Source organism: Xenopus laevis, chromosome 3S (genome assembly GCF_017654675.1).
Source record: "Xenopus laevis strain J_2021 chromosome 3S, Xenopus_laevis_v10.1, whole genome shotgun sequence".
In the NCBI taxonomy this organism is placed as follows: domain Eukaryota; kingdom Metazoa; phylum Chordata; class Amphibia; order Anura; family Pipidae; genus Xenopus; species Xenopus laevis.
The window spans coordinates 25,757,889-25,829,977 of NC_054376.1; the positions used below are offsets into that span (position 1 = coordinate 25,757,889).

At 42.3% G+C, this 72,089-nt stretch overlaps 2 protein-coding genes across 2 annotated transcripts; one reads left to right on the forward strand and one right to left on the reverse strand.

The window, feature by feature from the left end:
* Nucleotides 1-3,324: 3,324 nt before the first annotated feature.
* Nucleotides 3,325-45,275, forward strand: loxl2.S (lysyl oxidase like 2 S homeolog). The gene is made up of 14 exons (XM_018255097.2): nucleotides 3,325-3,473; nucleotides 27,102-27,469; nucleotides 28,564-28,739; nucleotides 30,869-31,080; nucleotides 31,773-31,995; nucleotides 32,603-32,786; nucleotides 34,039-34,190; nucleotides 34,356-34,523; nucleotides 36,073-36,238; nucleotides 37,372-37,615; nucleotides 40,415-40,530; nucleotides 42,034-42,170; nucleotides 43,040-43,151; nucleotides 44,067-45,275. Exons 2-14 carry the CDS (start codon nucleotides 27,136-27,138, stop codon nucleotides 44,144-44,146), a joined length of 2,304 nt encoding a protein of 767 aa, XP_018110586.1. The 5' UTR covers nucleotides 3,325-3,473; nucleotides 27,102-27,135; the 3' UTR covers nucleotides 44,147-45,275.
* Nucleotides 45,276-64,270: 18,995 nt separating this feature from the next.
* On the reverse strand, nucleotides 64,271-68,910 carry LOC121402028 (polycystic kidney disease and receptor for egg jelly-related protein-like). The gene is made up of 2 exons (XM_041587752.1): nucleotides 66,307-68,910; nucleotides 64,271-66,133 (listed from the first exon to the last, which is right to left on the reverse strand). The coding sequence occupies exons 1-2, from the start codon at nucleotides 68,512-68,514 to the stop codon at nucleotides 64,271-64,273; spliced, it is 4,071 nt and encodes a 1,356-aa protein (XP_041443686.1). The 5' UTR covers nucleotides 68,515-68,910.
* Nucleotides 68,911-72,089: the final 3,179 nt, after the last annotated feature.

The following is a 72,089-nucleotide window of genomic DNA, read 5'->3' on the forward strand; positions in this document are numbered from 1 at the left end:
CATTTTGTGGACACTGTTATTAAGGCAAGCCTTGTATCATCTCAGAATCTTGTTTGTGCACCAGGGGACAGGGACCCAATGTCCATCCCCATGCCCTGGTTACACAATTAAATCGTTAAGAGAGCTGGGGGAATGTAGGGAGAGCGGTGACATCTAGGAAGTGCTGAATGGAAAGTGAAAGTAATTGCTTGCCCCACCTCTATGCCTAGGCATAGAGGCGGGGTAGGCAATACTTGATTGACAGCTGATATTTTTAAATGAGTTTACAACAGCTATGAATGCTTTAATAAAAAAAAGAAATTGGATTTCATATTTAATTTAAGAAGGACTTTTATTATACAGATTTTTATGTCTGGGTGACGGGTCCATTTTAATACTGGTTTATATAGGGTTAAATACTTTGTCTGAACATATTTTTTTTTTGTATTTACAGATTTCCAAGAAAAATGTGTCCTTGTTTAAAAGGGAGAAGATTTATGTCCCAGGACTCACAAACATACTGAACATATGGTGTTTATAAGAGCCTGGGACATGTAGATAGGAAAATCCCTTACTTACGGGTCAGTGACAGCTGCTTGTTGTCTGCTTCTCGTGGAACCCAAGTAAGTCTGGAGGTTCCACAGGGAAGGGAACAATATGGTGGGGGTCCTCATTCTCATTAGAGGGGGCATTTCTACATTAGGAGATCAGACAATCAGGTCACATGTCAGGGGTGCAGTGGAGCATAGATAAAACAGTGCTTAAAAATAGTTGGCAGGGCCCACTGGTCTAATAACTGAAGCCCCCAAGATGGCGGCACCCGGCTAACTAAATAGTGAGGGGTCTTTCTTCTTCAATAACTCCGGGCAGGGATCGGGTGGGTGTTGTCAGATCTCACTGATGGATCATGGAAATGACCCGTAGTGAGAAGTGACTGCCGCTGTGATCTCTATTACAAGTAGCCCCTATCAAAAACCACATACGGGCAATGTTAAATACATACCAGTCAGTGTCCCTCTGAGCCCCCTATACCTCCTAGGCTTCCCAGTTAAGTCCCTAGATAAACCAGTTCCACAATAGTTAATTCTATGAATACTGCCCAATACTGAATCAATAGGCAGCTCGTAGCAAGCAGTTTTAACATGACTGCGCCCCATGAAGATGTTACAGGCCAGAACAGTGTCTGAAATTTCCAGTCCTCCCCCTCCCAGGCATCCCCATCCCGCACGCACACACTGGGTTTCTAGGGAAAAGCAAAACACATTTTCCAGTAACATATTAGAAATAGAAAAAGTCACGCACCAGTTGCACCCGATGTGGAATGTTCACTTTATCTCATTGGCCGAGAATAGGGTGGAAGACGGGACCCCCACATCTAACCTTAACATGACGCAACTCAGTATAGTGAGGCTTGATAAAGGGCCCGGGCGGCCCGAAACGTTGCCCTGTTTAAAATGATTTGATGCAATAAAACACACGTTTGTTCATATCTACAGTGTGCTGCTGATATCTGCTCTGACTGGATAATTTGGCCCTGTAACAGGCGTGCGTCCTTCAGTACAGCACCTGGTACCGCAAAGGTATGTGTTCAAGGCCTTAAGCTCTCCACCCTAGTTTCTGCAACTCAGTATAGTGTGCGCCTGATGTCTCTTTGCTTTCCTGACACTCACATTTATACAAAGAAACACATTACACTGTAACAAATTAATATAACTAAGAAGGAATAAGATTCATTAATTAAGAATTAGAATTCATTAGAATTAGATTCATAAATTAAGATTTTTGGAAAAAAAGTTTCCATTTGTGTGTAAAATATCGGTACTCTAACAACTAAGTTGCAAAAATTCTCTTAATTCACAATGGTTTTTACCCACAATGCTTTGTTGCGGGATAGTCCCACTTTTGACAGCTCAACCCGCAGTGTTTGTACTGAAAAGTCCCAACTCTCTCTTCACTGAACAGCCAGTAAAAGATACAAAGTTTCTAACTTAATTTGCTTTTGGCAGAGAGCCCCGAACAGGCACCAGGTGCAACTGTAACAATTTTGTAACAATTTTGAGATAAGCAAATAAGTAATTGGAACAATTTAGATAAAGAGGTCCCTTGGGAAAAGTTGGACTCATAACTTAAGGGTAAGGGCACACCCTAAAATTCGGGGAGATTTAGTCGCCCGGCGACAAATCGACTTTCTTCGGGCGATTTTGGAAAAAGAATCGCTCTGAGTGCCATCCCGCTGGTGATTTAGATTCTAGCTGGTGGGAAGGCTTTTTGGGAAGATTAATCGCCCGAAGAAGAGTTGTTTTGTCGCCGGGTGACTAAATCTCTCTGAATTTTAGCATGTGCCCTTACCCTAAAGGGCAAGTCACCTTCATTAACAAAAACCACATAAATATGTTTAAACTTTCATAACCTGCCAAATTTTGTAAAATTTACATGGTAATTAGGGGGCGTGGCCACAAAAATGGCCATGGTCAAAAAAATTCGCCACGCAGAGCTTGGCAAATTTTTTTGTCCCTCTATCTATTTCCAAAAATGTTGGGAGGTATGTAGGGTTGCCACCTGGCTGGTATTTTACAGGCTTGGCCGGTAAAAATGATGGTTGATCCCATTGTTATTAATAGGGAAAAAAGATAAATATATAGGAAGGCTGATATTTTTTTCCAGAAAAGGTGGCAACCCTAGAGGTATGTATGAGGAAGGCTGTTTGATTGGCATGGTCTCCCTTTGGGGGTTAATGGCAGTATGGCACATACAGCAATTACACCATTTTGATTTTGAAAACAGTCCCATTCAGTGTGAATTGAAATCACCTTAACGCTGCATTTTTCAGCAATAAATACCTGTCACTTTCCAGTGCTAGGTGTTTTGAAGATAGTTCCCACTTATTTTGAAAGGAGGGTGATTTTAAGTGTATTGTCCCCTCCCTCTCAGCTACAAAGCATTTGGGGAACTCAAAGCTTTCAATGACCCTGTGTGCCATAGAAGGAGTTCCTTGTAACTGTCTAGGCATGTATATGGTCATTCTCAGTAATCTCATTCATTCACGTGGATAAGTGAGGTCCAGATTGCCAACCAGCGTACACTGACTCATGTTGTACAGACGTTATATACATTACTGCCCAGATCCTGCACAAAATACTGAATGGCAAGAATGGGACACCCATCGACACCCATTGTTTCACTCAACCTCATAAAGAGGGTTAATTATTCAGCATTGTGCCCCTGCACGGAGTTCCTGGGCAGCCGAATTACAGCACATATCCATGAGCTCACCCTCAGTAGCTGGGAGATGTCTGCTGGGGGCTGGGAGGGGAGGGCTGGAGAGGGGGCAGTGAGGGAGGGTTGGGAGACTTCTGTGTGTTAAAAAGTGTGCAGGAGAGAGAGTTTTCGCTGAGCAAGGGAGACTTGCATATAGCCTCCTTATAGCAGGGAGCCTTCTGAGGAACACACCACAAGTGCCACTACTGAGTGCCAGGAGCAACTGCCTCTGAACTGTGAGTGCAACATCAGTTTACTTACGGGAGGCCCCTGTGTAACGATGGGGGGATTCTGAACATCTGGGGCTGTGTGTGTGTGGTATTACAGAAGGACAATGCAGAATTTGGACTGTTCCACTCACACACACACACCCAGATCCAGTGAGGGAACTTGTAGATGGAACAGTGAGTGAAAACAAATGGGCACACTGTCCATGCTGAGGAGGCAATGCTGCACAATCTACACACAGGATTTATATAGTGATTGTCACTGCAGGTGTCACTGGCAGCCTCTCGTGAGGGGCTTATTAAGCAACATACCCTGTAGCGAGGGACACTCAATAACCAAGTTCATAAGAGTTAATATCCACTCTAGGGTAAGGCACTCACTAAATGATATACAGTAGAACCCCCTTTTTTACGGTTTTCAGGGGAGCAGAAAAAAAATGGTGTAAAGTCCAGGAAAATGTAAAATCAGGGCAATGTCTTATGCATAATATATAAGTGGGACCACAAAACAACAATGTAAAATTTGGGAAAACTTAAAATCAGGGGATGTTAAATTGAGGTTCCACTGTATATACTCTGGATAGGGGCACCCACAAGTTACAAAAGGTCTAGAGGGGCAGTCATTGAATAGGGTGTATAGATATCCTCATAAGGGGAATTTATAAGCATGTTTTGTAATCTCTACTCACACACATGATGGGGAGGGGTACTTTCAATCCTAAGGGGGCCCACTGCAAAACTTACTTATCCTTTGAAATGACACTTTGCACCCTAGTGCCAAACACTAGGGTGCAAAGGTTATGGCTTTGTCCCCACAATGCCCCTTACATTAAATCTGGTGATGGACACTGGGCACTTAGCTGCCATCTTAAAGGGCCAGCAGCTTAAAATAAAAAATGAACCTTATTTAAAGGTTGTGTCTGTTTGTCCAGCTCCTCCTGGCAGCAATAGTCTCAAGTTATATATGACAAACATTTTCATTATTGGCTAAAGGCTTGTCTCTGCTTTTGTAGAACTACAAATCCCAGAATACTTAAGAGCTGCAGTTCTGGAAAAAGCTGGAGGGCTCATATTTGCTTTCTATAGACGCTTACAGTGCAAAGGTGCTCATACTTGGGGCTTGACTAGAGTGAAATATTTTTTGGTGATGGGTATAGTCTGCGGTTTATGGATTCAGATATGTTCTTTTCTTGTGATCTGATATTGACCTGGGTTCTATATGATTGGCTCAGTCTTCTGAATAATTGGCAGCTGCTCTCCACATGTGTGCAGCCCCCATTTCCTTGGATACACAATGGTTCTCCTGCACCTCTGCTTTCCCAATTAGGGGTACTTCCTGGCTCTGATTCTCCTGCTCTTGTTCTTTACCCACTTTAACCCTCTCACTGATGAAACTCTGCCTGGGGAGATACTACAACAGTATAACCTACACAGGGGTTATCCATCTCATTATTTCTGTGCCGCAGACCCTTTAAAAAAGCACATTCTGTAAAAGAGGTTGCATAGCAGAACTGCCTTTGTAACATGCATCAGACTGGAAAATCCTACTGTGGGTTTGGCATCATTATAGTTATTCAGTAAGACATGCTAGATGATGCATAGATCTGTGTGAGAGCTTTAATGCATAGTTAGTTAGTTAGTTGGTTACCTGAAGAATACAGTTAAACAGCTGTAATAAGAATATGACAAATACTAGTTACAGATTCAGGGAAGGCCTAACTATTTGGTACGTTGCAGTTAAAATAATCATTTTATCAGTCTATTATTAAAAGTGTTTTGGCACTTGGGGATGCCAAATGTAAGGCACCCCCAAGTGGTTGTATTTACTTACCTGAAACCCCGGGCCGGTGCTCCTATCAACAGAAAACTGCACCGGCCCTGGTTTATTCCAGCGAGCACCATGGAGCGATCGTGTTCTGGCTTCTTCTTTCTCCAAATTTTATGGGGCAGACGCATGCGCAGTAGAAAGAAATAGCCGACTTTTTAGTTAAAGTTCGGCTTTTCGTTCTACTGCGCATGTGCAGCCACACAAAGAAAGAGGATCGCTCCGTGGTGCATCTCCTTTAAGGTGCTAATTTCAATCAGCAGCGTAAAGCTATCCACACCCTGAAAGATCCACTCATTTGGCCATCAAATCTTTCCCTGATATGCCCACCTTGAGTTGGGGCAATATCAGGTTGATCCAAACATTTGGCCCTGGGGCATCACCATAACGGGGATGTAGAGCATTGGGGCAAGTACTGCATGAACCAACCAATGTGATCCTGTCCCGACGAGATTTTCAAACCTGCCCAATTGACATCTGAACAATTTTTGTCCAGATATCAGTTGGATAGGACCATCAGAGGCACCCATACATGAATAAATAAGCTGCTGACTCAACAGGCAGTGGAGAGGAAACTTTTTGTCACCCGCATAGCCAAGATAAATCGAGGGTGACAAAACATCCCATCTGTCATTGCTCTTCATAAGCAAATAAAATGAGCGTGTGGAAAATGGAATACTCATGTAAATTAGTAATAATAAATGAAACCCATAGAAAATAACAATGAAATGAAGAGGGATTTAAGAGAACTCATCTAGAAACAGATTCTCTTGTGGTCTTGTGGTCAAAGCCAATAATATGCCTTGTAGGCTAATTAGACCCTATTGAATTACCTGAAATGACTGCCGTGCACAAAGCTAAAGTTACTTATGAATTATTGGTGAGCACAGACATGGAATTAATGAAAACACAAATTCATAGCTTCTAGTTATAGGGGAGTTATGTTCTGTGGAGCACCAGGCTCTTGTGTAACATGAGATCTTGCCAAATCAGGAATCCCTAACTAAGGGGGATAGTTTGGCTGCTACTTCCATTTGTTTAAGTTTTGCAGTATCAGGCCACTCATATTTGTTATTGAGACCCTCAGTCCAAGAGTGCAGCGCACTGGCCCTAGCCCATGAAAGAATGCAATCTTGGGTCAGTCATTACATTGAATTATGTGTGTGCCAAATTCCATAGTTATTTAAGTTTGTAAGGGAACAGCTGCTGCAGGAATCAGTTAAGAAACAACATTGCAACTTGTAACTTTCAATTCTTGGTGTAGAGATTTCTGCCCACTGTTCTCTGCAGGTTACTGAAAAATCCAAGCTCTTCTTGGGCCACCTTGCATGTTTAAGTTTGGGAGGCTGTGAGGACCATTTCAAAACCCTCAGCTGTGTTTTTCTACATGTAGCTCATGGAGATATGTTAAGGATCATCATTTGTAGTAGGAGCCAGGTCCCCTTTTCATTTTCAGCTTGTTTCATCCAGCATGTGCTGATATTTAGTAGAATCTATTCTTACATCCACACATACAATGTTCCTGGGCCACTGGCTGCAGCACAGCTCCAAAGCATCATGGATCCCCATGTTTAACAGTTTGCAATGTGTTTTTTATTTATAAAATTTTGCTCCTTTTTTTCTCCAAATAAACCTTTGGTGAATGTGGCCAAAAAGTTCAATTTGTACTTCATCAGTCCCACAGCCTTTGGCTTGTCTAGATGCTGTTTTACATCTGTGGGACATTGATGTTTGTGATGAGGTTGCAGGTAAGGCTTTCTACTGAGGTAGATCATGTTTGTGCAAGCAATGCTGTGGCATAGAACGGTGCAACACCCAGGGCAGGATTTACATATCGGGTGCCCCTAGGCCCGCTGCTGTCTGTCACCCCTTTCTCCTCCCCTTTATTTGTGCACATGCACAAATTTTCATCATCAGGTCGGGAGCACTGGGGATTGGCACATGGGAAATTTAAAAAACGATTGTATCTCATGATTAGCCCCAGAGCAAATGCAGGTGTGGTTGAACTTCATGCTGCCCGTTAAAAGCCTGCCAGCCTGGGCCTTGGTGGCCTTTCCACAAATCCGGGCCTGGCAACACCCCTTTGCTGATCCCCATTATTTATATATTAAAGGGTCAACTGGCCTATAGCCTTTCACTGGTTCATATGGCCCTTCAATACACACTCCCTTCTGCTACTAGTTGTACTACAACTACAAACTGGGCAACTTAGAAAGAAAGAGTTACTGTCACCATTACCCCCCACAATACCTATCTTATTACTATCTTATCACTACAACTTGTCAAGTGCTGCTTTGCAGGGATCTTGGTCAGTTGCCCAGATTTGCACCCTCTAAAGGCAGTGATCCCCAACCAGTAGCTCGTGAGCAACATGTTCCAACCCCTTGGATGTTGCTCTCAGTGGCCTCAAAGCAAGTGCTTGTTTTTGAATTCCAGGCCTGGAGGCAAGTTTTAATTGCATAAAAACTAAGTATAGTGCCAAGTAGAGTCTTCTGTAGGCTGCCAGTACAAATAGAGGCTAACAAATGGCCAATCACAGCCCTTATTTGGCACCGCAAGGGACTTTTTCATGCTTGTGTTGCTCCTCAACTCTTTTTACATTTGAATATGACTCATGGGTAAAAAAGGTTGGGGACCCCTACTTTAAAGGTATGTCTGTGTAGGGCAGCTGGTTTCCTTGGTACTGTATAGAACTGGTGAGGGCCCCGCCACGGAAATGACTAGTCTCCAAGTGAGCAGGGTCTCAAACTGTGCCAGTGGCTGCTCTCTGGCTAAGTGCATGATGGGAGCTGGTTCCTATGACAACAATAACTAGTCCAAATAGCTGGTATTATTGCTTGCCTGTATATGAGAGCTCTGTGTTATGAGGTGTGCATGAGAGATGAGCCCAGATCTGCTCCAGATGTGCAGGGGCTGCATTCCTGCCTGAGTTATGAAAAAGGTTATCCTGTGAAACACAGCTCAGACATATAACAGGCATCCCCAAGGAACCGCATTAGAACAGCCTACCATACTTTCCTCTCCTATTCCCCATAATTCTGTTCTCCACTGGATTCTTCACCCTCCCCCTCTTACTTGACTTTTTCTTGTTTAGTTTCCCTTTCACCCCCTCCCTTCTCTCCTTTGCCTTTTGTTTTTAGCATTTGGTCATACCTTTACTTTACTCTGTGTATCAGCTCCCCTCCATACTCTTGGCATATACAGTTCTGCAGATTCATATACTGAGGTACAGAGCGTTCCACTCCCATTGATCATGGTGGACTACTTTGGACCAGTCTTCTAAAGAAGAGGCAATTCTTTTGTATACTGCACTTTGATCCTAAATGTTCTTGGTGTTGTCAAGGCAGGAATCCAACATATTACAAAGAAAATTGCACATCAATCATGGTCTCACTTGTTCCTTTATATTTCTGGTCCCTGTAGCAATTCCAGGATCGGCTTCTCTCGTTAATATTTTTGGTCAAAAGAAATGTCAAAACCAGGGCCATCCAACTGGAGGCCATATGTGTTTCTCCATAGGATTATAATGACCACTATCCTGCTGAAGGGTTCCATTGGATTCATCAATCCCATATATATTTGGCATGCACACATGTGCTAGGGTCAATAAACAGCTACTGCCCCATTTCATTAGCCCCAGCTGCTCATTGCTCATTCCTAAATGATCATAATCTTCAACTGCATTCTGTGCCTTCGATATGACCATCAATTATCTTCTCCATTCTGTAACCCTGTATCATGTAAACGAGCCCCAGTCCTTACTCAGCCCTTCTTTCCCTTTTACTGTTATACTTTCCCTCATTCCACCCTATGGTTATTCACTCAGAGCTTGGCATTTCTCCTCTTCCATATTATTTTTCCTTCCCTCCGTCTATTCCTCTCACCCATAATTTGCCCATGACTTCACTCCAAAGTGAGGATTTGCTAATGGGGCCTTTGGGCCTACTTCATTTCCTTAGTAGTAAGTTATATGATGTGGTGGTGCCAGGGGAACCCTGTGGCTGGAGAATGAGATCCTGGCCAGCTGGGGATAATGCGGAGAGAGGATTTTACTTAATTATTTTAAAATAATTTGTTCAACACTTAACAGTAAAGAATAGTATCTTTGTGTTTATTGCACCTGTAAAAATACACAAAATGCCTGTAAACATACAACATTTCTCAGGGCAGTTGTATGTGTCTCTGTCACGATGAGCGCTCGGCGCTCCTTACCTCAATCCCGGTGCGGCGGATCCAAGATGGCGGCGCCCAGGACTGCACGTGGGTGCAAGGACGCCGGCGCCGGACTGCCGGCGCGGTGATGTCACGCGCTGTGGCGCCAAATTCAAACTTAAAAGGACGCCGGAAACCCGAGTTCGATGCCCGAGTATAGCTCAATATTATATTGTGTTCCTGGGTCTCCCTGCTTGCCTGTTTTTCCTGTTATTGACCTTCTGCCTGTTTCCTGACATTTGAACCTTGCTGCCTGCCATCTCGAACCCTTGCCTGGACTTGACCTCTCTATTGGATTTCCCTTGAATTGTACTTTGCCTGGACTCACTGGAAAAGGACTTCCTCCTTGATCCTTACTACACCCCCCTGTGGGTGCCGCAGGCCCCCGCTGACATTATACTCGGGCCATGGATCCTACTGAGGAAGTTACGCCTGATGTCGGACGTGCGCTCCGCGGACTGGCATCCCGCATGGAGGAATATGAAGCCCAGCAGTATCGCATAAGGCAGGCACTCGATACCCTTCTCTCTCGTGTGCCTCCAGTGCCCCCTGCTTCCCAAGCTGCTGTAAATCCTCCCTTGGCGGTCGCCTCGTCCAATGCAGGATTCTCGTCTGGTGAGCTTCGTATTCCACCTCCTCCTCGCTTCAGTGGGGACCCACAGGCCTGCAGAGGTTTCGCTACACAGTGCCAGATCCAGTTCGAGTTTCAACCTTTGCACTTCCCCAATGAACGTTCCAAGGTGGGCTATGTAATGTCTCATTTGATGGGCAAACCGCTTCAGTGGGCAACATCTCTTTGGGAGAAGAATTCTCCACTGACTTTTGATGCTAAGGCTTTTCTTCAAGCATTTCGTACTGTGTTTGATGCCCCGGGTCGGGTCACTAATGCTCCTTCTCGTCTTCTGCAACTCCGGCAGGGAAACCGCAGTGATTACGCTATTGACTTTAGAACTTTGATGGCTGAGACTTCCTGGAATGACGATGCCTATAAGGCTGTATTCTATCAAGGACTGTCTATTCGCATTAAAGATGATCTTGTCTCCAGGGAGTTCCCTGACCTGCTAGAAGATCTGATTGCACTATCCATAAAGGTGGACACTCGTCTCAGAGAGCATCAAGTAGAGAAGGAGCATTGTAAAAGATTTCAACCCTTGTTGGCACCCCGTATCCAAAGGCCTCTCTTGTATACTCCAGCTTCTCAAGCTTCTACTTCTCCTCCGGAGGAACCGATGCAAGTTGGAAGGGCTCGTCTCTCTGAACAAGAAAGGCTCCGTAGACGTACGGCTGGACTTTGTCTCTACTGTGGTGGGCAATCCCATTTAGCTGTCTCCTGTCCTGTAAAGTTGAAGAATGTTCCTACCCAGAGTAAGACTGGAATTTCTTTTATCAGTGGTGTCTGTTCCAAGTCCTCTGAAAACTCTCATCAGTTTTGTGTTCCTTTGCAGATCCTGCTGACCTCCAAGTCAATTCCTGTTTCGGCCTTCCTTGACTCCGGAGCTACAGGAAACTTTATGGACTTGGCTTTTGCTAAAAAGATTGGAGCTCCTCTATCCTCCGTGTGTCCTCCCATACGAGTTTTCGCCATTGATGGCAGACCCCTCTCCACTGACACCATCACTCTGTCTACTGGTGAAGTATCTGTTCAGACTGGAGCACTACATCAGGAGAAGGTGTCCTTCCTGATCATCCCTTGTCCCTCCACTCCGGTCGTGCTGGGTTTACCATGGCTACGACTACATAACCCGTCCATAGACTGGTCCTCCGGTCAAATCTCCCGTTGGAGTCTACATTGCCAAGGACATTGTTTAATTTCTCAGCCCATCCAACGGGTTACAGTTTCTTCAACGAACTTATCTTCATTGCCCTCTGTCTACAGGGACTACTCCCATGTTTTCTGCAAAAAATCAGCAGAATTCCTTCCCCCGCATCGGCAGTATGACTGCCCCATTGACCTCCTTCCTGGAACCATGCCTCCCCATGGGCGGACTTACCCTTTGTCTCCTGCGGAGACTATTGCCATGAAAGAATATATTTCTGAGAATCTCCAGCGAGGTTTTATTCGTCCTTCCACATCCCCAGTCGGAGCTGGTTTCTTCTTCGTGGAAAAGAAGGACGGTGGTCTCCGCCCCTGTATTGACTATAGGGGTCTCAATAAGATAACTGTCAAGAACAGATACCCCTTACCCCTTATTTCTGAACTTTTCGACCAGCTTAAAGGGGCCAAGGTTTTCTCCAAGTTGGATCTCTGCGCGGCTTACAACCTCATCAGGATCCAAGAGGGCGATGAGTGGAAGACAGCTTTCAATACTCGTGATGGGCATTACGAGTACCTTGTGATGCCCTTCGGCCTCTGCAACGCCCCTGCTGTCTTCCAGGAATTCGTTAATGATGTCTTTCGGGACCTCCTGGGGAAGTCGGTTGTTGTGTATCTGGATGACATCCTCATCTTTTCTCAAGATTTGGAAACCCATCGCTCCCAAGTCAAGGAGGGTCTTTCTCGTCTCAGGGAGAATTCCCTCTTCGCCAAGCTGGAGAAGTGTACCTTCGAAGTTCCTAAGATCTCCTTCCTTGGCTATATCATTTCGTCTGAGGGCTTCGAGATGGATCCTGCCAAGGTATCAGCTATCCAGAAATGGCCACTCCCCCAGAGTACCAAGGCGATCCAGAGGTTCATAGGCTTTGCGAACTATTACCGCCAATTTATTAAAGGCTTTTCTTCCCACATTGCTCCTATCCTTTCCCTCATCCGCAAAGGAGGGAAGCCCAATTGTTGGCCTTCTGTGGCTCTTGAAGCCTTTCAGTCCCTGAAGGATGCCTTCATTTCTGCCTCAGTTCTTCGGCATCCTGAGCCTCACCTACCCTTCTTCATTGAAGTTGATGCCTCTGATGTCGGGGCAGGTGCTATCCTTTCCCAGAGACATTCTGCAGATGGTAAGCTCCATCCGTGTGCATACTTCTCCAAGAAGTTTTCTTCCGCCGAGCAGAATTACGACATTGGGAATCGTGAGCTTCTGGCTATCAAACTCGCCCTCGTGGAATGGAGTCATCTCTTGGAAGGTGCACCTCATCCAGTCACGATTTACACTGACCATAAGAATTTAGAGTTTATACAATCCCTCAAGAGACTAAACCCCCGTCAGGCGAGAAGGTCTCTCTTCTTCTCTCGTTTCAATTTTGTCCTGACGTATCGTCCTGGGACCAAGAACCGGAAGGCAGATGCCCTGTCTCGAAGTTTCTCCCCAGAGGACCGCCTTCCTATAGAGCAAGATCCTATCATCCCTCCATCCAGGATCTTCGCTGCTGTATTACCCCAATTCGCTGAACAAATCATGTCTTGCCAGTCTGCCGCTCCTCCAGATAACCCCATTGGAATGGCGTTTGTGTCCCCTGAGTTACGCCTTCCCATCCTCCAGCAGACTCATAGCTCCAAACAAGCCGGTCACCCTGGTTCAGAAAAGACTCTTGAGCTCCTTCGGCGCCTAGTTTGGTGGCCGACCATCCGCAAGGATGTCAGAGACTTTGTCGCAGCTTGTAATGTTTGTGCCACCACTAAGGCTAGCCACTCTCGACCCTGTGGTCTTCTACAACCACTACCGGTACCCTCTCGCCCATGGACTCATTTGGGTATGGACTTCATTGTGGAGTTGCCGCCCTCTTGTGGGAACACTGTCATTTGGGTGGTAATAGACCGCTTCAGCAAGATGGCACACTTCATTCCCTTAAAGAAACTCCCCTCTGCTGTGGAACTGTCTCTTCTCTTCATACAGCATATATTCCGTCTACATGGCTTTCCTGTGGAAATTGTCTCCGATAGGGGATCCCAGTTTGTCTCCAGATTTTGGCGTTCCCTATGTAAATCTTTGGGGGTTTCTCTTCAGTTCTCCTCTGCCTATCACCCTCAGACCAATGGGGCAGCGGAGCGAGTGAATCAAGCTCTTGAACAATTTCTGAGAAACCATGTTTCCCTCTGCCAAGACGACTGGTCAGATCTACTCCCGTGGGCGGAATTCGCTCACAACAATGCCAATCACTCTTCTACTGGAAGATCTCCTTTCCTGTCTGTATACGGTCAGCATCCTCTAGCCTTTCCTCAGGACTTTCTTCTCTCCTACGTTCCCGCTGCTGAAGATCATGCAGCTCACATGTCTGCCATCTGGACTGCCACTAAGTCTAATTTGGAAAAGAGCTCCCTGGTGCACAAGACCTTTGCTGATCGTAGAAGAAAGCCTTCCCCTCCATACAAGGTTGGTGATAAAGTCTGGCTTTCTTCTAGGAATATCCGCCTTAAGGTTCCATCTCCTAAGTTGGGTCCTAAATTCATGGGTCCTTTCTCCATCTCTGAGGTGATCAATCCTGTGGCTGTCCGTCTGCAACTACCTCCTGAGATGCGGATTCCCAGCGTGTTCCATGTTTCCTTGTTGAAACCTGTGGTGTCCAATCACTTCTCCTCTGGTCAGTCCCCTCCTTCTGCCATCCTCGTGGACGGCCAGCAAGAGTACAAAGTTGAGAAGATTCTGGATTCTAGACTCTCCAGGGGATCTCTCTAGTACCTCATCCAATGGAAGGGCTTTGGTCCTGAGCAATGCTCCTGGGAGAAGGACTCGGATGTGCATGCTCCCCACCTTGTGAATATCTTTCATAGTCGGTTTCCCCAGAAGCCTCGTCCTGGTGGTCCGGTGGCCCCCCGTGGGGGAGGGGGTACTGTCACGATGGGCGCTCGGCGCTCCTTACCTCACTCCCGGCGCGGCGGATCCAAGATGGCGGCGCCCAGGACTGCACGTGGGCGCAAGGACGCCGGCGCCGGAGCGCTGGCACGGTGACGTCACGCGCTGTGGCGCCAAATTCAAACTTAAAAGGACGCCGGAAACCCGGGTTCGATGCCCGAGTATAGCTCAATATTATATTGTGTTCCTGGGTCTCCCTGCTTGCCTGTTTTTCCTGTTATTGATCTTCTGCCTGTTTCCTGACATTTGAACCTTGCTGCCTGCCATCTCGAACCCTTGCCTGGACTTGACCTCTCTATTGGATGTCCCTTGAATTGTACTTTGCCTGGACTCACTGGAAAAGGACTTCCTCCTTGATCCTTACTACACCCCCCTGTGAGTGCCGCAGGCCCCCGCTGACAGTCTCATTGTTTGGCTTGGCAAGAAGGAAGTCGGGTTGAGTTGGCTTATTTTCTTATTTACTGATAACTTATAGCACAGGCCCAATAGCAGGCAGAGATGCCCAAATATATTGCTTATAGTTATCATGAAGCTGGAAGCATCTTTGTGCTTAGTTATCCAGCTCAGCATATACCGTAGGTAACCTTTATTTATGTTTTAAAGCACAATATTCTAGTCTTAAATACAATCCAGCCCCAAGAATGTGCTAGCATTTTGCTCTATGTGGTGCTATGCAGGGCAGCATGTTTATTTCTATACACTCCACAGGGCTATGGCCCCATAGACAAGCTGTTGGGAGGTGATACTGTTGTGCTTTAAAAAATTGCTGCTCTGCCTCAGTTTGGAGGAGAGGTAGGGAGTAGTTGGGGGCTGCATTAACAGCCCCAGCGGCTTCCCTAAACAGCAAGTGAATAGCAATTGAGCCAAGTATACCCAAGCTGTATTTGCTAATAAACAAAGCAACTGTGTCACCACCACCTCTCTATCCAAAGGCCAGAGCAGATGGTGTAAAGGGTATTAATGGTTTCAATAATTTCTTTATTATGCTGTCTTTTGTCGTGAAATATTTTAGCTCATAGAGAAGAACAAGGTAAACCAGGGAAAGTACTTTCCTTCCCAAGGCAAGCAGATACAAGCTCTCCACATTCTCTCTCTGGGTTCTAATAGAGGGGGTCTGCCTGGGGGGCAAACACACTGCTTACAGACACCCTTTCAACTTTAAGCCTCTTTGTAGTACAAATGTTGACAGTGGAGAAATTTATAGATAGAAATGCAGGTGCCAAAAGGAGTTCATGGGGGCATATTTACATTACAAGGAGCACAGGAACCCCACAAGAAAACTGAATGCTATATCTGCAAGAATACTATACAGGCATGGGATCTGTTATACGGAAACCCATTATCCAGAAAGCTACAAATTATGGAATGGCCCTCTCCCATATGCTCCATTTTATCCAAATAATCAAATGTTTTAAAAATGATTCCCTTTTTCTCTGGAATAATAAAACAATACCTTGTACTTGATACAAACTATGATATAATTAATCTTTATTGGAAGCAAAACCAGCCCATTGGGTTAATTTAATATTTACATGATTTCCTAGTAGACTAAAATATGAAGATCCAAATTATGGAAAGATCCATTATCCGGAAAGACCCAGGTCCTGAGCATTCTGGATAACAGGTCCCATACCTGTATAGGTATTACTACTATGATACTACTATTATACTTAAGGCTATAGTTCCTATGTCCAGTATTTATCTCGCAGCTCTCAGAATGTATTTAGGGGCAGATTTACTTAGGGTCGAATATCGAGGGTTAATTAACCCTCGATATTCGACTGTCGAAGTTAAATCATTCGACTTCGAATATCGAAGTCGAAGGATTTAGCGCTATTCGTTCGATCGAACGATTAAATCCTTCAAATTGAACGATTGAAGGATTTTAATCCATCGATCGCACGAAATTCCTTTGATCAAAAAAAGCTTAGACCTTCCCCATAGGCTAACATTGAGGTTCGGTAGGTTTTACTTGGCGAAGTAGGGGGTCAAAGAGACAGTACTTCGACTATCGAATGGTCGAACAATTTTTTTTTTTTTTAAAGTTTTCTTTTATTCAGCAAAAGGCAAAGTGACATATCAATACATATCAAACAGACACGTGTGATCAAAAATAGGCATTACAATAAGACAGTATGGTCATCAAGGACAGGTTTAAAACAAAGCAATCACTGAACATTAGGGTTAGGATATACCTCAAGCCATCTCTCCCAGATCTTCTCAAATTTAGTTGAGGAGCCACGCGCTTCATAAGTGAGTTTAATAAGTGGTAAGGTGCGGTTAACCAAGGCAATCCAATATTGGACTGAGGGAGGTGCAGGCTGAAGCCAATGAAGTATGATGGCCTTTTTAGCATAAAACAGCAAAGTACGGTATAAAATTTTAACGTGATTCTGTGGAACCATATCTCCCACTACACCCAAAAGACAGGCTTCAGGAGAGAGGACTTGAGGCAGCTCCAAGTCATCACTCATACATTTAACCACCGCACGCCAAAATCGGGCAATCTTGGGGCAGGACCACAAAATATGTAAAAAATCTGCGGATGGGTCTTGGCATCTGGGACATGCTGGAGATTTGTCGGGGAATATATTATGCAATCTGAGGGGTGAAAAGTAATAGAGGTGGAGAACTTTAAAATTAATTAACCTATCCCTAGTAGAAATAAGGAAACCATAGCTAGAAGCGGTGGCTTCCTCCCAAATATCATCATTAATCACTGGTAGTATTGATTGCCATTTACGACGGGCAGAGTCAAATGGAGAAGGTCCTAGGTCTTGCAAAGCTTTGTATAAGTGAGTAACTAGCTGTCTCGTACTCTCCACTCTAAGAATATCTTCAAACCGAAAAGTATGATAAGTAATTGGACCCGGACCAAACTGGGCTCTACAAGCATGTTGCAATTGCAGAAATCGGAACACATTCAAACTCATAGGAGCCACAGAATCTTGTAGCTGCTGAAATGTTGGAAATGACCCATGTTGTAACAGGTCTCCAAGAGTTTTAATGTTACGAATGGGCCAATATATAAAATCAGGCAGATGCCGAAGGTGGGGAAGATGGGAATTGCCCCACAGAGGGGTGTATGGAGTAAGCAAGGGATTCGACAGGCGCTGCAACCTCCTTGCAGTCTGCCAGGCATCATAGGGGGCCCTCAATACAGGAGGCAGAATAGCAGAGTCCTTTAACTTCCTTTTAGGGCAGTGGCAGAGGGATTCGATCGAACCTAGGATAAGGGAGTGAAATAACATATTGGGGTCTTCTGGATTAGGGACCAGCCAATCATGGAATGGTCGAACAATTTTTAGTTCGAATCGTTTGATTCAAAGTCGAAGTCGTACTTGAAGGTCGAAGTAGCCAATTCGATGGTTGAAGTAGCCCAAAAAAAACGTTTGAAATTCAAAGTATTTTTTATTCTAATCCTTCACTCGAACTAAGTAAATGTGCCCCTAAGTGTGTGAAGAACAAACTGCCCAGCCTACCCTGTCTAGTAAAATAAAAGCACAATGTCCCTCAACAAAAGCTGGGAGGAAAGCAGCCCACCAGCAGAAAGTCGGGGGAGTGACTGCCTATAACTTAAAAGATCAGCGAATGAATAAACTATATAAATATGTGAAATTGAATCCTCTAATAACAGAAATAAATGAAAGCGTGTGTGAGCAATTATACTAAAAAGGGGCTTCATTATCCCTTTAATAAAAGACTGGAAAAGTACTGTAAATTCTCACTTGTTAACCCTTGTTACATGCTTGTAAATTTAAAGGCAATGCTCACCCATGTGTTTATGTGACCAGGGGTAAAAATCAGCTGGAATGGGTGGAACCTGGAAGGCACAGGAATTTGACAGCATGTGGTTCTACTGTATAATAATGGTTCCCTGCAGTTCAGTAATTGGGGGGTGAGCCAGTGGTGTAACTAGACGTTACTGGGCCCCACAGCAAGAACATTTTATAACCCCATAACCCCAGCAAGGTGATCTTTTAGGGATGAGCTGATCCAGACTTTGTAAAGTGAGCCCCAAACACTTTATTATTTGTGGTATTGACCATTTTAGCACCTGAGAGCAACCCCTGCATCAGTTCTGACCTTGGTCGCTCAGAGAGTCCTCATCCTAAAATTAGGGAGCAAAGCCCATAAGGAGAAAGAACTGTACAGGGCATGGAATTAGACATGAGATCTCATTGGAGAGTCAGAAGGCATGGAGTAGGTTGAGGAGAAAGGACATTTCACATATGATGATTGGTTAGTGATAGGACTAGCTAGCCCTGTAATAATATCAGTCTTTGGCTCTGACTAGTAGACAGTAGGGTTAGTACTTTGGCAGATTGCCTTTCAGTGATGTCAACAAGAAAACCATAATTGCAGGAAGGAACTACTTGGGTGGTCATTGGTACCTGACTATGGGAGTATCAGAAAAGGATATGGTGAGGACTGGTACCTGATAGTAGTAGGGAAGGATCAGTCTGGCAGGTGGTGACACCCAGCAGTTGTATCCTGGGCAGGTGGCCACATATTTAATCAGAGAGAGTGTAGTACTGTATTATTGTAAAGAGCTGTGAAACCTGTACTGAAGTGCCTTTGACAAAGCCCTTGTGGGGGAAACACACGTCAGGTGCTTAACTTAACTGGATCCAAACAGAGTAGAAGAGCCCTGCAGGGATCTCCCATGTTCCAGACTATCTGTGAACTAAAAAGAGAAAGAATTGATAACACTATTAAAAGCAGTTGTACTGACACCCACTACACACCTCATTGGCATAACAGTGGCGATAACCCAATCCTACATGGTCTCAGTAGTGTTGTGCCCACAAAGATAGTTTTAGGCAAATGTTTATATAAAATATAAAAGTCCCTAACCATAATGGAATCTATATATATATCTATAGCTAACACACATGGCAGATAAACCAGTGCAGCCTAATAAGGATAAACAGACGACATGCAGAACGTGCATAAACAGCAAATGCCTGTGTGACCACTTAAATTGAAGTTATGCTGAACATCTGCTGGTGAGAGACATTATATAAGCCTCTTACAGGCCCTTGTGAGCCGTAAGCACCTCCTGCCTGGACTTCACTGCATAGTTAATAATACAGGCATAGTTATTAAAGGCACAGATACCCAGTTGGCAGTCAGGTCTAGTATCAATTGCCATTGGTTTGAACATTTATGTACTAAGATCCTTGGAGGCGGGACTGGCTGAGAGCCAAATAAATAAATGGAGATGCTTTAAGGAGAACTAAAGCCTAACTAAAGAAACACTGTACATTATGTTTTGGGATTGGTGTCTCCAAAGATGTCCCAGTAGCTCCCCATCTTCTTTTCTGCTGATTCACTGCACATGCTCTGTGCTGCTGTCACTTACTGAGCTTAGGGACCCACTCACAATATACAGTACACATAGAATAGAAATGTCACAATATAAGGCTGATTAGTAATTAATACAGATAATTACTACATGGCAGCACAGAAACCAATGCAACTAGCATCAGAATTTAATAATCAGTTTATATTACAGACAGACTTAATTTTCTGCTTGATAATTTGTGACGACCTCTAAGCTTAGTTCTCAACAGCTGCTCAGAGCCCAGTGAGCATGTGAGTGTCGCAGACACTTTCCAAGATGGTGACCCCTGTGACAAGTTTGAAGTCCTGGATCATTGCTGCTATTGACAAGCTGAAACTTTACACTGGTGCAATAAGTTCAGTATATAAAATATGGCATTTTTAAGCCATATTCATTTGTCGGTTTTAGTTCTCCTTTAATAAGCACCAATTAAGTGGGTTCAGGGTTGGACTGGCGCATTGGTGGCCCACCGGGGCTGCAAAGTGAATGGCCCCCTGGCAGTGTCACTGGGGACTCCCTTGTGACCTCCAAACTACCACCATGCTTTGGTGAGGGACAGGTTTAAAATAGTATCTCTATATTAACAAGAAAAGTGTGTTAGCTGTTATAATGCTGTTATAATGCAGAAGATGTTTCTGGTGGCAAGGGACACAGACAAATATAGACACAGAATAGGACCACCTTGAAGCCAGAATTGTATATGCTGTATTATTATCTGGCTTCAAGGTGGTCCTATTCTGTGGAAATTTGGGGAGAATGCTTCAGGGAAGACCAATAATACGTCAACTATCACATTTATCTAAGATTTCTAATTCTACTCTCACACATGGTTGGCCTCCCTGAGCACCAAAGAAGTAGCCCCAGGTGCTAGCTGGCCCCAGTCTTGGAAAATTCCACCATAAACCTACAGCATATGATTTTTATTTTATTTGGCATCTTATTGTTGTGATAGTGGGGCCCTGGATGTCAGGTTCTTTTGTGGGCCATAGGAGGCCAATCAGTCAGTGCCCTAATTAAATAGGACATTTCAATTGGTGTAGATGTAGTCTGCATATGTCCCAACAATTCAGTGTAACTACACCTTAGACGCGAAGAAAAGTGCACCTCTTGCCAAAAGTTGCACTCAACTCAATATGGTCATCATGCTTCTGTGGGTGTCTTTAAATAGCACACTTGCCTACAATTTAAGGGCACTATAGGCACATTAGTGCTAACCTTAAGAAAAATTAGACCTAATATAATATTTTGATGTGCAAACTAGCGCCAATTTGGGAGTTGCCTTTGTTAGTAAATGAAAGTGGGTGAATCCTTATCTACAGTGAATTAAGCAGACAGACAACAGGGCTTTGGCTAAGTCTTTACATATTTCTAGTTCATCTAAGGCCTTGGAGCAGATGCATCTGTTTGTTCAATGCTGTTCCTGACATGTACATGGATGAGCAGCACAACTAGGTGATATTATTTGCACATATTTCTAGAAAAAGCACCTCAGGGGCTATAAAGGAGGCAGAATATAACATGTAACTACAATGAGAAGTTTTTCCAAAAGGACATAATGTCAGAATGTGAAGCAGGCTCTCCTTATGATGACGCTAGACGCCCCTGGTTATAAACTAGGCACTCGTCCAAATACTGCATGAGGCAACAGGAAATGACTGCCGTCTCTATTTGCTTCTAATGGAAACGTGCCACGAGACACCTCTCAAGCTCAGTAAAAGGCAATTTTATTACCTCCATTACTTAAAGTTAGCACATCTGATTGTGTTACCACTGGTCTTTGTTGTGTGTCCAAAAGGGGTTTAATCAGTTATTTTGAGTTCCATCTGTTTACTAATTCTTATAAATATTACATGTAATCTAAATATCTCTTTCTGATCTGTTGACCCACCTCATTTGAACACGTATTTACTAATTTACACACACAAGTTAACTGTAGGGCCTTTTAGTCTACATCAGTGACCCCCAACCAGTAGCTCATAAGCAACATGTTGCTCACCAACCCATTGGATGTTGCTCCCAGTGACCTCAAAGCAGGTGCTTATTTTTGAATTCCAGACTTGGAATCAAGTTTTGGTTGCATAAATACCAGGTGTACTGCCAAACAGAGCCTCTTGTAGGCTGCCAGTCCACATAGGGGCCACCAAATAGCCAATTACAGGCCATATTTGGCACCCCAGGAGGTTTTTGCATACCTGTGTTGCTCCCCAACTCTTTTTATTTTTGAATGTGGCTCACAGGTAAAAAAGGTTGGGGACCCCTGGTTTATATCCTCCACTGAATACCATTGTTGACTGTGGAACAATCTGCATACAAGGATGCCAGATAAGAGATCCCATGGAGTTCTATAAGCGAAAGAAAAAAAGAACCCCAATTGCCTCCCACTCGTACCGCAGTTCCTCAGATATTACACTACTTATAAAGTATTTTGTGATTGCGTGAGGGCAATCACTGAACGTTAAAAAATACTAATGTGCTTGGTTTGCACAAATTACAATTATATTAAAGTGCCAGTGCTATAAGAATTAATTCAGTTAAATGTACTTAGACTTAAAGGTTGATAGATACTCAATACAATTAATACTTTACACAAATAAATAATTAACCTTTTAATCCAGTGTATTATCCAATACCTTATATTTTCACCCACAATCAATCCAACCAGGAATTAATGAGAATAAAAATACTAAAGTGCTTTAAGTGCTAATAGGTTTATTGTAAGGTCGCAATTACTAAAATTTCATAATTGCTTACAAATTAATTAGTTGTAAAGTGCTAAAAAGTGCCAAGTAATTAATGATCAATAATAAATAGTGTAGTTGATATAAAGAGGACCGCAGTTAATGGGATAAATAATTTAAAAACACACAAATTGCTCAGGTTAAAAGGTTTCAAGTAGGAAATAGAAAATTGGAGAGGGTGGAGCTGTCCCAAAAGCTGCTACCTAAATTGTTTTCTATCCCTGGGACACCACAAAGATAAGGAGGCAGAATACCCGGGACTTGTGGTCTTGTGTTATTAACTAAATCCTGTTCTGTAAGAGAGCTAAATAAGCCTAAAATAAGCCTCTCCAATTTTCTATTTCCTACTTGAAACCTTTTAACCTGAGCAATTTGTGTGTTTTTAAATTATTTATCCCATTAACTGCGGTCCTCTTTATATCAACTACACTATTTATTATTGATCATTAATTACTTGGCACTTTTTAGCACTTTACAACTAATTAATTTGTAAGCAATTATGAAATTTTAGTAATTGCGACCTTACAATAAACCTATTAGCACTTAAAGCACTTTAGTATTTTTATTCTCATTAATTCCTGGTTGGATTGATTGTGGGTGAAAATATAAGGTATTGGATAATACACTGGATTAAAAGGTTAATTATTTATTTGTGTAAAGTATTAATTGTATTGAGTATCTATCAACCTTTAAGTCTAAGTACATTTAACTGAATTAATTCTTATAGCACTGGCACTTTAATATAATTGTAATTTGTGCAAACCAAGCACATTAGTATTTTTTAACGTTCAGTGATTGCCCTCACGCAATCACAAAATACTTTATAAGTAGTGTAATATCTGAGGAACTGCGGTACGAGTGGGAGGCAATTGGGGTTCTTTTTTTCTTTCGCTTATAGAATTAATTTAAATCTCTGACTTAGGTCAGACCTCTGCCTCCGCCGTGGGTTAAATTCACTTTTGAAAGGATCACCTTGTTTTTGTATCAGATCCCATGGAGTCTCAATAGATTCCCTCAGCACTGAACAGGACCTAAATGTATGTTCTGTTTGTCAGTCATTGTGGGGTCTGTGTAAGCACATGGCTAAGTGAAGCTACAGCCCCAATCTGGTGAAAGAGTCAATGCTGGAGCTTGAGCAGAAGCTGACATGGAACTATTTCATTCATGCTGTCTCACAGTGATTAGTCACACCACACAGCTCATATTTTCCACTTTCCTGGAAAGGAACGGAGGGAAGTTTACTTGAGCTACTGATGGACTTTATACACAAACTGGGCTGCGGTGTCCATAAATTATACAGGATACAGAACGAGATTCCATCAGGGTGGAATGTGCAACCTAACAGCTCCATAGCAGTCAGGCCTCACCTTTTTTAAAGCAACCATTGGTTTGCTCAGCACCTTATTCCATCTCAGCTGACTTCCTACTTAATTCCGCTGACAGAAACCCTTTGTCCTCCATCTTTCAGAGATATTCAGTAATTCTTTCTTCAAGAACCTCCACATCTGACCAACGCAGATTGGAGACAGAGATGGGTCCTAACAATGAGTCCTGGGTGGTGAAGGTAGTATTGGCCTTGGAGGTAGGCTTCATGCAAAGTGCCTCTTGGGGACATGAATATGGCCAGAGCCAGGATACTGAGAAATAATCTCAGGCCTCTTTTATAGGTGCTTTAGCACATTAAGACCTTGATTTGTTGATGTTAAAAAGTCATTTTACAGCCTGTCTGCTGTTAACATATAGAAAGCCCTCTCTCTTTACTTTCTGTTCTGAACCTGATGCAGTAAACTGGGTCACAGAAAGGGTGATTAATGGATTGTGGTCAAATTTCAGCTGGAAGAATATTTAATGGATAAAAGGGTTAGTTGTATGTTAAAGACTTTAGTCATACTGAGCCACTTGTGGGGGATAAAGGCTTGATTTTCACTTAATTTGTGCCATGTTCTCCCATATTGGTGCCTTAGCATTCAATGAATCCTATCAGAAGGATGGAGCCAAAAGAAATGCGTACAAGGTGCTAAGTGATTGCTGCATCGTTGACTTCTTTCCACCTAAGGGCTCTTACTGTAGATCATGTCATCTTCATGAGACCATGACCTTGTGTTCTTTAACTGGAAAATGTAAGGATAGAATAAACACTTAATTCCTGAAGACCTAAAAGGTCACAAGTCGCCTGCATACCAGTGAAAAATAGCAGCAACGGCTCCAACAACCTCATTGTCAGTCCTTATAAAGTAAGCTTGACCACTGCTTGAAGGAGAAACCCCATAAATTGCCCCTGCCTTTGTATTTTATATTTTAATATTTAACCTTAGGGAACCTTTTTATGGAACAGCATTCATGATCTAGTATTGCGAGAAGAGTCAGAATACCAAAGGAGCTCCTGGTGGGGCCAGTGTGGGACAATTCCCATCAGCTTTTTTTATTGCTACCAAATGAAAATATAACATCTTTAGTATTTAGCATCAGCTACACCTTATTGTTTGTGTAGATCCTAGATGTCAGGTGGGCCCTAGAAGGTCTAGTCCTTCTAAGGTCTGTCATAGAAGACAGAAATTACCATATATTTTTGGAGTCAGCTGACCCACATGAACATCTCCTCTTTTCCACTTATAAATAAAATGTTTAAACTAGGGAATCACCAAATCCACTATTTTGGATTTGACCGAACCCCTGAAACTTTTGTGAAAGATTAAATAAAAAAAGTCTAAATAAGTTTTGCTTATGCAAATCAGGGAGAAGGAGGGAAACCATGCTATGGAAATAAAGTATTATTGTTTTGTGATGAAAAATCACATGATTTTAAAGGAGACATTCTGTGTAAAAAATAAGGATGTATCAGTGCGTTATACTCATTAAGATATAGAATAATTGTTCTTAAAAAAGTAGTGTTTCGGGTTTATTTATTGAATGTTTCTGCAAAAACCCTAAAAATCCCTCCCTTCTCTTCCACTTCCTGCTCCCTGAATTCCCAGGCTGTGCAGGGGAGCTGGCAGCTCTCAGCTCACTGCACTGTAGCACAGGAACCAATCAGCAGCTAGCAGGACCTGATAGGGAACTGAAGCATGTCTTTGCTTCTGTGACTGCAGGGCTGTGATTGGCCTTTCCCCTCCTACTGTGCATCTGGCAGGGACAGTTAGGACATGCCCACCCCTCATTTGAAACAGGGACCAGTGAACATCTATAGGGAGCTCCAATAATGGGGCTATTTTTAAAGATAATGTTAATTTGTAACACCATGTAAAAGCAACACCATATTTTACTTATAATTGCCTACAAAACTAGGGTTTTTTAATTTATCCAAACCAAGGATTTGGTTTGGCCAGACACTAGGATTCAGCCAAATCCGAATCATGGCCGAATACGGAACCCGAATGCTGGATTCAGTGCATCCCTAAACCCCTAGTAATAATTGCTGTAAAATATTAATGTATTGATGTCAACAGGTGTTGGAAGGTGTAGTTCAGCAGCTAGAGGGCTGCAGCCAGTTTGACTACTATTACTAAACATTTGCACAACACATTGTGTGCCTAAGTTCTTTCTCCCAGCTGGGCGTTGATATGGTGTTGAGGTTATTGGACTGTAAATAGTAAAGTTACTGCAGAGAACTAAATGCATCCTGTTAATAATAGTTTTATATACATGCCAGATATGTAAAAGTGACTAAATAGTAAGGATTGAAAAGGAGTAAAGAGAATGTGTGGCATATGCAATGAAGTGGTTAATGGCGTGACGCTATGTAGTCCCCAGGCATTTCAAGTTTGGGTCAGCATTGGGATATCCCCTTGCATTGCTGTTAACATAGTCGCAATGACCTCACTATGGAAATATTCAGTTGTTCCCCCACCATCACCCCCAGTAGTCTGAGAGTGGCAGACAGGGAGGGGGTGGGAGAGAGTGTCCAACCTGGGGTGAGGTACTTTCATCTTCTCTACGAACAGGAATGCTCTTATGCTTTCTGCAATTAACTTAATAATGAGGAGCTGTCGGGTTTTATCTATAATATGTTATAACTGAGCCCTATGGAAAAGCCAGACAGAACTAGTTCTACTCATTTCATGTTACATGAGAGTCCAGTCCTATTAATGGTATATCTTTTAAAATATGTCCGTCCTATCACTTCTCACCTTGGTGGTAGGTAGGTGCAGTGTCGGACTTGGACACCAGGGGCCCAACAAAAATATGTAGACCAGGGGCCCACTCTCAGTATTATTATTCTTCCTTTCCTCACTCAACCTCTATTCTCCTAGTCTCTTTTCTTTACATACTATAATCAGTGGAGTAACTAGATGCTACTAGGCCCCACAGCAAATTAATTTTAGGGCCCCCAACATTTCCAGAGGTTGTCCTGTTTTACCAATATATATATATTGACATTTCTCATTAATTAGGGCCTCATAGGCCCCCTATACCTCCTGGGCCCCCCTGCAGCCGCAGGGTCTGCTTCCTCTGTAGTTACGCCCCTGACTATAATCTATTATTATATCTATTTAGCCTTTTGTTCTCATAGAAATAGGGAATGGCCATGAAATAGGCCAAATGTTTAGCAGCTTGAGGGCCTACTGACACCTGGGCCCAGTGGAAATTTCCTGGTATCCCGGTGGGACAGTCCGACATTGGGTAGGTGTGTATGTGTTTGTACTTCCGCTCTCAATAAACAAGCACCAGAATAAGACTGATTTTACTGTACTGTATCTAATATTATATTAATATGGGGGTAATTATTGGAATGTATACTGCAATGATTCGCAGCCTTATAATATGTTCTTCACACTATCTCTCTACTTTTAGAGGTGGCTCCCATTGACCAAGGACCATCTTAGAGATGCTGGTGACACATGTTTTTCTTCTCACCCTCTCGCTCTCTGTGCCTTCACTTGGACAATATGAGCACTGGCCCTATTACCCAGAATATCAAGAGCCCCAAGCTCCAGAACCCCCACCAACTGAGCCCAAAACAGGGCCACAGATCCATGTCAGGCTGGCAGGGGAGAAGCGGAAGCACAATGAGGGGAGAGTGGAGGTTTATTATGAAGGAGAGTGGGGCACAGTCTGTGATGATGACTTCTCCATGTACGCTGCCCATATAGTCTGTAGAGAGTTGGGCTACCAAGACGCAGTATCGTGGTCACCAAGTTCCAAGTACGGAAAAGGAGAAGGTAGGACTAACACTTTCACTGTCAATTAATTTAACAGTTGTTCATTGCCTGAATGTGTTGAATTTGTTTCAATGAAACATAAACCCTCAAAACAGAAAGACATTAATTGCTTTTTTTATCTAGTTTTGAAGATGTTAGCAGTGCTTATTTTGCTTATGTGTTTTAAAGAACATCACCATCTGTTCATTTTGGCTAACGTATTAGATACAGTTAGTAGGAAATTAAGTTAATGAAAAAACAGTAACAGTGGGATAATAGTCTCTGGGAAGGGAGTGTGGCTGTGGGATAGCAGGTATAGTAGGGAGAGATGGTACCTATAGTAACAGTGGAATAATAGTCTCTGGGAAGGGAGTGTGACTGTGGGATAACAGGTATAGTAGGGAGAGATGGTGCCTATAGTAACAGTGGGATAATAGTCTCTGGAAAGGGACTGTGACTGTGGGATATCAGGTACAGTTGGGAGAGATGGTGCCTATAGTAACAGTGGAATAATAGTCTCTGGGAAGGGAGTGTGGCTGTGGGATAGCAGGTATAGTAGGGAGAGATGGTACCTATAGTAACAGTGGAATAATAGTCTCTGGGAAGGGAGTGTGACTGTGGGATAGCAGGTATATTAGGGAGAGATGGTGCCTATAGTAGCAGTGGGATAATAGTCTCTGGGAAGGGACTGTGGCTGTGGGATAGCAGGTATAATAGGGAGAGATGGTGCCTATAGTAACAGTGGAATAATAGTCTCTGGGAAGGGAGTGTGGCTGTGGGATAGCAGGTATAGTAGGGAGAGATGGTGCCTATAGTAACAGTGGGATAATAGTCTCTGGGAAGGGAGTGTGGCTGTGGGATAGCAGGTATAGTAGGGAGAGATGGTGCCTATAGTAACAGTGGGATAATAGTCTCGGGGAAGGGAGTGTGACTCTGGGATAGCTGGTATAGTAGGGAGAGATGGTGCCTATAGTAGCAGAGGGATAATAGTCTCTGGAAAGGGACTGTGGCTGTGGGGAACAAAGTATAGCACATCAACATGGCTGTATTGGGCAGTTTTATGAGGTCAGTGTCATGTCTCTCCTTATACAATATACTTTTGATCTCCTCCACAGGACGTATTTGGTTGGATAATGTGAATTGCAACGGAAGAGAGAGAAGCATTGCCTCCTGTAGCTCCAATGGATGGGGTGTGACAGACTGCAAGCACAGTGAGGATGTCGGGGTACAGTGCAGCGACCGGAGGATCCCTGGATTTAAAGTCAGCAATGAGTTACCAGGACAGCTGGAGGTGAGTCCTGTAGAGATGAATGATAAGGGCAACAACTTGAAACGAATACCCTGCTACTGTATTTTCCATGCAGCCTATCCTGTATCTCCCTTGCACTTGTTGCTCTTAATCCTCCCACACCCTGTGTGCAATTTATTCCTGTTTCTCACACATCTCTCTGCTCACCACACCGTTGTCTCGCCCACCCAACCCTACACAGTGTTCCTGTGTTTGCCATTCCCAGCTGTGCTCCGTGCCTGTCCCAGTTTTGTTGGGAAAGTCTGGCGTGCATAGCCTAGGAAGCGTCTGGGTCACAAGTTCAATGTCTGTTCTGAATGAAAGGGCCGTGTTTACTGCATGGCTGCCCACAACTAAATGTGAGCCCAGGGTTTGACCATGGCCATTGACAAAATTAGAAAAACAAACCTTCCTGTAGCCAGATATACTAAAACTAGAATCAGGTGTGACATTACAGGTCGCTGCATGGTTTGCTGAAGATCTTATTTTCCCCAAGCTCTGAAGGCCTAATATACATGGCTGCGGGATCCAAATTCCATTAATAGATTATTTGTGGGAAGAAAGTTAAAAACAGATGGCTTCTAAGTCTGTAGAACATCTCAAAATGTTTCTTCTGAGGGTTCAACGGGACTGTGTTTCGCATGGCACCCTTCCCTCAATCGGTCATTGGTCGTATTTCAGAAGAGCAGTCACTGAGGGGTTCTATGACCATATAGAGGAACACTATTTGGTAAAAGTAGTTGGGCTCCTCTTTTAATTACTGGAATTTGCTATTCAAGCCACAGTCATCATTGAGGACACAGGGGCCGCTACAACATACAATGAAACTCTTGAAAAATCTGTGCTTCCTACTTTGTGGCAATAGGTTGGGGAGGCCCATGCCTGTTTCAATACAATAATGCCCCATGTACAAAGTAAGGTCCATACAGAATAGATTTGCTGAGAAGGGAGTGTAGAACTTGCCTGGCCTTCACTGAGCTCTGCCCTTGACCCAACTGAGCACCTGTGAATTGCTTTGGAACACCAACTGTGTGCCAGGTGTCTGGCTGACTGGAAGCAAATCCCACCAACAATATTCCAACATCTAGTGGAAACCCTTCCCATAATAGTAGAGGCTGGGTTTGGGAATGAGATTTTGGAAAGGCAGGCAATGCATGACACTCCAAGGTGATTTCTAATGTTCTCCTATGATACAAGAAAGGGCACATTCTCTTAATACTTAGAAAACATCTAACTAAGTGTGACATCACTAAGCACTGATTATAACTGATGATATCACTAAGCACCATTAGTAAGGATATCGTTTACAGATTGGTGGCTCTTTGGTATTATAAGTCTACAATATATAGCTTCAATTACTTACCTGTATAATAATGTTAATGGGTATCATTGGTGATTATTGAGTATTTTAAGAAAAAATAAATATATAGTCCCATTACATGAGAGCAGAAGGTTAACTTGTAGTTCCATGACCTGTTGAAAAGCACTCAGAGGCTCGTATAGCTGAGAACTCACAGCAGGTACCTGAACGAAGCCTCTCATTGGATGCGGTTCCCATGCGCTTTGTGCTTTGCACTAAACCCGATGCCCCACATCCCATTAGCTAACAGATAAAACAGCTTTATTCATCCCGATTTTCTCTATATTTGACACGTTGAGGGACATTTTTTAAAGCACAGTGTTTTTCAATAACTCACTGCACAAATGGGGGAAGTGGCTAATGTGTTAGTTTTGGCACGAGGAGTCCACAGCCTGCCAGTTGCCCTGATTGTATAAGCTTCAAAACAAATGAAATATTAAATGTTAGTATTTTGCTTTTATTTTGTTGCCAGCCAAAAGTTTGTGATGTTAGGATGCCAAGATGAGATCTCTTGTTTTCTGTAGTGGCTGGTAGTACATTTGCTGCCTTGAAACAGGCCCCTGCTGAACTGATTGTCAGACCAAAACAGTATGGTTTATAGTGCAGACATTCATAATCAGAGAAATTAATGCAATTACTCAAATAACATCCCCTTTACTTACAGCTCAGCTGCTGAGCTCCCCCATGTGGTGAGACAGTGTAAGAACCACGAGAATGTGTAACCTCTTGCCTCTCAATATGCTATTTTTATTGCCCCTAACTTGTTCCACAGGGGCTAAATATTCAAGTAGAGGATGTGCGAATCCGTGCTATTTTGTCCGCCCTTCGTAAACGTGTGCCAGTGATGGAGGGGTTTGTGGAAGTAAAAGTGCAAGGTAACTGGAGGCAAGTGTGCGATACTGAGTGGAGCAGCAAGAACAGCCGAGTGGTGTGTGGCATGTTTGGCTTCCCTGCAGAAAAAAAATACAACACCAAGGTGTACAAGTAAGTGCCCACCGACAGCTAAGGACTGCTAAGATTTTTAAAGGCCTCTGGGAAGGGAGTGTGGCTGTGGGATAGCAGGTATAGTAGGGAGAGATGGTGCCTATAGTAACAGTGGGATAATAGTCTCTGGGAAGGGACTGAGGCTGTGGGATAGCAGGTATAGTAGGGAGAGATGGTGCCTATAGTAACAGTGGGATAATAGTCTCTGGGAAGGGACTGAGGCTGTGGGATAGCAGGTATAGTAGGGAGAGATGGTGCCTATAGTAACAGTGGGATAATAGTCTCTGGGAAGGGACTGAGGCTGTGGAATAGCAGGTATAGTAGGGAGATATGGGGCCTATAGTAGCAGTGGGATAATAGTCTCTGGGAAGGGAGTGTGACTGTGGGATAGCAGGTATAGTAAGGAAAGACGGTGCTTATAGTAGCAGTGGGATAATAGTCTCTGGGAAGAGAGTGTGGCTGTGGGATGGCAGGTATAGTAGGGAGAGATGGTGTCTATAGTAACAGCGGGATAATAGTCTCTGGGAAGGGAGTGTGACTGTGGGATAACAGGTATAGTAGGGAGAGATGATGCCTATAGTAACAGTGGGATAATAGTGTCTGGGAAGGGACTGTGGTTGTGTGATCACAGGCCACCTCAGTGTTAGTTTAAAATTAATTCATTGCTTATTTTGTAATTATTTTGTTCCAAGGATATTTTCATCCCGACGGACGCACACTTACTGGCAATTCTCTGCAAACTGCACAGGAAACGAGCCCCATCTGTCTTCATGCAAGGTGGGGGGTGTCCTCTTATCCGATCCCAAAACCAACCAGACGTGTAGTGATGGTGCCCCTGTCGTGGTCAGCTGTACCCCTGGACAGGCCTTTGCCCCCAGTCCTGGCACAGGCTTCAGGAAAGCATTTCGACAAGAGGTGAGGGGTGGGGGGGGGGTTATTGGTATATTGGGAACCTCTTGGTTAAAATGTTAAATACCTCTGATTCTATAAAAGGCATATTAGCACCAAAAACTGATACTACAAATATGTAGTCTTATAGAATAATAACATCAAAAAATTTAAGTGTTAAAAGTAATGAAAATATAATGAACTGCACTAGAAAAACTGGTGCTTTTGTGTTAGAAACACAACTAAACAAGCTGCTGTGTAGCCATGGGGCTGGCCATTCAAAGCTGAAAAGGGAGAAAAGGTAGTATACAATGGGATTCTTCAGAATCTATCTACTGTGCATCCTGTGCTTGAATGGCTGCCCCCATGTCTAAACAGCAGATTGTTTATATAAACTAAAGTTGTGTTTCTGAATCAAACCCACCAGTTTTACCAGTGCAGAGCGACAGTACATATTGTCAACACTTTAATTTTTTGGCGTTACTGTTCCTTTAGCAGGCTTTATGCCCCGACTAAGTGCACAGGGATTCATAGTGAGAGATCAGAGATATGACCATTAGTACTTTCAGTGGCTGCCACACTAGATGCCAAATACACTGCTAATTTCTAACCCATGTGCCTTTCCCCTTTGCAGCAGCCACTAATACGCCTAAGGGGTGGAGCAAACATTGGAGAAGGGCGTGTGGAGGTTCTGAAGAATGGAGAATGGGGAACAGTTTGTGATGATAAGTGGAACTTGGTTACCGCCAGTGTGGTCTGCAGGGAACTCGGGTTTGGTAGCGCCAAGGAAGCTCTAGTAGGAGCACAGTTGGGGCAAGGTAACAGAACATAGATCTCTCACCAGGCCAGGACATTCCATAAGCATTTCTACAGTCAACTACCCCATTATAAACTTAAACTATTAGATTGCGAGCTTCTTTTCTGCCTGTCTGTTTTCAAATCTTTTTATTTAGTTTTCCATAAAGAACATGCAGGACAAATCAGCAAAACTGTTAAATCTAAAATAATTGCATACTAAGTAATATAAGCTAAGGCAGTATGAGATTTTCGAAAAATTGTAAATATAACTGGAGAAAAAAAAAAAAATATATATATATATATATATATTTATAAATTAAATCCATGGAGGAGTCAGCACTCTCGTCACTGTGTGCAAACGTGCCTGGGTGCAGTGTCCAAATTAAGTAAATTTAACTCACAGAAAGGTCCGCACTCTCAGGACTTACTTGAAAATAAAAAATGTTTTATTAAAAGACTAACATTTAGGGCTCTCCGAGGCCTTTCTCAAAGTAAAGAAAAACACATAATGAATGTCTTAAATACAAACAGATGGCGGGAAGTGTAAATTACTCCAGATCTTCCACCTACACTCATGCTTTTGATACTATGTAACATAGATGGAATTTGGAGTATACCTAGAATTTGAAATTTATTACGAGAATCAACCTGGTCAAGAACAGAGACCACCTCTCAAGAAAAGAATGTTTTAGGTGGGGATCCGTAATTCTCACTCTTATCACATCCTGCCAGCATGGGAGATTTAACTGGGAAAGAATATCTTTTAACGATGGAGTGGCTTCCAACAACCAAAATAAGAATAAAGATTTTTTTAGTGGCAGCGTTACAAAGGGAGGTTAACTTAAAAAGAATATTATAATCTGCAGGAGAATGCCCCACTACTGAGCCCCTTGGAGAACCCAGATTTAACTAAGCAAATTCCGGGGACAATTCAATATGAAATCCTAGTTTAGGCAAGATAAATTCCTCCAAATCCAGCCAAACTTTGTTTACTCTAGGACAACTCCATAGGTAATGAAAAAGATTCACATTTACACTTAGGGAAAAATGAGTGCTGGCCCAGACCTAACCATTTGTCATACATTTTTCCATAACCTGGGTGAACCAATTTAAAGTGTTGGGATCTCCAATCTGCCATGTCTGCTCTACTGCACTATTGAACGTTTTCTTGCGAGCTCTCCATTTATGGACATAGGCACCAATAACTGATGCACACTTTTGGTATAGAGTGAGCACAGACCATGCTAACTGTACACACGGCTCTCTTTCCAGGTATGGGCCAAATCCACATGAGTGAGATCCAGTGCAATGGCTTTGAGAAGACACTAATAGACTGCAAATTCAATGTCCACTCACAAGGCTGCAATCATGAGGAGGACGCTGCTGTAAGGTGCAATGTACCAGCCATGGGATTTGAAAACCAGGTCAGCAATGCACTCATCAAGACTGTGCCTTTACTGTGTACTAATTCTACTGTGGTATCCCACAGAATTAATGTAGACCTCATTATACCTATGTAGCCTTGAACTGCAAGAGTCCTTATCTTAAAACATACAAATGGCAAATTAAAAGGTTTTCTAATCCTCTAGATACGCCTGAGTGGAGGACGTCATCCAACTGAGGGACGAGTGGAGGTTCTGATGGAACGAAATGGAACCCTGCATTGGGGAACTGTGTGCAGTGAGACCTGGGGCACAATGGAAGCCATGATTGTTTGCCGACAACTGGGACTTGGCTTCGCTAGCCATGCCTTCCAGGTAAGAGAATTTACCAGTGGGAGTGTTCAGAAGTGTCATCAGTCTGGTTCATTGTTTTAAAGAGCTTATTTGACCATTAACATTATACAAAAAGGGGGGTTGTGGGAGCACTCAAAAGGCTAAATTAAAATATATTTAAGTACAATGGAAATGCTACTGATTTGGCCAATTAATCAATGCATATTCCCTAGTCCCCTGTCTCATAAGTAATTCAGTATATATGCAAGTGCATGTGATTTACAGGGGTTTTTAGTTACAAAGTTATGATCATAAAGATGATAAGCCACCATACCACGCCAAGGTAAACCCCACACGGTGGTCCCTAACTTGTTTACCTCCGGTCATAGTATAAAAAGGTTTGTACCTCTGCATAGTAGCATTACTTGTAATCAGTGTCTCCTGAACCTTGGTTTCAGTCTGACCATTAACGTTGTTTTCTATTATCAATTTATCATATGTATAGAGGTCTTAGAAAAACACAACTATAGGGTCAGCTTTGAAATAGGAAGACTAATCCTGTTAAACATGCAGTTATGGCCTGAAGCAACTGTGATGTTCTACTGCTCAGCAACACATTGGAACTAGCTTTTGGGTGGTGTCCTGACCATGATTTAAGGTGATAGTTACATAGTTAATTTGGGTTCAAAAAAGTCCATCAAGTTCAACCCCTCCAAATCAAAACCTGCTCACATACCTACACACATTCACACCAACCCTCCATACACTCACATAAACTGCACATACCATTATTTATACTACTTGTAGAGTTTAAAGGAGAAGTAAAGGCGCTCTTTACTTGGGGGTGCCAAAAGTTAGGTACCCCCAACTGATTGTATATTCTTACCTCACGCCCGGGCCGGTGCTCCTATCAGCAGAAATATTCTACGGCCTGGGGTTCTCCCAATGACCACCACAGATTGATTGGCTTCCAGCTTCCGAACGTTAATGAAGTCAGTTATTTCTACTGCGCATGTATCTGCCCTGGGAAATTTAAAGAAGAAGGAGGAAGTCAATCTCTCTGTGGTGCTCGCTGGAAGAACCCCCGGAGCAGTTTTCTGCTGATAGGAGCACCAGCCCGGGGTGTGAGGTAAGTATATAGAACCACTTGGGGTGCCTAACTTTTGGCACCCCCACGTAAATATGCCTTTCCTTCTCCTTTAATATCACAGTAGTCTATGATATTATGCTTATTCAAGAAATCATCCAAGCCATTCTTAAAGCCATTAACAGAATCAGCCATCACATCACCTGGCAGCGCATTCCACAACCTCACTGTCCTGACTGTCCTGATTTGCTTCAAATGAAAGTTCTTTTTGTCTAGACTCTAGTCTGAAGGGGTGGCCTCTGGTACGGTGATCCTCTTTATGGCAAAAAATTCTCCTCTGCTATTTGTCTATAATGTCCTCTAATGTAATTGTAAAGTGTAATCATGTCCCTGCGCAAGCGCCTTTATTCCTTTGAAAACAACCCCAACCTTGACAGTCTAAATCGTGATGGCAAAACAGTATTGCTGTAATACACATTCGTGTGCACTTGTTTTCCCACACAGGAGACCTGGTACTGGCAAGGAGATGTCAATGCTGATGATGTTGTCATGAGTGGGGTAAAATGCTCAGGTACAGAGATGTCTCTGTCACATTGCCGGCACGATGGTGTCAACATCAATTGCCCCCGAGGAGGAGGAAGGTTTGCTGCAGGAGTGTCCTGTGTGGAGAGTAAGTATGTCCAACCGAGGCATCACTCACCATACACTTGCCTTAAAAGTGGTAGGGTTGAGTCTGATAGCGCTAAATACGCCCCACCAGTCATCTATGCTCCTGGTTGTTTGCTATAGGCTGTTTATGTTCATAAATCATAACCTAGGTAATTCTAATTCTCTATTAGAGAGAAGTACATATTATAAGAGAAGCACATCTTATACTCTATTAAAGAGAAGCACATAACTGGCAGTGGCTCTAGTGTGTGCTAACAGTATTATCTACATCCACCCCCAATATGTTCTAGGGCAGCTAGAAATCCAATACCATTATTTTCCATAAGATCATCATTCCTTTATTGTGCTAAATGTGAAATGCACTTTTTAAACATTTTTCCAGTGGCTTTTTCCACACACTCAGCATCTCGTCTCCTCTTTCATGGTGATCTAACCCAAATTTCCACCCGTCCCTTTCTGTGTTGTTTAAAATTAAATTACCTTGTCTTATTCAGCCGCTGAAATATTATGTTCTCCAAACTATTATCTGTATAAAGTCATTTTTGTTTCTCATTTTCAATACATAGTAAATCACAAAGAATGGTGGAAAGTAACCATTGTCATCCCACCCCAAAACTCCCTTTTTGCAGCCCATAAAGGTATAAAGGTGGGAACTGAAATACTCAGGAAGCATCAGTTCTAGGAAGGCAGGGATGAACGGGCAGTTACCAGAATCTATCAGCAATCTGATTGCTCTACTAACAACATGGCCAATGGTGTTGGTTCATAATGGAGACCCATCAGGAGAGGTCCTTATCAAAGCAGCAATGTAATCCTTGCCTGATGCAATTTTCAACCAGCCTGATCAATGTCAGGTTGATTTTCACCCCGATATCAATTGGGCATGACCAACTGAGGGCCCCATACACCTGCAAATAAGCTACCAGCTCAGTCTGGAGGGGCAGAGTCATCAGCTTTTATTGACTTATGTTTTGGTAGTTTTAGGCAGGCACACAAAAGAGTTTTGGTATTTATAATTTTGCTACATCTTTATCTGTAGGACAGACAGACTAATTATATGTGACAGTGCTAATTACAGTTTATGAATTCTATACTATTTAATGTCTTATTAGTTATGGCTCTTCTTTCTTCCAGCTGCCCCAGACCTTGTGCTAAATGCTGCCCTGGTGGAGCAAACCACATATCTAGAGGACAGGCCAATGTTCATGCTGCAGTGTGCCCATGAGGAGCAGTGTCTGGCCTCCTCTGCCGATCACACTAGTCCTACTACCGGCTTCCGTCGCCTCCTTCGCTTCAGCTCCCAAATTCACAACAACGGACAGGCTGACTTTCGTCCTAAGACTGGTCGACATGCCTGGATATGGCACGACTGCCACCGGTAAGTATAATCCCCGAGCATCATGGCCTACAACACACTATACACCCTCCAATGGTGAAAATGCCAACACAAAACTCATTATTAGAATAGAACATGGCAAGGGAGAAGAAATAAAAATGACAAGATGCTGCACAGTTGTAGGGATTTTGATGCGGCAAAGGATCCCAGATACTTCTCAGCTCTATATATTGATTAGTATTATTAGGTAATCTAGATCACTTGAAGTATCCAGAAACCCCTGTAAAATAAGGTGGAACACTGACAACTGAGTTCTAAACTGTCTCTGGAAATAACATCAACCCAAAAAATAGGTAACATGGGGAGTTTTCAGGATGAATAGAAGCAAAAAAAAACCACTAGTCTAATTTAAAGCAAAACTTAAGGCTACAGCGAACAATGAAAATTTCATGCATCCTACATTGTGGCATCAGTTTGGGAAAGATATGTCCAGTTTCAGCACAATAATGCCCCCCCATTCACAATGCAAGGTCTGCACAGAATTGGTTGGCAGAGATGGAAGTGGGAGAAAAAATAGATAGATAGATAGATAGATAGATAGATAGATAGATAGATAGATAGATAGATAGATAAAAACTTTATTAATCCCAAAGGAAATTATTATGCCAGCATTTGCTCGTTTAATTTACAATCACACAAAACACACATTTCACACATATTATACATAATTACATTATATTACATTACACATCATAAATAACTAGGAATGCAGCGAATCCACTATTTTAGATTCGGCTGAACCTCCGAATCCATCGCGGAAGATTCGGCCAAATACCGAACCAAATCCGATGGGAAGGGGAAAACATTTTTTACTTTCTTGTTTTGGGATAAAAAGTTACGCAATTTCCCTCCCCACCCCTAATTTGCATATGCAAATTAGGATTCCGATTTGGTTCGGCCACTCAGAAGGATTCGGCTGAATCCGAATCCTGCTGAAAAAGGCAGAATCCCAAACCGAATCCTGGATTTGGTACATCCCTATCAATAACTTAAACAAACACAACTACCTGCTTAAAAGAGAAGAATTAAAAACAGCAATAGCTGCAGGTAAAAAAAAACTCTTATATTTTTTTTTTGGTGATAAATTGGTCAATTGGGGTATGCACATTGCACCTGAGGAAGGATGTTTTTGATCCGAAACATGTAGTGCACATTTTGATCATTGTGTTTCTGCAACGGTTCTCCAGAATAATATTTAGCTCTTATCACAGTAATTAGTACATCTAGGTAAAATCAATCGATTACTAAAGGAGCTACAATATGACTCCAAACTTTCATGTAAAGGATCAGAATAATTTCCGAAAATACTCATTAATTTAGACAATATCTTCTTCTCTAAAACCATGGTCTCTAATCTCATACCTAAAATAGAACCTGCCCTCATAATCAATGTATTAAGTCTGTTTACATCAGCTACCTTTAGTCAACTTCCCCAGCACAACACACCAAAAAAACACAACACTAGCTACCACTGATATGATAAAATATTAGCATCATTTCCTTGCGAACATTGAATGATCTTATAGGAAGAAAAGCCTACTCATGCCCTTAATATATAGTACCTCAGTGTTTTTGGCTCAGTCCAATCTATTATCAATAAAAATACCCAAGTACTGTATTTATATTCCTATACCATATCTACAACAACCCTATTTACACTGACTGGTTGAAGATCAGTTGTCAACTTTCTAATATCCACTACTAACTCCTTAGTTTTGGCCACATTTAAATGTAGACAGTTTGCAGCACACCATACCACAAAACTATGAATTACACTTCTATATTCAGCATCCTGTCCCCCTCTGATACTGGCCACAATTGCAGTCGTCTCAAAACTTTTGTAGGTGACATAATTGTGAAGAGTACCTAAAATCAGAAGTAAATGGTATAAACAGAAAATGTCCTCAAGCCAACTGAACATCTGCAGTATAAATTGTAATGCTGAATGTGAGCCAGACCTGATGCCCAACAGCAACCAACCTTACTAATGCTTTTGTGGCTGAATGGAAGCAAATCCCATCAATAATGTTCCAACACCTAGTGGAGACCTTCACAGAAAAGTTATTAGTAGCAAAGGGAGGACCAACCTTGGTTTGGGAATGAGATGTTGGGCAGGCAAGTGTCTGGATACTTCTGGCCATATTGTGTTTGTTTGGTTGTTGTATATGTGGCTTTTAAGTCATTGCCAAAAGCAGGAGGAATAGTAACAGATATATACAGGAATGTGGGAGAACAGCTGTCAGTGCAGTGTACTAATCTAACTCTTTACCCCCTTCCTGTTTCTTTTAATAAGCCCATGTTAGTTCTGCTCTAATATAAAGTTTATTCCCTTCATAGAAACGCAAAAGACAAAACAACCCCTTAAAATAGCAGGTAATGCAATGTTAAAGTCCTGGTAATGTCTTACCTGCTAATTATATGTACTGGGAATAGAAAATGTCCCAGACTGGAGAGTGAAAGACATGCCTGTATGTAGGAAGAGAACACAGTGGGCAGTCTGTGCCGTGGGAAGGGGTGGGGTAGCTACACATTAAAGGGTTTGTGGTAAGGTGAAGCCAGGGCGTAGGAGGCGGAGAAGAGAGTTTAGGTATGTCTGGGTCGAAGCAAAAATACAGCAGTATTCTGCAGGTGAACATTAGGGAGGAAAAACAGAGTTTACTCTCCATACCATCCTGCACCCCTCCCAACTCTCTTTCTAAAGTCACTTCAACCACGAGTGCTGACTAATGACATCATTCTGACATCATGTTCCTCACATTCTCCCGCCCATCTGTTTTCCAGCCATTACCACAGCATGGAGGTTTTCACCCACTATGATCTGCTGAGTCTGAATGGAACCAAAATTGCAGAGGGACACAAAGCCAGCTTCTGCCTAGAAGATTCCGAATGTGAAGCAGGTCAGAGAAAGTTTCCCATTCCTGCAGTCACACCCCACCATCACCTTGTTACACACACTGGTTGGACTCTGTACAGCACAACTATAAGCTTCTAATTAGTATGTGTCGCATTTTGCTAAGGTAAATTTTAAAGGCCCGGGTTTAAAGGTAATCATGAAAAACTCACAAAACAAATTTTAAGCACATTTGGTATTCAAATCAAATGGAGGGGTTTGTTTATACAGTGGATTCTCAATAGACTGCTCATTTGTATTCATTGTGCAAATATGAACCAAAAATAGAATTTCAGATTTTTGATTAGTTCAGGGATGAACAAATTCCTAATTAAAAACAAGAGGCAAAATGTATTTTCAGCCAAACATTATTTATTGCACTAATCTTAATATGGGGCTGGGGGGGGGGTATAATGCCTCTTTAAAACTTCCACTCCATGGTCCACTGCAGCCATGGGATAATGTATAAAGCAGCTGCCAATAATGGCATAGACAGGTTTCGTATCATTGGCTTCACATCCTTTATCTTCTGCTCCTCTATAACACAAAAATATGCCAATGTCAATGCAGCCTAACAATCAGAAAGATGTTATTTTTACATCACCTATCTTTATATTACATATACAGTCTTCAGTTTATCTTCTAGTCACTTCTGATTGCTACAGTAAATAGGGCCCTAACAACACAAATGTTTAAAGGAACGGTAACACCAAAAAAGCAAAGCATTTTAAAGTGATTAAAATGTCATGTACTGTTTCCCTGCAATGGTAAATGTTTTGTGTTTGCTATAAAAAGATAACTATTTTTTATATAAATGGGCTACTGTGTAGCCAAGGGGGCAGCCATTCAATCTGTAAGTGGAGAAAAGGCTCAGGTTACTTAGCAGATAACAGATAAGCTCTGTAATAGAATTCAATGGTATTCTGCAAAATGCTGTTATCTGCAATGTAACCGGTGCTTGAATGACTGCCACCGTGACTACATAACAACTTGTTTATATAAACTATAGCAGTGTTTCTAAAGTAAACACACCGATTGTACTAGTGCAGGGAAACAGTACATTATATTTCAGTTACTTATATTGTTTGGTGTTACTGTTCCTTTAAATTCCAAATCTGTTGAACAAGAAGCAGCAGCAACCACGATCTTGTCCCTGTTTATTGTGACCCCTGCTTCCTGCCACTATTTAGTATTTATAAACATGTATTTATATAGCGCCAACATATTGCGTAGCACTCAGGGGCGTAACTACAGAGGAAGCAGACCCTGCGGCTGCAGGGGGGCCCAGGAGGTATAGGGGGCCTATGAGGCCCTAATTAATGAGAAATGTCAATATATATTGGTAAAACAGGACAACCTGTGGAAATGTTGGGGGCCCTAAAATTAATTTGCTGTGGGGCCCAGTAGCATCTAGTTACTCCACTAGCACTTTACTCATGTGATCTCCTATTGATCATAATGATGAGCCGTTCTACCTCCCCTGCCAGTAACTCCTTCCCTTCTCTTGCAGATATACAGAAGCAGTACGCCTGTGCTAATTTTGGGGAGCAAGGGATCACAGTGGGCTGCTGGGACCTTTACAGGCACGATATTGACTGTCAGTGGGTTGATATCACAGATGTTGCGCCAGGGGATTACTTTTTCCAGGTGAGATTAACAGGAATCCTGTAGTGGCTATACTCCATGTGTCCCGACAGTATATGATACATATAGGGGACATTCAAAAAAAATTAAATAAAATAAAAAAATATATATATATGTGTATTGAATCTATATGCTGGAGATTGGTGAATGCCCCATTGTTGCTTTGTACATTAGGCAGCCCTGGCACATGAAATATGCCTTCTGAGCCTGAGCCCACCGGGAGTTTTCCTGGTATCCCCCGGTAGGCCACTCCGACACTGGTGTGGTCCACTATTTATTTTCTAGACTCACCATAGTGATGGGGGACTATATTGCATCCACACTTCTATTACCTTCTTGCACCACCTAGTGGCTGATTTATTGAGTTACACGTATCATTAACCTGTATTACAAACACACTCAAACAAAAATGAACCCACTTTTACATATCACACAGTTTCAAACAGCAATGTGTACACAGTAATTTTCACTCACCATAACACACATCACCCACTCTACCCACTTACAGGCATGTGGGTATTTCTGTGGCCTTGCTCTACTTTGCTGAAGGGTATTATACACAGCCTCTTATTCTGTCAGCTCTCTATTAACCAGCAATTCTTGTAGAGTAGGTTATTTAAGTCTGTAATTTAATTTCTGTGAATTACTCTGTGGTTTCAACAGACTGTTACTCCATGCCCTTGTATGTGCTATGGGGGTGAAAGTAGTAAGCATCCGCAATAAATGAGCAAGGGGTTTCCCTGCTAGAAGCAACCCATGCTGTGCCAGTGTTTTCTTGCTTTTCAGGTGAAAGTAGTACTGACCCAAAGCTTTACACACACATACAATGACACATTCGGCTTTATTGTTATCCCATGTTCTGCTGCCTACAGGTTGTTGTGAATCCAAACCAGGAGGTGGCAGAGTCAGATTATACAAATAACATCATGAAGTGCCGCTGTCGTTATGACGGACACCGAATCTGGATGTACAACTGTCATATAGGTGAGTCGCACATAACCCTTCAATGCGCCCACACAGGGTTGTATGTAAAGAGTCATTGGGAGCATAACCCATTCTGTGTCCTGTACTCTCTGGCACAGCTTCATTTAAAACTGGTCTGTATCATCCTCAGCACTTTTGCAATTTAAATTATTTTTCATTAGTTTTAATGATATTAGCAGTCAATCCCTGCTAATATCATGAATGTGTATGTACAGAACGTCAGAAGTATAGGTTACTAATGCAGGAAGTTTCTCCTGATGCTTCTCTGCTCACATTGGCCCTATGACACTGAGCGATAGAACTGAGCAGGAAGCCATCAGGAGATGCTTCCTCCCTTAGTATCTTAAAGGAACAGTAACACCAAAAAATTGAAGTGTTTTAAAGTAATGCAAATATAATGTACTGTTGTGCTGCACTGGGTTTGCTAGGTAGGTTTGCGTCAGAAGCACAATTAAACTGCTGTGTAGCCATGGGGGCAGCCATTCAAAGCTATAACAGTAGTATACAATGGGATTATTCAGAAAGTATCTGTTATTATTGTTATCTGTTATTGTATAGCCTGTGCTTGAATGGCTGCCCCCATGGCTACACAGCAACTTGTTTATATAAACTATAGTCATGTTTCTGAAGCAAATCCACAGCTTTTACCACTGCAGGGCAACAGTACATTATATTGTCATTCCTTTAAAACACTTGCATTTTTTAGTGTTACTATTCCTTTAAGTTTCTACAGTTATATCCAGCCTTATAGAGCTATCCCAGAAATTTAAAATGAGTTTGTGCTAGAGGGCAAATATAATGATGGACAGCACACAAAGGGAATAACACTTGTGGAGGTTATAAACAGAGGTTATGTTAAGACACTCTGTTGGCTGCACATGATACATATAAAATGTTCTTGCCTTTTGCTTGCAGGTGGATCGTACAGCACAGAGACAGAGGAGAAATTTGAACATTTTAGTGGGCTCCTCAATAACCAGCTCTCCACTCGGTAGACAGACATTCCATGCAATGGGACAATGGCTTCTAGAATCATGCAGAGGGAGCACCACTGAACCCCAATCTCAGAGGGATCACAAGCTCCTACTAGTCCTGCATCTAGATCTCTCATAACCACCAGCCAATGACTGTCGGCTCCAGTGAGCGTATTATGCCTTATACATTCCATCCCACTTGTTCCCGTGTCATTGCTCAGGACTGTTTATGTTCTGAATGCAGCACAATATGTATGAAAAGATAAGAATTGAGCCAAATCTATATCATGTGAATGCCAGTCCTTGAGTTTGGGTGCTGTAGGAAAAAACAAAATTCAGCAGGACTCTCAGCTTTGCTTGTTGAAAGGTACAATATGTGTTATTCTGTCTATAAGTGGTGCGGCCCCCATTTCCTTGGCCCTGTGTCAGGCTAACATTGGTGCTATCACAACATGACTGCTGCTACCCATTTGTTATATTGGTGCTATTAAACTGGGGAGTATGCCTACAATCACTGTTCTACAATCTCCCCCATTTTATTCCTATAGCTACTTGATTATGTGCAGTCAGTGCTGCAAATGTAGTACCCGCCACCACTACAGGCCACCACTCCCATTTCTGTTGGGTACTTACCACCTTCCTCTATTAGGGCAACTATACTGGGGGTACATAAAGGCAGATTGCTGAAGAGTGCATGATCAGCACCAGACTATCGCAGTCACATGCCACATTCCTATTTTACACAACAATGCCACCTTTTAAACATTAGTGTTGGTTCATTCCTTAAAGGAGAACTCAACCCCCCATTAATAAAAACCCCTACCTAATACCCTACATAGTCCCCCCTCCCTTCTCCCCGGATAGGTGATAACACCTATAAATGCCCGTAATCCTTTACTCGCCTGCAGAATAAGCGCAGCAGAGCTCCTGGGCGCCATCATCCGGCTCTTCGGCTTTCTTCCTTCTTTTTGTCAATTTCCTTCAGTTTTGGCGCATTTACTACGAACAGAAAGACTGCTCCATCTGGGCATACGTCAATATGGCGTTCATTTCCGGAAGAAATCCGAAGAACGGTAAAATGGCGCCCATGAGCTCCATTGTGCTTACTCTGCACCTATAGGCGAGTAAAGGATTAGGGGCACTTATAGGTGTTATCACCCACACATGCGGGGGGGAGCAGGGAGGGGGGACTATGTAGGGTACTAAGTAGGGGTTTATATTAGTGGGGGGGTTGAGTTTGCCTTTAAATACAAAATATATCATGCACATCAGAAGGCATCATTATCCATGCTTTTCCCTTTCTATTCCGCAATAACCTGTGAAGCTAGAGCTTATCACTTGAAGGAGAACTAAACCCTAAAAATTAATATGTTTAAAAATGTCATGTTTTATATACTTAACTTATTGCACCAGCCTAAAGTTTCAGCTTCACAATAGCAGCAATGATCCAGGACTTCAAACTTGTCACAGGGGGTCACCATCTTGGAAAGGGTCTGCGATACTCACATGCTCAGTGGGCTCTGAGCAGCTGGTAAGAAACTAAGATTAGGGGGTGTCGCAAATTACCATCAGAAAATGAGGTTTGTCTGTAATATAAGATGAAGCTACAGGGCTGATTATTAAATTCTGATGCTAATTGCACTAGTTTCTGTGCTGCCATGTAGTAATTATCTGTATTAATTACTAATCAGCCTTATATTGTGACATTTCTATTCTATGTGAGTGGGTCCCTAAGCTCAGTAAGTGACAGCAGCACAGAGCATGTGCAGTGAATTAGCAGAAAAGAAGATGGGGAGCTACTGGGGCATCTTTGGAAACACAGATCTTTACTTCTAAAGGGATTTGGTTGCCTTGGGCTGGTACAGAAGCCCAAAACATAATGTACAACATTTCTAGCCTACTTCTTGAGTTAGGCTTTAGTTCTCCTTTAAGCATAATTTTCCTACACTAAGTATATCCATAGGTACATATATGTATTGAATCTTTTAGCATACTCTTAAAAAGCAAGAGCCTTTAAGGCAATGCCCTCTGGTTCAGGACAGAAAGTCCCACTGTCTGTACAAACAACTCCCAGCATCCTTTGCCAGCAGTAACTGTGATCCTTCCTGTATGCCAGTGATATCCAAGCTATTGCCGATTAGCTGGCTCTAATTCACATCACATCTTTAAGTAATACTGGGAGCTGTAGTAAGATGGATTTCCCTGCTGTAGACTATTCCAGTGACCTAGATCTAACTTATTATATATTTTTTGAATGTACAGTAAAGACTATTTTTCCCTCACACTTTATTCTATTTGCTACATTATTCTGCCCAGTATTAGTCTTAGCTTACCTCTAGGAATAAATGATAATTTATTATTATAATTGTTTTCAATGCCTTTTGGAGCTCTGATCCTACATATTGAAGCAGTTCACTGTACCACTGCTGCACAGGAGGTGCATGGGGAGGAACACAGCTCTTTCTTCCTGCACAGCGTCTGCTTTATACTTGAATTATTAATGCCCCCCCAGTATATGACCTTTACATTGTTCAATAATAAAATGCGAAAGTGAAATAAAGAGACAGATCGCTCAGCAGGTAGTGACGTCATGTTATTAGCACATGATGTCAACATGGAGAAAACAAATAGTAACGAACACAACAAAGAAAGTGAGATGGGAGTGTAATTCATATAAATTTAGCAGGTGTGAATACCTAAGTATCTAAATTGTATTACAGTACAATACCCACAGGGTGACCCACATTGCACCGCATGTATTTGATTCTGGCCTATTTGTGACATTTTATGAGTTACTGCCCCATAGAGGCAAAATAAGGTCAGTAAGATAACATATAAGTGCATGATGGGTTAAATGGTGCAACTAAATTGTATTTAGTGAATACAAAAATACAGATAAATGGAGGGCACGCCAATCAATAAAATGTTATTCAATGTATGGTTAGAGGTGCAAAAAAACCAAAAGTTACTCCTACATCAAGTAACCAAATACTTCTGTCTTGGACACGGGTGGTATCACGAAAAAATCGTTTTACTGTTTAAAAAAATCAATTTGGCAGTTACAACAATGTTTACATTGTATACATTATATATAACAATGATATACATAGCACCCAATGGTGTGTACAAGGCATAAAGAAAGCAACAAGGAGTGGATGCACCTGCCAAAAAATTAGCATAACCCCAACGTTTCGGCACAGCGGCCTTTGTCAAGGGGATACTGGGGATTCCTTGTTGCTTTCTTTCTGCCTTGTACACACCATTGTGTGCTATGTATATCATTGTTATATCGAATGTATACAATGTAAACATTGTTGTAACTGCCAAATTGATTTTTTTAAACAGTAAAAAGATTTTTATGTGATACCACCTGTGTCTAAGACAAATGTTTTTTCTCTGAGTGTGCAAACCTGACTTATGGTGTAGTAAATTATATTTAGTGACAGGATTCCCCAAATCCATATTGCAATTAAATAAACGTATGTCACACTTTTGGATTGGGTTATAAACCCATTCATTTAGCATCTAGCACCCTTATCTACTCAACAGAATACTTGTACAGGCCAAAACTCAGTTCATTCCACCTCTAAGTCAAATGCTTAGACTGACACAGCCATTGACTGCTAGCATGTGGTCCACCTTCCATAAATTCTGCAATATGCCCTAAAACTCTCCTCTCACTTCCATGCAATACAGTTTTCAACCCCCTCCCACTTGGAGTGTGCCAGGGTATAGTTTCCATCTTGTTTGGGGTGACCGAGGGCTCTGCTCACCATTATCTTTGCAACAGAAAAGTCTATCTGGTGTCTCTTCTTGGTGGAATGGAACTCTGTTGAGAATAAAATTGTGACAGATAAAACCTTTAATTTCTACTCACTGCTTAGTTAGATAATTTGACTTTTGATGGTCAGAGCTGCTTGTCTCCACTCCTTCAGGTAGGTAACTAAACTCTAAACAACTACCCCTTCCACTTCCAGAGTTTAGACTACCGGTACTTACAAAAAAAACACTGGCCAATTACCATTTACAAATACTCCCCAGGGTTTTTTTTCCCAGGAACAGTACTTGGAGCAACTGAAAGAGCTGACAATGTTTTCCCTAATATACTGATTGATAAGAGCTTCCCCTAGTAGCTACAATGACTTCAACCCACTTTACACTGGCCATAGTCATCAATCCAGTGTGGAAACTCTCCAACTGGATCCTTGTCTGGTCCAAGCCCCAACCCTGTCTAAGAATGGGAAAGAAAACCCAGGAAAAGGAAGGACAGAGAGTCCAGCTAATGCAAGTACTGGGGCAGACTGGATTGACATACCTATGGGAGAAGGAGAGGGGCAGTACTATTTAAACAAAACCCATGCTCATGGCCGGGATAATGAAAACTCTTCCCAATTCATCTCTTCAATGGATGGTTGTTTGTTCAGGGGATCAGGACCAAGAGACAAAGCAGCAGCTTATCCCTCCACCTGCTTGTCTGGTATGTGGGGATTGTTTAATAATTGCATATGAATTTATCCTGGCTAGCTTGTTTTAGAAGGGGTTATTGCATGGGGTTATTGGCACAAAAAATAAATACCATAAAAGGCCAATGGTAGTTCCATTGAACTATTCAGATATGTGTTGGCTGAAACTGGAAGAAAGTGTGCAGGTGTGAGGCAGTCATTATTGTGCCATTGTGACCAGATGACACTTTCAGATGACAGTGACAGTTTCAGACAACACCTACCTGAGTAGTTCTATGGAACCATTAAGATTGCTACATTTGGGTTATATTTTAGTATGACGTAGAGGGTGATATTTGTTTGCAATTGGTTTTAATTTTTTATTCTTTGTGGTTTTTGAGTTATTTAGCTTTTTTATTCAGCAGCTCTCCAGTTTGCAATGTCAGCAATTTAGTCACTAGGGTCCCATTTACCCTAGCAACCATGCATTGATTTTAATGAGGCAGAAATATGAACAATAGAGGACCTGAATGGAAATATGAATAATAAAAAGTAGCAATAACAATAAATGTGTAAGAGCATTTGTTTTTAGATGTCAGAAGGAAAATGCAAATAATTAAAAACCTATAAAAAATAAATAAAGTTGCTTAGAATAGTGTTATGTTTTGGGTAGCCGAGGATGAGGAGAGTATAATAGGGCTTTATTTGCAGAGTCAAGCAGGCATTACACAACAGTAAGCTTTCACTTTCACCTTTAATGCACAGTATAAGTATGATCACAGTGACATCTACAGGCCATTTGTATAAACACCAAATAAATATGCCATTCATTCCTACTGGAGTGCTGCCTTTATTTGTATCAGACTGTAGCATACATTTGTTTAATGTATTCCCCCCTTCCTCTGGGTCAGTTAGCAGATCAGTTCAGCTACTTTCACTGACACACACATTTTGAGTTGATGGTTGAATGCAATGTTTTTTTTCAACCTCATCTATTATTATAATGTATTACTTTGAAACTGCAGTAAAAAAGGACCCTCTGTATTTGTATTATACGTAAGATATCCCATAAATGACACAACAAAAAAAACCAAGGGACTGAAGCAGCTGTTTCTCTGCCAGTGGAAATCGCTGTTGAAGAAACTGCTGATGTAACATTAGACTCAGCCCACCCAAGCAAAAAACTCACCCTCCTCCTATAGCTGGCAGGAAGACAGGCTCTTTTTGGGGCGTGGAATGAATGGTGGCTCTTGAAATGAAGTTTGTCTGTAATATAAGATGATGCTACAGGGCTGATTATTACATTCTGATGCTAATTGCACTGGTTTCTGTGCTGCCATGTAGTAATTATCTGTATTAATTACTAATTAGCCTTATATTGTGACATTTTATCTATGAGTACTGTATATTGTGAGTGGGTCCCTATGCTCAGTAAGTGACAGCAGCACAGAGCATGTGCAGTGAATCAGCAGAAAAGAAGATGGGGAGCTACTGGGGCATCTTTGGAGACACAGATCTTTACTGCTAAAGGGCTGTGGTTGCCTTGGGCTGGTACAGAAGCCTAAAACATAAAGTACAACATTTCTAGCTACTTCTTTAGTTATGCTTTAGTTCTCCTAGTTTAATTATAGTTACTATGTTATAGGTCTATATGTACAGTAAAAAAAAAGTGGAAAATAGTCTATTGGTTGCATTTTGATATGGTGCATTTTGCATTGGTTTTTAGCTACAAAGTTATGATCATAAAATTGCCAAGCCACCACACCACGTCACGGTAAACCCCATATGATGGTTCTAACTATTTACCTCCCCTCATATTTTCCATAGGCTAAGGGGGGTTATTTATCAAGGTCTGAATTTTTCTAAGTATTTCTAACATAAAAATCCGATCAACTCAGTTTTTCATACTTTTCCGCAAATGCTAGGAATTTTTCAGAGTTTTACAACTTTTTGGTCCAAAATCCCCGAAAATTATTGGATATCAGTACGAACAGCAGCGCAGACACTGGGACCTTCCCAATTGACTTATACAGGACTTGAGAGCTTTCAGATGCCGGATTTTCGGAGTCTGACTTTTAAGACCATCAAGCTTTAATAAATTCTGAAAAATTCTTCGTTTTTTTTTTTAGTCCAAAAACGATGAGTTATTTGAAATGCGCATATTCGGAGCATAATAAATAACCCCCTGACAGGCTGATACCTTCAAGGCTACATAAAATATAAATAAAATACAATGGAAGTGCAACTGTTCTGGTCAGTTTTAAACATACAAAAGGGTTTTTTAGTTACAAAGTTATGATCATAAAATTGCTATATCGTAGTACAGGTACTAATGATTTATCGCTGGTCATATTGTTTTTTTATGCTGTATTTTCATATTCACTTCATAAAATGAACAATTAAGAGACTGATCAGAATACTATATATAACTTATAATAAATAGCAATATTTAAAAATGCTGGAAGCATCTTTTTTTCTAAAACACAATTAGTTAGGGACATTCATTTACTTCTATCTATGTCCCAAATGAAAATATCATGTAGTGTTGCCCTGCACTGGTAAAACTGGTGTGTTTGCGTCAGAAACACTATTATAGTTCATATAAATAAGCTGCTGTGTAGCAATGGTGGAAATTGAAAAACGTCTATATGGCACAGGTTAAATAGTGGAGAACAGATAACATCATTATGTTCTATAGAGCGTATCTGCTATCTGCTGTGTTGTATCAGTGCAGGGGAACACTATATTATATTTTTATTACTTTGAAACACTTTGATTTTTTAATATTACTGTTCTTTTAATAGTCACAACTAGTGATGGGCGAAATGATTCACCAGGCATGCATTTGTGGCGAATTTCCGCCCCCTCTGAATTGTTTTGCATAACTGCTGCAGAAATTCGCCGGCGTAAAAATTCGCTCTTGTAAAAATTGGCGCGTGTCAAAATAATTCTGATGCCCATTGACTTGTATGCATTTGAACAAAAAAGCCCATAAATATTTCTCGCATCAAAATCATTTTGACACCCATTGACTTTGGACAAAAAAGTCATGCATGTAAAAAGAGGCGCTTGTGTAAAAATTGTTGCGCTTCAAAATAATTTTGGCGACCATTGACTTTCATGCAATTTGCAAATTTTTCGCAGTTTTGCTAATTTTTCCAGAGTTTTGAGAATTTTTCGGTGAAACGGGACAGATTCGCCTATCACTAGTCACAACAATAACTGCTAATCACACTGTCTGTACTGAGAGTAAACACTCAATAGACAGGGAAGCTGTGCCAATGAGGCAAGTTGAGAAACTCGCCTCAGGTGGTTACCAGGGGTAGCGAAAATGAGTGGAAATTTCCCAATTCCAAAATTCTAGTGACTCTCTGCGCTCTCCAGGTGACATTGAGGACCCTTCCGGGGGGTGGTGGCATAAGGATGCAGGGTCAGGATCGCCCCTGCCAATAGATTATTTGCTATTATTCAGTAGCTGAAAACAGGGTCGGACTGGGGGGCCCGGGGCCCACCGGGACTACTGTCCAGGGCCCCCCCGACCCCCTCAACCCCCTACCGTGATGCGCACTGCACACCTTCGTGACAGCATGCTTCGACGCTCCTTCTTGAGAGACGCCGCTCAGAGCTCTGTATGTTGCTGCGCGCATGCGCAGATGGCGCAGCGCGGCGCCTAAAGAAATCTTATATTTTTTTAACAAAATGGTCGGGAGAGGGGTCTGGCCCGGCGGGGGCCCATTAAGGGTCGGGGCCCACCGGGTTTTTTCCCGGTTTCCCGCCGGGCCAGTCCGACACTGGCTGAAAAACCAATATTTTCACATATGTATTGTCTTTTTATTAGCTACGGGGGGTCCTGATAAAATGCTGGACAATAGAGGAGGAGTTGAATCAAAGAAGTCTAAAAACCATGGCCGTCAAGTATGCTGTAATTCAGAATTTTTCATAAAATCAAATCAAAATTTTACAGAAAGTCAAAGCTGTGCCGGGAAGTGGTGGAACTCTCTGCATAGTACAATTGCTGTTTAGTTTGGACCTGGACAGCCTGGTTTTTGGAAGGGCTGTCTGGTTAAAACCTGCTTGCACAGTTTTCCAAATTAGGAAATCCAGGCAGGATTTAATGGCAGCAAAAGGTGGCAACCCTACTACATGGTGATCTCTAAACAGAGGATGACAAGTGCAAGGGGAGGCATAGTGCCACTTCTGACAGCCAAAAGAAAGAAGTGCCCTTGATGATATTTAATGCACATGTAAGGCCACGGCCACCATCAGTGAGACACAGGAGGTACATCTGTACTGTGCCCAAAGGGGGGGCCTGGCTTTGCTGCACTGCAATTAACTGGGCCCCCTTGACAGTGCCGCTCCACCGAACCTGAAACGCCGAAGACTCTGACCACTAATGTTTTTTTTAACTTTTATTGGGGGCCCTGACCACCATTTTTAAAAAAAAGTTATGTGGAACCCAGGCCACCAATGTTTTTTTATAACTTATAATGGGGTCCTAACCCCCAATGGCTTTATACAACTTGTGTGTGAGGGGGCTTTACTGTTGTTAGCGCGATGTCTGTGTGGCCTTTTTACTGTGGTGTGGGATCTGGGGTGGGGTTTAGGGGCTGGGCCGGGGTGTGTGGGCATACCTCCCAACTGTCCCGTTTTTAGAGGGACAGTCCCTCTTTTGACAGCTCAACCCGCAGTCCCTCAAATTGTACTGGAAAGTCCAGTTTTTCTCTGCACTGAGCAGCCAGGAAAAGAAACAAAGTTTTTAATTTAATTGGCTTTTGGAGAGCCCAGAACAGCCATAGCAGAAGATAAGATACTTTTGTAACAATTTTGAGATAAGCAAATAAGTAATTGTAGCAATATAAGATAACAGGTCCCTTGGGAAAAGTTAGACTCACAGCTTAAAGGGAAATTCACCTTCATTAGCAAAACTGTAATAACTGAAAAAAACACAAATATTTTCACACTTTCATAACCTGCCAAATTTTGTAAAATGAACATGGTAATTAGGGGGTGTGGCCACAAAAATAAGTGTGGTCCAAAAAATAGAGAATTCCTATCATACTTACCGTAATTCTCTTTTCCTGGCCACTCTCCATATCAGCATTACAAACGGGGGGCTCCGCCCATCCCCGCCCATTGACCAGATAGTCCCTCCCTCCCAAGCTTTAAAGCCACCCCCAGGGGCCCACATACTTCGTCTAATACCAAGCTTCTGGCCGAAGAGGGGTGGGAAATGCTGATATGGAGAGTGGCCAGGAAAAGAGAATTACGGTAAGTATGATAGGAATTCTCTATTTTCCCTGGCCACTCCATATCAGCATTACATACGGATATACCAAGCCATAGTGCTTCCGGGGTGGGAAGAAAAACCACAAAACACCAGAGGTGCTAATACAAAAATTTTTTACTGACAAGAAAAGGCAAGGTGGGCCCCTGCCGCAAAAGCATGGTTACTCGAAGAGGGTAGGTCCAAACGATAGTGCTTAATGAAGGTCCGAGCCGAAGACCATGAAGCGACTTCACAGATCTGAGAAGGAGGAACATCTGCCAATGCTGCCCAAGAAGAAGCGACCGCCCTGGTGGAGTGAGCCGTTAAACCCTCCGGAGCTAGCTTGCCCTGAGCTTGATAGGCTTTTGAGATACACAAGGTCATCCATCTGCTGATGGTAGAAGTGGCAGCAGCCTTCCCTTTTCTGTTTCCCGCTGGGACAACAAATAGTCTGTCTGATTTTCTAAAGGAAGCTGACATTTCCATATATCGCTTCAGACTTCTTACTGGATCAATCTTTTTTAAATCCTCTGCTTCCTGAATGTCCTCCGAGAAAATAGGAAGAGTGACTTCTTTCCTCAAGTGAAAAGTCGAGACAACCTTTGGGAGAAAAGACTGAACTGGCTTAATAATCACTTTGTCATGCAGAAAGGTTATGTGTTCTTGACTGCAGGAGAGGGCTTGCAGTTCCCCTACTCTGCAAGCTGAGGCAATGGCCAATAGGAATAAGGTCTTTAAAGTCAGATTCCAGAATGAAATTGACTCAAGAGGCTCAAACGGTGGCAAGGATAGGGATCCTAGGACCAATGGTAGACTCCAGGCAGGCGAGGTTTTAACCCCTGGAGGGCGTACCTTCAAGGTTGCTTTAAAAAATCTTTGGACTGTAGGATCCGAAGACCAGGATTTTCCAGAAATGGCTGATATGGCGGAAGCATGAGCTTTTAGGGTTCTATACTGTAGACCTTTCTCTAAACCAGATTGGAGGAAGCCTAGAACCTGAGGGAGAGAGATCTCTTCCCACTGATTGCACCAAAGCTGAAACCTTTTCCAAACTTTGCAGTAAGCGGATGATGTGGAAGACTGCACCAAAGCTGAAACCTTTTCCAAACTTTGCAGTAAGCGGATGATGTGGAAGACTTCCTAGACTTGAGCAGGGTGTCTATAACACTTTCAGGTAAGCTCAACTTTTCCAGCCTTTTGCGCTCAACCTCCAGGCCTGAAGAGACAGAGCCGCTGGGTTTGGGTGAAGGAGAGGTCCCTGACACAGCAAGTCCCTCCTCCTGGGAAGAGGCCACGGGGGATCCACTAAAAGTTTGAGAAGTAATGGGTACCAAGGCCTGCGCGGCCAATTTGGTGCAATTAAGATCAAATCGCTCCTGTCTTGGATTACTTTTTGGAGAATCTTCATGATAAGCGGGAACGGGGGAAAGGCATAGGCCAGGCTGAAGAACCAGCTCTGAAGCATGGCGTCTGCTGCTTGAGCTGTCGGGCAAGGTTTTCTTGAGAAGAAAATTGGAAGCTTTGCATTGAGATGTGACGCCATGAGATCGATTTCCGGAAGACCCCATCTTTCCACCAGCTTCTGAAAGACCTCCTGGCTTAATGACCATTCGTGACTTGACACCGAATTGCGGCTCAGAAAATCCGCCTCCTGATTGTCTTTCCCTGGGAGATATTCCGCTGTCAGTGAGACCAGATTCCTCTCTGCCCAACTGATGATAGGTTGAACCTCCTGGAGAAGAGAAGTACTCCTGGTACCCCCTTGTCTCCTGATGTAAGCCACTGCCGTGGTATTGTCTATAAGGAGCCTGACTGAGGAATTGTGCAGATTTTTTGTGAACGAAAAGAGAGCTAACTTCGCAGCCCTTATCTCCAGGATATTGGAAGGCACATTGGTCTGTCATGAGGACCATGTCCCTTGTACCCATTCCGAGTCCAGGTGTGCCCCCCAACCCCAGGTTGAGGCATCGGTGATCAGTGTCTTCCATTGAGGTTGTGATAAGGGAAAACCCTTCTCTAGGTTCTTCTCCTTGGTCCACCAGAAGAGCGACTCTTTGAAAGGGTGAGAGAGAAGAATCTGCTGCTCCCAGTCTTTCGTTTCCCTGTTCCATTGATCCAGGAACAAAAACTGGGCTGGCCTCATATGCCATCGTGCCCACTTTGTGACAGGTATTGTCGATGCCATGGACCCCAATAAGGACATCATTTTCTGGCTGAGACTTCGGACTGAGTCAAGAAATGTGAGGCTAGGTTGATGATAGCCGCAATTTTCAGAGGAGGAAGAGATACTAAGTTTTCTTGGGTATTGAACCAAGCCCCTAGATAGACCAAGGATTGGGATGGGGATAGTTGGCTCTTCTCTCCATTTATCAACCAACCATGGGAAAGTAGGAAGTCTAGGACTCTCTCTCGATGTTTCAGTAGAGTCTCCTTGTTTCTTGCTGACAGAAGGATGTCGTCCAAATAATGCCAGATTGAGATCCCCTCCAGCCTGAGTGCTGCCACCAAGGTGACCAGAATCTTTGAAAAAACTTTCGGGGCTGTGGACAGACCGAAAGGGAGACAACGAAACTGGAAATGTTTCCCTCCGATGGCAAATCGAAGAAAACGCTGATGTGAGGCTGTCACAGGGATATGTAAGTAAGCGTCCCTCAGATCGATGGAGAGGAGCCAGTCTCCTGGGAGAATTGCAGCAATGATCGAATAGATTGATTCCATCTTGAACTTCTGTACCCTCAGATGCCTGTTGATTAATTTCAAGTCCAGAATAGGTCTCCATCCTCCTGAGTTTTTCCTTACCAGGAATAGTACTGAATAAAACCCCTTGTTTTGTTCCGCTACCGGGACAGGAGACAGAACTTTCTCTTCCAGCAGCCATTGTAGGTAGTGATCCAGGGCTTCTCTTTTTTCCCCTTTTTTGGGGTAAGAAGAGGTGACAAAATGGTTCTTTGTTGGGATGGAGTTGAATTCCAGCCGATAACCCCTTGACAGGATATCTAGAACCCACTGATCTGAGATGGTAGAAATCCATATTTGGAGAAAATCTGCCAGCCTGGCTCCTACCTTTTCTATCGTGGACGGATAGTCAGGAAGGCTTCTTATTAGACTGGGATGACCTGGACTTGTCTCCTCTGACAAAGGTCGCTTGGCCTTTTTTCCATGAAAAGGGCTTGTAGTTTTCACCTGCTGGTCTGGAGACTTGTCTTCCTGCAACCGGTCTTCCTGAGCCGCGAAAAATAGAGGATCTAAAATGGAAAGATGATGGTCTCTTCTTTTCTTGGGGTAAAAATAAGCTTTTCCCCCAGAAGCCTTAGATATTACGTCATCCAATTTGGACCCGAAGAGGTGTAGGCCCTCAAAAGGTAAGGTGCACAAGCTTGTCTTGGAGGAGACGTCCGCCGTCCATGATCTGAGCCAGAGAGCTCGACGAGCCGCCACCGATAGGGCCATAGAACGAGCTGCTAATCTGGTGAGATCTACTGTTCCTTCCGATATGAACGCTGTGGCAAGTTTGAGTTCTGCTAGGCTAGAAGAAATTTACTTCCTATCCACTCCTTCGGCAAGGGCTTTGTCGATGCCATCTATCCAGAGGGACATGACCTTAGCCACGAGACCAGAGCCACTGCTGGTTTACATGCTGCCCCAGCTACCAGAAACCCCTTTCTGAGGTCTGCGTCTACTCGTCTGTCCATGGGGTCTCTAAGGGTAGAGCTGTCGTCAATTGGCAGGGTAGTTTTCTTTTCCAAATGTATGACTGCGGGGTCCACTGAAGGGGCAGTGACCCATTCCTTAACCTCAGAATCTTTAAATGGATAGAGTTTGGAGAACCTAGTGCCTTGTGACACAAAGGAGACCTTCTTTGCAGCTTTTTGCCATTCTATCTTGATAAGGTCAGAGACCTCTTGGAAGAGAGGAAATGTATGACGGTTTTTTGCAGGAGATGGCAGGACCTTAAGAGTTGAGGTTCCTGTGCTTTCCTCTTCTACCCCCAGGGTCTGCTTTACTGCCCTAATTAGTGGAGTAACAAGGGAGAGATCAAAGGTATCCTGGGGGCTGTCTATTTCCTCATCTGAGTCTAACAAGGCTTCCGACTGTAACTCAGGGGAAAGACACTCGTCTTCAGAGGAATCCTCTGCCGCTCCCCAGGCATCCCTATGCTGGGAGACAAGATCCTGACCTTCTTCCACATTCCCTGTGGTTAAGACAGGAATCCCAGAGGCTGAGCTGCAGAAATCTTTCCAGCAAGACTTGCAAAATTTTTTGCCCACTAGGGGAGGGCTAAAACAACCCATGCATTCTGGGGGAGCCGACTGGGGACTTTTAATCCTACGTCTTTTAGCAACATCTTCAGGCAAGCTGAAAAGAGAGAATGGGGAGAGAGAGAGAAAATAAGAAATGGAAAATAAAAAGAAAAGGAGGAATAGTACAGGAGGGACCTACCTAGCTTGGAGGGCAGAGGCTGTAGAGGCTGAGGAATCCATAGGAAACCAGGCAAAGGATACCTGTAATGCAATACACATGCAAGTGGGGTGAACTGAAAAGATCCCTTAGCAGGATAAATGGAAATATGGAGCAGCACTGAGTGGCCTAATCCTTAAGAACCCCCCCCCTCGCAAGCAGGACGCAATAACCCCTTTTTACCTACCAGAGCTGAGTCAGCAGCAGGGAAGCTCGAACCTTCAGGCACCTAAGAGGAGCAAAACCAGCAGCAAGCGAAAAACAGATGCGCCAGAATTAAAACACCCGGGACCGGAAGTGCGTCACAGCCGCAGACTTTGCCCACATCCAAAATGGCCACCGCCATGGACGCGGAACCATGTGGACGGCTCCAAACACGCTTAGCCCACAACAAAGATGGCCGCCGTGTGTCTGGAGGAAGGAGCGCTTCTACTGAAGGCAGCAGAGGTTCTGGCTGAAGCGGGTCAGGGAGACCCACAAAGGGAAAAGTATGGACGGATTCCTAGTGCCACAGGCAACCTTAAGTGATCACCTCCATGGCACGGCCTCATTGGAAAAACTCTCTGGGGTCGCACTGCTGCAGGCCAAGTGCTAAACCGTGAGTAACCTGCCTGTCCCTGTCCTCACAAGAGAGGGAGGAGGAGTAAGCACTCTGCCCTGATCCACCTGAGGAAGCTTACAACTACCTAGGGGATGAGTAACAAACTAGGAAGGACCCTCTGGTCAGTCAGAGCAAAGGACAGAAAGAAAAAAGACGAGGTATGTGGGCCCCTGGGGGTGGCTTTAAAGCTTGGGAGGGAGGGACTATCTGGTCAATGGGCGGGGATGGGCGGAGCCCCCCGTATGTAATGCTGATATGGAGTGGCCAGGGAAAAGTTTGCCGCGCTGTGCGCGCCAACATTTTTGTCCCTCTCTTTATTTCCAAAATGTTGAGAGGTATGAGAGGGGACCAGGGGGCCCAGAAAATCTTGTTGTACTGGCCACTCAATTTCTGATGGCGGCCCTGTGTAAAGCTGTAGTAAAGTGGAGTGGAACAGTTTCTCAAACTGATAAATTTACCCCAATGCTCCAAATGAGCCCTTTATTCCTCAAGGGGTGAATCCTTGCAACAGTGTGGAGGCAGGGTGTTGTGCAACTATAACTGTATGTACTGGACAACAATTGGGCACCAGTGGTTCTTGCAACTTTACCATAGAACTGATTTATTAAAGAACAAGATGATCCAAATAGGAGTTCAGTCATAGATAAGCAGGAACATGTAACAGCAGTAGATATACTCACAAGTACCATTGGTCAGTGTGAGAGAGAGAACACAGCTTGTATGGAGGTACACCCAGCTTTCAGACTTTTCCCTAAACAGAGCGAACTCCGATACTTACGGTGGCAAAATCGCCAAACAAGCGGATCTCTTCCCGATATGCCCACCTTGAGGTGGATGATATCTGGCTGATCCGATCAGATCATAATGTTTGATATATACGGGTGGTTGGATTGCAGGACCGCATTAACGAACAAATGCGGTCCGCGATGCAATGGTAGTTTTAACCCTGCCCAATTGACATCTGTCTGACTTTCAGCCAGATATCAATCGAGGAAGCCCGTCGGAGGGACCCACACACGGGCCAATAAGCTGCAGACTGTCTGTCGCCAGCTTTTATTGGCCCATGTATGGCCACCTTTAGAGGATTTAGAGTATTTACTAATAGGTGAAAGTTCACCCTTTGATAAATACGCCTTATAAAATCCCATAAAAAATGAATGGAGAGTTGCGGAATTTCACTCTAGAGGACTGTTGCAATCTCTAACGTCACTCTTTGATAAATATACCCCCTAGCGTGACCTATAAAGGAGAATAACCTATCATTGGCTAGACCTGACCTGTCTAGGTTCAACTTCTCCCTTCCAGCCTGCTCAGGTATGGAGACACACGTGTGCTCAGCTTTTATAAAAGGCCAATAAAAGGGCAGCTATGTTTGGGAATTTTAACCTTGAAAGCAGCAAGTAAGTTGCAGGTAAAATGTAGTCCCTGTGTAAAATGTATAATGAAGTACTAGAATTCTTAATTAATCAGATGAAAGTTGAGTGTAGGACTGGCCAGACCGTGGATTACATTGACGTAGTTGGTCAGTTTAAATATATTGCAATACATGGACAAACAATCCCTGTTTTGTTTAAAGGGTAAGGCATTTTAGTAGCTGTATGCACAACATTTCTCAATGTCTTAAATATATTGTTAATGGGTTGAGTGCAGAGGACTCTTGTATTTGTCAGCTTTTATATTAGGACATAGTGCCATTAGTGGTTTAACTTGGAATAATTGGCATCATGCTTTGACCCAGTAAAAGGAGTCTAGCGCTTGTATAACTAAGGGGGCCTTAAATGGCCAAACTATAGGGGATTGTGTTTATCAGTTCACTACACACATATTTATGTACATTTAATTAAAGTGATTATTGTTATTATTAGGGCAATTATTTCCTCTTTTTTTTCTCAGAAGAGAAGAGGTTTTATTTGAAGATGTGGTTTTCTGGATGGTGGTGTTATTTAGCATATTGTAAGCTTTATATACATTTAAATGCATGGTACTGCATTTCCAGCTATAAAATATATTACCTCCCAACTTACATTAGCAAAACTGTTATAACACATAAAACATTGCACTATGGGTGTTGGAGATTAGTCACCCAGCGACAAATCTCCTCTTCTTCGGTCGACTAATCACCCGACAACCCTTCCCACCAGCAAGAATGTCAATTGCCGGCAGGATGGCATTCGGATCACTTCTTTTCCGAATTCACCCAAAGTTGCCTCATGAGGAAATTTTGTGCTATTTCGGGAATACTCAGACCTTCTCACTGCATGTCTCTGACACGACTGTCGGATGAAGATGCAGCGCGCGGCATTCACATCCGACAGTCGTGTCTTGACGGATGCAAGCAGGGTGCAGGTTCCAGGGTGCAGGTTCCAGGGTGCAGGTTCCAGGGTGCAGATTATTGGATAGAACTAATTCCAAATGCCATCAAATTTTTAGAACCGAATTTATCAAAAGGTAAGTTTTAACTTTCATCCACTGATAAATACAATTCTAAAAATCCCATAAAAATCCCATAGAAATAAATAGAACATGGGTGAGTTTTTATTTATTAAGCTCTAAAATCATATTTTGATAAATCTGCCCTAAACTGTTTCTGACTATAATTAGACACTTATCTAACAATTGCCAATGTTCATAATGCACACTAGCTGGTGTGCATGCTATGGTTTATTTTATCACCAGATGATATACCCTTCCATCACTCTAATTTAACATAAACCCAACTCTAAACCAAGTTTTTTCATTATGCAGCAAAATAATCGAAGAGTTGCAACTTGAATGCAACTTAGTATACAATAGGACAATATAGCAACTGTTCTTAAGTGTAACGTTCACAGCGAGGAACCGCTGTAACGGAGGATAGCCACTCCAAGGGGAGTGGATAGGGTGGGAGCCCAGGGGTGTAGCCATAGGTGATTGTAGGCAAAGACATGATGATGATGAAAGTAAATGGTAGGTTTATTGGAGTCGGAACACAGAAACACAAAAGGCAGGAACAGGCAAAAGGCTAATCGAGGTATCCAGATGGTGAGGGAAAAATGGGGAACACAGGAACAAAGGTACTCACTCAGGAAACAAGGTAACAAGGTTTTCAGGAACTAGGCATACAAGGTTTTCAAGATTCAGATTCAGGTTCAGGTTCAGATTCAGATTCAGATTCGCAGGTCATGAACAAACAGAATACAATCAATGACTCAGCCCTGAGCAAAGCTCAGGGCGGGGTTTATAAAGGGAAGGTGATTAGGAAATGGGAAACACACTGAATAGGCATATAACAGAAACAATAGACACAATAGTTCAGGACCAGTCCTGAGAGCCCCCAGTGGCTCATGAGGTAAGTGCTACAATGAGCAGAACAGCACCACCAGAGTTCAAGTCCTGGGCTGATCCTGACATTATGCTGGCCACAGACGCAAAGATCCGATCGTACGAACCAACGTACGATCGGACTTTCCCATCTCCCGACCCACCACTAAACATTCAGATCAAATTCTTACCATTCAGATCAAATAAAGTAGTTAAAGAACAGATCAGTCGATGTTCTGCCCCTGAAAATCGTGTGATCGGCAATACACGCAGAAATATTATCGGCAGCCGACAGAAATTTTCTAACCTGTCCGACCAAACGACCGATCTCCGTCAGATGAAAAATGTTGGGACTCTCCACACACGATCCGAAAATTGTATGAATCCTCGATTCATCGGATATTTGCATCTATGGCCAGCTTTACTTTCAACCTGATCATCAATAATCTAGACTCTCTCCAAACTCTGGCTGTGGTCTTCTATTTTATTTTTCTAACTGGCCTCATACATTGCATTGTTCTGTATTGTTCTAATAACTTGTAGTCCAGTAGGCATTATAGTTGGAAACTGAATGTTGGTATCAGAACCAAAAACTGACCCTAAACCATATTTTTTGCAACATGCACCACAATAATCTAAAGATACCATCAAAAGAATCTAAAAGTTGTAGCCAATTTTCTTATCAGTACAAACCTGAACCTCAGCTACGTCACAGTAGGGGTCCAAGTATGTGCAAAAAAGTTAAAGGAATAGGGTCATATTCCAGACTGCACTGATTTTGTGCAGTCTGGGCCCACCACCCTCCCGAACCCGCCAAGTGCAAAATACATTTAAAGAAAACTCTCCACCTGCGGGTTCTATGGTTTTTGGTTCAACCTACTCATCAATAAATCTAGACTCTCTCCAAAATCTGGGTGTAAAGCTTCTATTTTTTGTGTGAATATTTTTTCTAATACATTGCAATGTTTTTAATTACTTGTAGTCCAGTAGGCATTATGGTTGGAAACTGAATGTTGGTATCTCAGCTAGTGATGAGCAGGAATAAAAAATAGAACCGAAAACTGACCCTAAACCATCTTGTTTGCAACATGCACCATAATAATCTAAAGATACCATCAAAAGAATCTAAAAGCCAATTTTCTGATCAGTACAAACCTGAACCTCAGTAACATCACAGTAGGGGTCCAAGTATGTACAAAAAAGTTAAAGGAATAGGGTCATATTCCAGACTGCAGTGACTTTGTGCAGTCTGGGCCCACCACCCTCCCGAACCCACCAAGTGCAAAATAACCTGCGGGTTCTATGGTTTTTGGTTCAACCTACTCATCAATAAATCTAGACTCCAAACTAGAGCTTCTATTTTGTGTGTGAATATTGTTTTCTAATACATTGCAATGTTTTTAATTACTTGTAGTCCAGTAGGCATTATGGTTGGAAACTGAATGTTGGTATCTCAGCTAGTGATGAGCAGGAATAAAAAAATTGAACCAAAAACTGACCCTAAACCATCTTTTTCGTAGCATGCACCGCAATAACCTAAACATGCCACCAGTTTTCTGATCAGTAAGAACCTAAAACTCAGTTACATCATGGTAGGGGTCCAAGTATGTGCAAAAAAGTTAAATGCTAAGGAATAGGGTCATATTCCAGACTGCACTGACATTGTGCAGTCTGGGCCCACCACCCTCCCGAACCCGCCAAGTACAAAATATGTTTAAAGCAAACTCTCCACCTGCGGGTTCTATTATTTTTGGTTCAACCTACTCTTGGTATATCAGTTAGTGATGAGCAGGAATAAAAAATAGAATCAAAAAATGACCCTCCTTTTCGTAGCATGCACCACAATAATCTAAAGATGCAACCAGTTACATCCCAGTAGGGGTCCAGTTATATGCAAAAAAGTTAAAGTCTATGAAATATACCAGACTGCACTGACTTTGCAACCTAATCCCTCCTACTACGGGTTCCATGAGTTTTTGGGCCCGCCTGCTCATCTATAATATATGCTCTTTCCAACCTCTGGGTTTGGATCCTCCAATTTTTATATAACATCATGCAGATGTTTTAAGTAACTGGCCTCACACATTGCAGTCCCAAGCCGTTGTTATTACTTGGAACTCAGTAGGTGTTATAGGCTGGTAGGCTTCGCTGCTCCGAAGTGTTTCTATTCTAAACTGCATATATCTAATTTCTTCTTCACTTTTAAGCTCATTCATCACAGGAACATAATTCCTTATTACCCATGGAATATCGTTACAATATTTTGCACGTATTGATTTAATCAATGATAGTACTAATATAATAGGAACATGCTGAATAAAAACACTCATGAGGAATGACGTCCCAGAAGCTATGAGCCACTCCATTGAGATTTCATGTCCGTATGAGAGTCCGTACAAAACTATTAAAACAGCAGACAGGGTTGAGAAGCAGATAACTGTGCTCCAGGCAACACAAAGACAGACATTTCTGGCCCTTTTTACTTTGCCTTTAGGTATTTCTCCAAGTTTCTCTTCCTCAACTGTAATGTTTACCTCATCTACGTGAGATGGGCTGTTTTGCCCATTTGTTTCTGGTGCATCTTTCTGGCCTTGTTCACTCATCTTCTCTTCAGATGTGGAATCAGTTGTGGAATATTCCTCATACAGACATTCTAAGCACCTAGGTGGTGAACTGCTATCCAATAATTCATTTTCTGAGACATTTTCAGTCAGTTCCTGCTGTTTGTCTAAAGACGTATTTCGTGCAACAGCAAACAATTTGTCGACTATTAATCGAAATATTTTTGTAATGATTGAGGTCACTGCTCCTACGGCTATGGATCTGAGGAGGTGTTCCATGTTCCATGTTTCTTGTTCATCATTTTTTCTGTTGTAGTACATCATACTGCAAAACAGACCGCTCATGAAGCTCACAAACTGAGAAGCAAGTCTTTGGGCTCTTGTAGAAGTTGTCGGAACATCAGGAGCAAATACAGACAGCAACAAATTGCCGAGAAATAAATCGTAGTATGAACTGATTAGGAAAAAGTCTTTTTTCTCTAAAGGCTGCTTTATGTCTATTGGGGTAAACATCTTTTGGGGGACGGCATTCTTTTTACTGGTACCGAACCAAGTGCGACATATGAAAAACCATTTTTTCTTGGTGTGTAAATCTTCAATTTGAACTCTGCTCAGATACCAACTTATAGACTTCATATTCGCTTTATGCCATATCTCAATAGAATGAATGTCTCCTAAAGGTTGTTTAGTTTTCAGCAAGAAGGTGTCGCATCCTCTGGTCTGTAAAACCCTTTGCCTGTGACATTGTAAGTGATGTGCATGGCTATTTCCATCCTTGCCAAAGATTTTCATATAAACATTTGCTATTGTACCTGATCCAAAACGACTGCCGGTGTAAATGGTAACTAAGAGACTGTCCGTTTCATAGGGATCATTGTCCTCCAATATTATTACATTTTGTCTGTCGGTTACATCTCTCTTATCTTTTATGTGTGCAAATACACTTATAAAGGCATAAAAGACAATTATGCCAATCACAGTGACTAGGGGCACTAAATTTGCCTTTAGAGTTTCCAGAGTAACCTTTGTGAGATCAATAGGATTAGGTAGAACAATTGATCTGGCTGCAAGAAACGTGTGTCTGTTGTTTAGAAATGGTTCACCTCTCGTCTGTAATTTTGTTAAGTTTTCACACACGCAGTGGATTACTGTGGTGTCTGTTAAAGGGCCTGCATGGCAGTTACCATCATTCCATTCATGTTCAGCTCCACTGAAGTCCAAGCAAGCCACATTAAAGATTGAATATTGAACTCTTGTATGAGAAGTAATGGAGTAACTCGTCGTCAATTCAATGGAAAGGTCAATTACCGCTTCAGTCTTTGGTAACATTTCAATTGGAATACTGATCATTTTAGGATTTCCAGTCGTAGTAGCTCCAGTTATCATTTAGGGATATTAAAGAGGGCAATCGGAGTGTTGTTTGTTAGGTTACTTCCAATATAAAGTGAAACTACAAAAGGCATCTCTCCTGGATAAATAAACTGGATAAACCATTCTGCTTTCACTGTAACATTCAGTTGGAAAGTAAATGCAGCCCTTGTTACATTGCTTACTTCAAACGCCAAGTCAAAAACAGGTAACTTGTGTGTTCTGTCCAATACAACATCTACCATGTCAGGTATTAGATTTGTAGTACCTCCCGTGCTGTTGCTAGCCACCATGTAGTACCCAGCTATGTCTGTATCAATATCTCTTCCATTTCTTAACCATGGAAAAGGGCTTTCTTTAAATTCATAGAAAGCAGTGCTCACAACAGCATCTGCGGGCACATCAGATAAAGGTACACGCAGTTTAGCAAACGTACAGCTAAGGCAACTGTCATCCCTCAATTGAAGTGGTGAATTTATGAGATCCAATGTTTCCTCTTTCTTCAAGCTTATGTTAAAGGTGGCAGCTTTTATTGTTGTCTTGTTTTCTCCAGGAACTTTGCCTTGTAACACGGCTTCTGTCAACATTTCCATTGCAGATAGAATCTGCTCCAGTACTTCAACTTTCTCTTCTTGGATATCTGACTCAGACTGAGGAATATCCAGTAGTGCAGCACTCATAACACTGGATAATGATGTTACAATGCCGCTGCTCAGACGTTCCTTTTCAGCAGAACCGAGTGGTTCTTGTCTTTGTGTAGCTAGGCTACTGGCCACTTCACTTAGCTTTCTTACCGCCAGCTGCTGGGAGTGGAGATTCACTTCTTTAACATCTTTAGTGAGTTCGGCAATGCAGGTAATTACCTGATTCGCACCCATAATGTCTGTGACTGTTAAACTAGACGACACGTTCAAAAGATGTTCTCGTAGCTGAGTTCTCTCCTCTTTCAGAGAGTACGTCATTTCCGTGGTCTTAAAGTTGTTCAGATTGGATGTTACCATGTATATAAGATGCCCTGAATTGATAAAATCTCCTGTTTTAATTAAATTATTCATTAATGAGTTGGATCCATTTACCATTGCATTTAAATTTTCAAGGATTGTCTCTTTTGGTTTTCCGTCCTGAAATTCGGAAACTGTTGCAGACAGTGATATTTCCGTGTAAGCAGAGAGAGCATCGTATACTTGAACATATAATGTTAATTTATAATCTTGGCTTTTCTCTCCAACAGGAAGAAAAATTGGTGGTGTTGTTGATTCGTATCCATGATAAACAATTACTCCGAGTGGATTGTCCCGCAGAGAACTTATGTTGCTGTTTTTATCTACAGCTGCGAGGACTTTATACATGAGCGGCTGATTTTGGTCTTTGAATCCACTACAGCCTATAATAAATTTAGTTTCCAATGCAACCCCTGTGGTTGGTTTTATGAAACATCTTCCGGCTTCTGGGGGAGCATTGACGTAAAATGAGTATTTACTTGTTGATTGTGCCCCAGACCAGGTTGTGACTTTTAAAACTAGAGTGTACCACCTGTCAACATTTTTTAAAAATGTTAGGGGCATTATAGACATGTAGGGAGCAAACCTTCCAGTTGTAGTTTTAGCGGCCCAATCAAAGTCCAATTCAGTGGTTCCCTGAAACAGGGACCATTGATATTCTGGCCAGCTGCTTGCCCTACAATCTGTACATTTTCCCGATAATGAGAATCGTTCGGTTGGAATAAATTTTGTAAAGCAATTCTCAATACATTCCAAAGTCACAAGGGGTGGAGAACCACTTTGAACAAAAACAGTCTGGGTAAAATAGCTGCTTCTCTTGTATTTCTCAACAAGCAAGCGAAAGTGATAACTTCTGCCCCCTTGAAGTTGCTCAGCATCAACAGTCTGAGTGACATCAAAAGGGTTTAGCCATGTAAGGTCTTTCTGAGCTGGGTGACAGCTTGAATTATTGCTTAGTTTCATGTCATTGTAGTCGTCTATATTTCTCGTACAATACCATAGAAATGATAGGTCATCTAGATCATCTGGTACGTCCGGATCTGAAGAACTGTTCCCATTTAGAATCCATGCACTCCTAAAAGCAACTGTTCTAAAAGTTCCACCTGAGATGACTGCGACAAGTTCACTTTCTCGAACTTCAACAATAACAGTATCTGAATTGCTGCGCCTATTTTCTATGTCGTCATCGTCCGGAGGAATATCAGTGGAGACACGAAACAGATAGAATCCAACGTTGAGGGAATTCTTTGGTATGACCAATGTAGTCTGATTCATTGGAAATATCTCAGGAACATTTAAGTAGTTATTCCAGTCTGGTACTGAATTCTTGCTGTAGATGCTATATATTTTCCATGTTATAGTTGTTGAGTGTGATGCCACACAGTTCAACATCATGGATAAATACAATGTCAACTGCTTTCCTCTTGTGGTTATTATAGAATCAGTAGACTTTGGTTTGCTAATATGAAATTCCAGTAATTCACAAGGAAACTTCTGACAATTAATGGAAGTTTCTAATACTTTGCTGGCTTGCATTGCAAATTGTGTTTTTAGAGTAACAGGCTTTACCCCACTTCTTGTAAAATTCACCTTGGCTACAAAGCCTTTGTATCTCTTCACATCAAATGGCAATACAGTTCCAGGAAGGAAGGTTTCTGCATTTTCTACAGAGTCATTATAAGTATACGTGCTGAGCTGAACGAGGTAAGACTGTCTCGCACCAAAGATTCCTAAAATAAACGTCCAATGACATTGTAAGGATGGATGCTGGTTTGGTATAAACCACACAATGTACGTAAGATTATTTGGAATTGATAGACTACTAGTAAAAAAATGTACTTCAATAGCATCATCCATCAGGGATTTATATAGAGCATTCCTCTTGTTTAAATACACGTATGTTGCTAAGCTTAATAGCGAGGGTTTCTCATATTTGAATTTAAAAAGGAAAGATAGACTTTCATGGTCACAAAATACATAATTCTCGCTGTAATTTGGCTTTGTCTCATTATCACTTGAAGAGTAGTAAAGTCCACTGGCTTGGCTGAAGTAATAGGAGGTGACTTGCTTCAGTGTGGGGTTTAAAGTCACCTCGCCAAGGTATCTATTCGTAGAAAGCATTATAGTGCCCTTGTGATACCCTATATCTCCAGTGATTTGAGGTATTTTGCTTCCATTTATTAGGAAAACTACTTTAGCAAATTCATTCCCATTAGAATTTGTAAGAGGGGAACAAAAATCTATTTTTTTGGCATTTTTCTCGACATACAGATTCCAGTTGGCTACACTGTTTTCATCTGTAAGCTGGAAAGCCACAGCTTTGTTAGTTAAGGGCACTAATGTCCATGTCAGGCGTATATGGGAATTTGGACTTATCGCTGCAGTTGCTGATAGAACGGGGTCTAGACTTTGTTCCACCAGCAACGAGACTGTGAGTGTATTCATGGGCACATTTTGAGATGACAGTGAGGCGACAAAGTTTCCAGCATCAGCATAGCTGCCATTGGCTTGGTATTTATAATAACCAGCGCATGTTTCACGGAAATCTGGTGGATATGCTGATGCCTCAATCTCTGTGTACTCATCACTCATAATGATTATACTAGATACGCCTTGGTGGCTGGTGAAATGATATTCCCAGGCAGTACTTTTCAGCTTGGCACACCATCCGAACCGCACAAGCTGGTACTGGGAAATAGGTGGTGCAGGTGAGAGAATAAAGAAATGTATCTGCTGATCAGAAATAGTGATAGTGATATTCTGATGCTGGCAGACATTTATTGGACACTCAGATGTAAAACACTGCACAGTGATAATGGTCCCAGCTCTGCCAGGTATCATGACACTACCTGACAAAAGGGATGTTTTATTAAACCAAGCACCATTCTTATACCAGGAACATTCTGGAGGTTTGTCAGACGCCTCCGTTACAGAGACTGAAGGAGTTGAATTATAAAGAAGTTTAATCTCCTCTCCTGACAAACATGTTCTACTTTCGAGTGTGTCTTGGGGGCTAAAAATGTCCCCATGTGGTTGTGAACAATTAATTGTAACTGGTGGGACCTTAACGATCACACCATGACTAGATAAGATTAGCAGAGAGAAGAACGAGAAGAGGATTAGAACAGACATCCTCACTCTTGCTCTTCAACTCGCTAAATGACAGCTAGGAAGGGCTTGGATTCATAAAGTCACCTTGGTTGATGGAATCACCATGGCAACCATTATGACATCACTCTAATACCACCCTATAAGTTTATCAATTACCTTATAAGGTAATGTTATGTGTTTACTGTTGCCATGGTAACCACCACTGTGACATCACTGTAATGCTACTCACTATGTTTACCTTATAAGGTAATGTTAAGGTATCAATTACCTTATAAGGTAATCTCATATGGTAACTGTTGCCATGGTAACAATCATTGTGACATCACTGTAATGCAACCCACTTATACAACCTTAGAACCTTAAAGGAACAGTAACACCAAAAAAACGAAAGCGTTTTAAAGTAATTAGCATATAATATACAGTGGGCAGCCATTCAAGATGGAAAAAAGGAGAAAAGGCACACCACATATAGCAGATAAACCTTGTCCAATACAATGGTGTTTTATCTGTTATCTGTAACTTCTTTTCTCGCTGCTTGTATTTTTCAGCTTTGAATGGCTGACCCCATGGCTACGCAGCAGCTTGTTTATATATACTAAAGTAGAGTTTCTGAAGTAAACACACCAACTTTAACAGCACAGAGCAAAAGCACATTGGGGGTAATTTATCAATACTGGGCAAATTTGCCCATGGGCAGTAACCCATGGCAACCAATCATATTGTTGCATTCATTGTTCTTCTTGCAGCTGGCTTTAAAAAGCTAATGGACAAAGAACACATTTAGCGAGCACTCACCGACACCTGAACCACGAGATGCTAATTCCACAAGTGCCATCACGTATACACGCCTCCGGTCCTCAGCGTTTAGGAATATAAGTGTACAATAGTTCATACGGAGCACTTGGAGTGGTAGTAAAAAATCTTCATTTATTAAATATAGTTAAAAACATGGATGTAACTCATATGAATGTGCTAAATATCCCACGCTTGACGCGTTTCGTGGCCTCTCACCACTTCCTCAAAAGCATAAGATATCCAAACCCCTCTTCCCAGTAGAAATATGCACATTAACCCCTCCCTGTAAAAACATTAACCATTACACTCCTGTGAGGGAGTAGTGTATCAGGAGCCAAACCAACTCCTGGTAAATGAATGCTAATTGGGGACAATTATGTTAACATTCAACCAGAAAAGAATATTAAGTACATCTTATTATACAGGTTTACATATCATAAATCAAAAATAAAATAAAATGTAATTATTACTCAAATCAAGGGAATTTGGTCAACCTGTGTGATATATCTGTATATGAATCATGCGAAATTACATAAATCTGAAATATAAACCACACTTTAGGTTATAAAGGAAAAGGAAATGCACTAATCGCAATAACAAGAAATCTCCCAATCCCTTTTAAGTCCCCCATTGTCTTGGTTTTCAAATGATAGATCCAAAAAGCTTCTAGCCTACGGAGTTTTTGATCTAAATCTCCTTTCCTTACATCTCTTGGTGGCGTGTCTATCATTTGAAAACTAATGCAGACATTACCCTGATGATTTTCCACTAAATGCTTAGCTATAGCTGACTTCAGATCTAAACAATCAACTGCCTATATATGTTCCAGGATGCGGGTACTAGCCTCACTGTTTTACACACATATTGGGCCCCACATCTACACGTTGCCAAATGAACGACCCCCTTAGACATGCCGTTAAAATACTGCTTAATGTTATAGGTGACCCCAGTAGTTGAACTATGGAACGTTTTGGAAACCTTAACCAATGCACAAGTCTTACATCTAGTTCGTCCACAACTATAGGAGCTTTTGTATTTCAACCAGGCACTGGTATCCCTCT

Bases quoted from the DNA above. Each gene is read 5' to 3' on its own strand.
- LOC121402028 (XM_041587752.1), bottom strand. From the start codon at position 68,514: ATGTTGAACTGTGTGGCATCACACTCAACAACTATAACATGGAAAATA. The intron at 66,134-66,306 runs GTAAGCAATGTA...CCCTAAATGATA, and splicing joins TTTTTGACTTGGCGTTTGAA to ACTGGAGCTACTACGACTGG.
- loxl2.S (XM_018255097.2), top strand. From the start codon at position 27,136: ATGCTGGTGACACATGTTTTTCTTCTCACCCTCTCGCTCTCTGTGCCT. The intron at 32,787-34,038 runs GTAACAGAACAT...CTCTCTTTCCAG, and splicing joins AGGAGCACAGTTGGGGCAAG to GTATGGGCCAAATCCACATG. The intron at 40,531-42,033 runs GTCAGAGAAAGT...CTTCTCTTGCAG, and splicing joins AGATTCCGAATGTGAAGCAG to ATATACAGAAGCAGTACGCC.